This window comes from Suricata suricatta, chromosome 1 (genome assembly GCF_006229205.1).
Source record: "Suricata suricatta isolate VVHF042 chromosome 1, meerkat_22Aug2017_6uvM2_HiC, whole genome shotgun sequence".
Classification (NCBI taxonomy): domain Eukaryota; kingdom Metazoa; phylum Chordata; class Mammalia; order Carnivora; family Herpestidae; genus Suricata; species Suricata suricatta.
The window spans coordinates 78,970,074-79,042,162 of record NC_043700.1 but is presented as its reverse complement, the minus strand read 5'-3'; positions in this window follow the sequence as shown (position 1 = coordinate 79,042,162).

Genomic DNA, 72,089 nt, shown 5'->3' with positions numbered 1-72,089 from the left:
TTCACTCTCCCTACCTCTCTTTCCCACTTCCTCTCCCTATGGTCTTCTGTTAGGTTTCTCAATAATATTGTTATCCTACATGTTAATAATCTACATCAGGGCTAAGAAGTATTTTCTATAAAGGGCTAGATAACAAATACTTTAGGCGGGGTCAGCCTCTTGGACCCAGTTGTAGCTGCTCAACCATTCTCTCTGCCCTGTAGCATGCAAGCAGCCTTAGACAACATGTAACCGGATGGACACGTGATCTGACCCAGAGGCTATAGTTAACATACAGTGTTATATTAGTTTCATGTGTACAATATAGTGATTCAACAGTTCAGTACATCACCTGGCACTCATCATGACAAGAACCCTCCTTACTCCCCATTAACCTACTTCACTCATCCCCCACTTACTTTCCCTCTGGGAACCACCAATCTGTTCTCTATAGTTGAGTCAGTTTCTTGGTTTACCTCTCTCTCTCTCTCTCTCTCTCTCTCTCTTTTTCTCTCTGGTTCCCCCCCCAATCTCTCTCTCCTTTCTCTCTCCTCTATCTTTCTTTCTCTCTTTTCCCCCTTTTCTCAAGTGCTTTGTTTCTTAAATTCCACATATAAGTGAAATCATGTGATATTTGCCTTTCGCTGGCTGACTTACTTCACTTAGCATTATATTCTCTAGCCCTATCCATGCCATTGCAAATGGCAAGATTTCATTCTTCTTATGGCTGAGTAATATTTCATTATATATATGTATATATATATATGTGTATATATATATATATATATACATATATATACACCTGTATACAGACACTTAGGTTGCTTCTATATCTTTGCTATTGTAAGTAATGTTGCTACAAACACAGGGTGTATGTATCCCTTTAAATTAGTGTTTTTAGTGCTCGCTTAGGTGGCACATATACTAAATTAGTGTTTTTGTATTTTTGGGTAAATACTCAATAGTGATATTGCTGGACCATATGATAACTCTAACTTTCTGAGGAACCTCCATGCTGTTTTCCAGCATGACTCCACCAGTTTGCACTTCCATCAACAGTGCAAGAGGGTTCCTCTGTCTCCATAACCTCACCAACACCTTTTATTTCTTGTGTTGTTGATGTTGGGTGATATTCAAAATCAATTATATGTAGCTGATCATGTTACTTTGATTTGATCATGTCAGGAAGATAAGATGTATAAAATTACAATACAATATATAGTATTATTTAACTTAACAAAACTTACTCAAATCTCCTCAAATGTCCCATAATGTTATTTTTTTGGTCTAGGGTCCAATGTAAAAATCATATGTTGCATTTAGTTGTCATGTTTCCTTAGCTTCCTTTAATATGTAATTCTTCATTCACCTTTCTTTGGTTTTCATGACCTTGAGAATTTTCAAGAGTACTAATATTGTGATACCTCGATGCCAATGAACTCACCTAGTGTCCAAATCTTGGTTTCTAAATACCATCCCCCAATACCAGAATATTGTGAGTCCTTGAAGAAATAGTTGGTTGCAGGATTAGGGCAGAGAAAGTACAAGTTGAGCCTGAAATATCTTGTAGTGTCAGAAAATATGGAAGTGCCTTAAAAGTAGGGACAGAGGGGAACATTTAAAATAAAATAGGAGCCATCCTGAAGGGAACTCCCAAAGGCCAAATCTGGGGAAAGTGAACATTAATGATTGTGATACATTATATTCCAAGGATTAAAACATGAATTCACTTATATATTCATTATAATGAATGAAATAAAATAATATTTATTATTTATATAAATATAAAGAATAAACAAATGAATAGATAGGTAGAAAAGCATAAACTTTTTCTTACTATAAATTTCTTTTTTGTTGTTTTTTTCTTTTTTTATATTTTTTATGTTTATTTTATTTTTTGAGAGAGAGAGAGAGAGAGCATGAGTTGGGAAGGGGCAGAGAAAGAGGGAGACACAGAATCTGAAGCAGGCTGCAGGCTCTGAGCTGTCAGCATAAAGCCTGACACAGGGCTCAAACCCACCAACCATGAGATCAGGAACTGAGCTGAAGTCAGCACTTAACCAACTGAGCTACCCAGGCACCGCTACTTACCATAAATTTCTAACTAGTATCTGTAGATTAAGGAATGATCGAAATAGAAAATCACCATTTGGCAAACACCACAGTAATAATTGTTTCAGGCAGGAGTTATCAGTGGATGCTAAAATTAGTGGTAAAAAAGTATGATAAATAGTGAAATACTTAAGTACTCTCAAATTATATCCTAAGATCCTCATTATGCACAAAGAAATATACTAACCATGTATTGGAGAAATCCAACTGACATCACCTTCACCAAGTTGCCATTTTTAGTAATGGAATAAGCCAACATCAAATGACTTCTGATATGATATGCTGAGAAGGTCATAACCTCAGTGACTGGTATCTTTGCCAAAAATGCAAAACCTGAATTTAATTTAAATATGTGGAAACATCAGAGTAAATGTTTATGCATTGTCAGAACGTAGTTGACCTACTGTTAGACACACGAGGGTACACTCATGTGTCAGATATACTTTCAGTCTGGGCTTCATTTCATTCATGAAGAAATCCATTGAAAGATGTTGAAGAGTTAAAATTACAGGTTAAGAACCATACCTCAAGAAGATTAATCTGGCAGCAGATAACAAGATCCAAAATCAAGGGTAAAAATAAAAGATATAGAAGGCATTGATGCCTGTTAGGATTCTGGCACATTATTTCAAAGTGCACTGTCATAATAATCTCAACTAGGGTAATTGTCACAGAAATGAAGGGGAGAGTAAGCTGAGAAATAATATGAAGAAGCTTCGGAATGATTTTTCTCCTGATTGAATGTGAAGGAGCTGGAGAAGCTGTGAAAGGAAAGTCCCTCTTTTACTACACTGAGCAGGCAGCAGGAAGGGTCAGTCTCCAGGCTGGGAAAGAGAAAGATTGTATTTTCCATTAAAAAAACTTAATTTAAAGAGAACATGTAGTTTTCCAGTAAGCTTACTACAATGTCAGTAGGAACCATCATTTAAACCCACATCTTCTAGGTTCAGAAATTTCTATGGCCTGCATGAAGATCAGGGTCTGCTGAGACTCCCCAAGGGATAAATACAAACTGCAAGCTTCTGCACCTGTCAATTTCTAAATGCACAAACCATCAGACTTAGGTGCAAAATTAGTTATAAGCAACTCACAAAAATGTAAAAGAATAAGTGAAGTTCCCCTTATATCTCTGAGTTCCACTGGGTTCTATACAGCAGTAAGGCGCATGTTCCTTAGTTTCAAGCAAGAGCTTCCCAGGGCTTCCAATAGTTACCTGATTGGTTGTCAGGGCCTCATCAACCTCAGAGATCACTCACTCCAATACCATCACTTTAAGGGTATCTGATTCTTCACATTCAAATATTTATACATAGGTTAAATGGAAACAACATTGATGTAAGTAATTTAATTTGCACTAGGTCTTTCAGCCTATGTTAAAAGGAGACAGGAACTGGAGTTTTAGGTTTAAATTCCCTCTATGAATTGGCCAAACCATTGCACCCTGAATAACTACATGGAAAAAGACTCTCATCCTCTGAATACATTTGAGTCTATGCACAACAACATGACTGAGATCGGCTTTGAGGGTGGGCAGGAGACCCCATTGCTCAGCCCACTGGGTTCTAGGGCACAGTTTAGCCTTGACAGGAAATAAGAGCCAGGCAGAAGGTGCTGATCATGAACTACTTATCATTTCCCCGGAAGTTTGCTCCTGGTAGAAAGGAGAGGTGCTGGTAAGCCCAAAATCTGCCCCACCAGCCTTTCCTTAAAGGGAGATGGTGAAGTTAAAAACAGGTAACTCATATTTCTGGTAGAAAGGGTAAAATAAATGAAAAAAAGTCTCTTCATCACAGCTAATACATTAAAAGGTTGAATAAATGAATGAATAAATGAATGAATATATGCTGAAATAAGTAAGTTTATTCTAATTAAATATTTTTTCTAATTTCTAGTACCTGTAAAAACAGTGAAATAAATTCTTGTGCAATAGGTAAAGTGCACATAAAATGGCATATCCTTTACATTACCATATTGCTTATCCTAAATTAACACATACAAAGTAATCATTTTTAAATTCTTCTCTAACCACAGTTCATTACATACTCCAAGGAAGGTTTTTCATTATTGATGCTTATTTATATATGCTCCTGCAAAGGAATAAAAGAACATTTCTAATTCAGGTACTCTCAAATCATACTCTACCTTCTTGCAATTAAAACACAAATTTATTTAAGACGCAGCTTGCCTGAAACAACTATGTTTTCAAAATAGACACTTCATGAAATTTGTTAGTAACAGCTGAATGCTTAGGAACAGAGCAAAGCTTCAATTAAAGGATTACAGTTCCGGAGCTAAAATGGGAGTCTGTACGCTCAAGGCCAATCTTTCTCTCCTACATTCATTGCCTCAGATTTTAATTTGCTTTTGATTTTTCTTTTCCCTTTTCTTTTTCTATTTACTGTTGGATAGACATATAAATTATAGGGAGAGAGCAGACTGATCTTACCAAGAAAGTTGTTTTTCTCAAGTTGTTTCTTTCATTTTCAAGTTGGTTCCCAGCCTAGCCTTACATTGCAGGATCTGAACGTTCATTACTTCTGGTGACTCACCAAGGACCAAAGGTCCATCACAGCACCACCTGAATGCTTGAACCACCTAGGAGTCAGCTTGCTTACTGGAAACTCTTCCAGTTTCCCTCACATGAAAATGAGATTTAGAAATGTCTAAGCAATAACTAAATGAAGAAAGAAAGGATGTGCACGTCGAACTTCAGTGCTATCACCATGACTTCCTTTCTCTGTCTTCTGAAAATCATGCAAATTTGTAAGTATCCCAAGGAAATTGATGAAAACTGGGCACATCATGTATTTTCCCAAAAATATTCAAAAGTAACAACTCTCATAAAACAATGGTTTCTTTACCATCACGGATACATCAAGAGCAAAAGAAATACCTAATAATCTTGTTAGGCAATCATGGTTATAATTAATACCTACCAAAGATATGATTTAATAGGATGTACTTTAATATACAATTCAGCACTACTGAGGGATTGAGGCAGAACTGCTTCTTGGTTGGAAAAAATATCAAGTAGATATTTCTGAACTTCTCAGTAGGTGATAATCTAGCAATTTTAGGAAACATTTTATAGGCATATGGAACAAATTACTATGGTAATTGCAAAAGGATTATTAATACTTAGAGGTCAGTAGTCTTGACCTTTTCAAATGCAACTATTGGTAGAGAATATATATTAAAAATAAACTAAATTGTTGTCATATTTACCTGAAATGTTTTAGATAAATGAGATAGCAAATTAATGAATAATTATTTAAATACATCATGCACATTTTTAGTCTGTATATGGACATGAATAAGAAAGAATACTTTTGCATTACATAGGATTGCAGGCACATATCCATTCTGCTCCTCTGTCTAATAAATTCTAGATGGGCACTCCAGGGCAAGTACAATGAAAACCACATAGTCTTCCTTTATTTATTTCTCTTTTAACTTTATATTTACAAAAAAAGAAGGATAATTCTGGCCAGTGTTTGTTCAATTCTATAACCTTCTGGAACAGACAATATCAATTTCATAGCAATGCCATAACCATTTATTCCCATCATGGTAGGACTGCCTGCCTGATAAAAACATAATTGGAAAAAAGGCCTACGTATGGAGCATTGTAAGCCATCTGCCATTTTCAGGTTTTATAATATGTAGCAAACTCAAAAAGAAAAGAGTAGAAACAGAGGATTCTGCAAAAACATCAGCAACTAAGAAGCACACAAGATCATAGTATCAGGGAAAGGCACACAATTATAACCAGCAAATGAACATGAAAAACACCTACTACTGCAAATAGACATGGGTTATTACTACTTTACGTGTATTCCTCTGTATACTCTGATATACCTCCAACCCATCAAAGAGTGATTTATTTCCATTTGTTTATTAACAAACACATAGTGCTGTGTGCTAAATCGCTTCAAAGTGCTTTATAAATACTAAATCACTCAATTTGCATAACCTTATAAAGTGAGCATGCCTATTTTACAGATGGGAGAAACTAAGAAAAAGAGCCACGACTGAAACTCAGGCAGTCTGGAATAGGATCTTTGCTCTTATCACTACACTGTACTGGTGATCATCTTCTTTCTCTACTACACAGTCATAAAAACTTCTCCAAAATATGGGGATTTATTCTAAGATTAAATTCAAAGTTAGCGTTAAGATCCACATTCACATTCTGGTATTCTGTAGTTCAAGGCTTTTTATATAAAACATAGTTCAACATAAAAGATGAAGAATGTTTTCACCTTACCACTGATGAAGAATCCAGTGATTATATATATATGTATTTAACAAATACCACCTCTCATACAAAAAATTTCTATGCATAGGAAATATATAGGTACGAAAACATAATCAACATTATTTTTCTTTCCTCACCCTCCAAAATATGATTTCTTGTTTTAGGTGATTAACTTGGTATAAGAATCAGTAACACCCTCCCATTTTAAAAAAATGTAGGGAAAAGCAGGGAATAAATAAAATTAAGAATAAATTAGTTTGTGCCTCCCTATAAAAGAACTACTAAAGAAGTTAAATCATCTTTCAGTTTCCATGATAGAATAGAAAAAAAAACAATAGAATTGCTCTTTTATGAACCTTGTTTCATATTAAGTAATAAACTGATTTTCAATGACATTAATAATATATTCTCTTGGTAAACAACTGCCTCCCAGAGATCCCAGACTTCTTTTCTCTCTCTCTCTCTCTCTCTCTCTCTCTCTCTCTCTCTCTCTTTTAAAAATCCCTGACTACTCATTTGAAAATTAACTTAGAGCCCTCTTTACACTTTTGTTCCTTTATCCACTCAAAATTTTTGATGCATTATGAAAATTAACTAAGTAATACTTTACTGTAATTTTTAAATTAAGAAGTAATAGAGCTAACATTGCTTAAAGTATTATAATTTGGGGAAAGGGATAAAATACAAACTGATATTTTGGTAAACATATTTTGAGTGAATTTGAGTTGGGGAAAAGACTCAGTACAATTGATTACAAGCTAGATGAAGGCAAGATCGCATTGATTCTGGATTTTGTAGGAAACCCAACCCCCAGAAGATGCTCTAGGGTTAAAGCCATTTTATTTATTTTTTAAGTTTATTTATTTATTTTGAGAGATAAAGAGAGCATGACCTGGGAAGGTGCAGAGAGAGAGGGAGAGAGAGAATCCCAAGCAGGCTCCACACCATCAGTACAGAACCCAGTGGGCTGGGGGACTTGATCTCACAGAACCGTGAGACCAGGACCTGAGCCAAAATCAAGAGTCAGACATATACTTAACCTACTGAGCCACCCAGATGCCCCTAAAAGGCATTTTAAACTCTATTTAAAAGAAGAAGAAAACAAAATGTACTATCAATTTTTAAACAGCATGAGGCATTTCAACACTTCGGCATACTATCGCTTGTACGGACCTCAGGGGAACTCTCGTTCACAGACTTTACCACTTGCAACCTGCTCATGAACTGTACTTCATTCTCCCTAATTTCACGCCTCTCTTCTCTTTCCTACATCTCATCACACACCCACCCCTGAAGGAAGACATACCCTCTTCTAACCTATAACTACCCCAAACCCCTCATCAGATATTCTCTCTTATTCTAGAGTTGTATCTTACAATTATCTTCCTATTTTTCCATCTGGTTCCCATGAACATGTTTTTTCACTAGTCCCACCCTACCTACAGAAAGATTTCTAGAAGTCATTACTCAGTACTTTCCTGCCTCCCAGAAATGGTAGCATGCAAAGTGGGTTAAGAGATAGAGAGGAAAAGAAGGAGGGGCCTTGGTACTGATTATGCATCCAGAAAAGCTTCAAATCCACTCAACTCCCATCTTCCTGATTTTTCCCCCTTTTTTCCTCCTTCTGACTCTTTGTCTGGATCTCTCACCTCAGTGTCTCACCCCACCAACCTAGTTAAACCCAAGCAATATTTGATTTGGTTTTGTAAATAACCATGTACTGGTTAACATTTATCCTTAAATTAGGCCAATAGTGATTATATAAAATCATAAACACCTAAGGATCTTTGTTGTAAGCTTTCAAACAACAACATTCTTATCATGTGCTCAGTCTTTATAAATTCTTGCAAAAGTAGCATAATTATGTCCTTGCAATAAAAAAAAAGACATTGTTTCACACCTTTCTAGAGATTGGAGTCATCAGCCTAAAAGTGAAAAAGTTTTATTAATAGCTATGGGATTAAATAAACGATACTTTGACAGTTTTGGCAAGGGGATGGCAAAGAGTAAATTAGAATCAGGTTATTCTGAAAGTAGACAGAATACCAGTTAAGAAAACATAGACCTATATTTTAGCCAAATAATATTTTTACTTTTTTATATATTTTAATATATTTTTAAATGCTTATTTATTTTTGAGAGTGAAGGTGAGAGTATGAGCAGGGGAAGAGTTAAGAGGGAGGGAGACACAGAATCTGAAGCAGGCTCCAGACTCTGAGCTGTCAGCACAAAGCCTGATGCAGGGCTCGAACCCACAACTCTGAGATCATGACCTGACCCGAAGACTAACGCTTAACTGACTGAGCCACCCAGGCGCACCCCCCCCACTCCGTATCGTATTTGTAAAACCTATGTTGATAAAGAGTGCCTAATTGTGCCTGATATGTAGAAAACATTCAACTAATTGAATAAATTGAGTGAATTATAGAGTGTATTGCTTTTTTGGCTTATAGCAGGACTATTAAACTAAATTTAGATATATTTAGCCATTTTCTACATTCGTCAGTTATATATTATTGCTTCAGAGTCACTTAATGCTAAAGATTTGGAGTTTTTTGTTTTTTTTTTTTTGAATTGTCGGTAGTAGGTCCCTTTAATTTTATCTTATCCTTCCAAAGCTCTGTCTTTGAAGACTGCCTGCCATACTGTCCTGTTGTTGAATTCAATTAGATCTAAAATCTCCAGGTCACTGGCTCATAAAACTATACAATTCTATGGAACAGTTGACGTTGCAAGGACACAATGCTTCTCAAGCATTCTGGGAAGTTCCGGGGCAGTGGCACATACGTGCCTCCAGAGCAAGGTATAAGCGCGCAAACAACCTGTGGGGTGTCTCCACTCCCGAAAGTTCCTCAGCAATAAGTGAGAAATTAACACTGACACTATGACGCAATGCAGCACGCAATCTGTTAGCCATACTGAGGCGTTTGTGGGAAATTGAAAAGACACTAAAATACAACATTCCTTCTCACTACCGCAACACCATATTCCAGAAAAGGAACAGGTCAGTGAGAGATCTGCATGTGATTATTATTATTACAGAAAAGGACTCTCTCTGCTCCTCTGCTTGTAAGATTAGAATGGACACAGAGAAATAAGCAAGGATTTAATGATTCAGGATTTTTAAGTTATTTTAGGGTTTTATTTATTTTTGAGAGAGGGAGTGCAAGCAGGGGAGGGGCAGAGAGAAAGGTGGGCTCTGTGCTGACAGCAGCAAGCAGGATGAGGGCCTGGAACTCATAAATTACAAAATCATGACCTGAGTGGAAGTCAGACACTCAAATAACTGAGCCCCCAAGGGGCCCCCAAGATTTTTTAAAAAGTATGGAATTTTTTGTCTAGGTTAAAATATTCCAACTTCCCCTCTTATTAACTCTCTGCCTTTAGATTAGATTCTTACACTTCCTATACGTGTACTTCTCTTTTCTCTATTGTAAAATGCAAAGAATAATACTTACCTTCCATGTTAGTGAGTCTTGTGGTTGGAAATTAGTGAATGAATATTCAATAAATGGCTGAGAAGTATAAACATGTATTCAATAAATATAAAAAAATAAATATATTTTTACATAATAGTATATAATTATACGTTATGTATTAGATTATATATTACATGTGATAATGTTATATATTTTACACTATATATTAATTCTATCAATTGCATAGTATATTATGTGTAATATATTTATATATGCCTATGTATTCATATATATGTAACATATTTATATATACTTATCCACATTTTAGAGAATTACAGTGGCAGGGAGGATAGGTTGTTTTGGGTGGGTTATATAAGATGTGGCTTCCCTTCCCCAACAATGGTCTCCACCTGTTGGAATCCCTACCGAAGACTCCTAGTTCCTCCATAGGGAGGGGAAGTACAAATACTAACCCTAGTACCAAACTTCATATCACAGAAAGGAGGGTGGGTAAAGTCGAAACCAAAAACCAGTCTTCTTTGAGCTGGTTTATTCACCCCTTTTACTGTTCTCTGGATCCTCTTGCTTTCTATAATGGAAAACTACATTTATCTGTATGCTAGTGACTAAAACTGAGAAGAGGGACCTCTAGGAATGGCCAGCCAAGCACATATGTAAAAACCTGGAGGATAGTTAATAGTTGTATCAGGGCAAAGTGGTATATCCAACTCACAGAGAGCTCTTAGGAGGATGGGGATTCAGAAATGCCTTCTCCCGTCTATTTGATACCTCCTTCTGAGCAGCTTCCAGTATGACCCAGGCTCTCAGAACACATTCCATGTCCATTATCATTATTGGCAGAAAACATTATTCTTAATATCTTCTAGCTTGCATCTTGTGCCACTCAGCTCCTTCCTCCTTTTAACAAACCTTGTCCTCTCTTTCATGCCCAAGGCCCTACATCCATTATGGTTTGCCTCTGGCAAGGGTAGACAGCAATTCTTTGTTCTTCAACACACTAGCAGAAAATGAAGAATTTTGTTCCTGAGGTGGTCCATCATGGTATTTTGGCCTGAAGATAAAAATTCTAAAGTTCAGTCTTAAACTTGGCTAGAGAAAGGTTATCTCAGCAGCTTCTTTCTTAACCCGATTGTGTTAAAAAGAATGTATGTCACCTTCCAACGGGAAGGAAAATTTGGAAAAAAATCCACTTTTTAAAAAATTCCAACTATTGTCTTTGGCTTGGATCATACTAGTTTGGTGAGAAGGATATGAGTGTGTGGTGGGAATTTAGTTCTCAAGTTTAGCTTGAGAACAGCCAAAAATAATTTCTGAATATAAGCCCTCATATTGGGCCACTGCCATTGCCACCTGTTTTCTTGACTTTAATCTCCTCTTCATCAAACCATCTTGAATTATACTGACAATGTGCATTCTCCAATTTTCTCATGGCTTTCTACTTAGTATTTGTTGGCTACGCATATATTTATTTGCATAGAATCTACAATTTACAAAATACCTCTATTGTATTATTTCAATTGATTACTATAAACAGATAGGGAAAGTGATGTTATCCCCATCTTAAAGGTAACTAGAGTAAATTTCAGAGAAATTAGGAAGCATGATTGTGATTATTCAACTAAAAAGTACCACAGCTAAACTTCTAACTGAAACCATTTAACTATTAGACTTCATCAATACCAAATGCCTTAGTATGACATTTAAGAGATTACAAAACCTGAACTCATCCACTTCCAACATTTGACTTAGCTGTTCACATGTATCCTTTCTGGTCTTCTCACTGTTCTTATTCTCTATGTTCTCCGACCTGGACTCTGCTACTCTTTTATCTGCTTAAGATCCAGTTCATATTCTGCCCTTTCTCCAAGCTTTCCCACTTGACACCAGCTTAGCATGGAATCTCTTCCATGAGAATCCTGTGTGGTTATTTTTCATCTCTTCTATGAACATCATGAGCAAGTCCTCTTGACGTTAAATGCTGTCTCTTGCCTCACTCTGGCTGTATAAAGTTACTTGAAGCTTAGAGAACAAGAGTGTCCCCTGAAATACTACGTTCTCTTGTCATTTTCTGTTGTGCTGTCACTGAGGACAGAAAATCAACTTATCAAGAGAGTACTTTTCAGAATTGTCAGGATTCAACTCAAATACTCTCTCCTTAATAAATGCTTCCCTGACTCTTATAATTTAGCAAACTTTCTCATATCCTCACAATAACTAGTGCATGCATTTAGCACTTACTACAATATCCTGTTAATTTGTTTGTTTGTTTACACAGTAATCCCTTACCTGCAGTTGCATAGCTCCCTGGACATAAGGAAAGTGGCACTCACTGTGAACCACTATGGCACTAGCTCCAAATAGGTAAACTTCATTAAATATTATGTGGGTGGCTGGCAGTATGTATGTATGAATGAATGAATAAATGAATGAATAAATGAGTGAATGAATGAAAATGTAGAGTTAGTAGCAACCAGAACAGTCTCCCTTAATCTAACACTGAGAGCCTCAAACTATCCAACAAAAGCCTTGTTAATCCTTAATTTGGATGAAATAACTTTCAACTCTGATAAGGATCATGGGAAGAGAAATTTACTGCAGAATATGGTTTCCCTTAGGAAGTGTTAACCACATTATTTTGCCTTTCAGTTCCACTCCAAATCCCATTTGACTCATAGTTCAGCAGAATCATAATGAGGAAGTGAAAGAAAGGAAGTAAGAAAGAAAGAAAGAAGGAAAGAAAGAGGGAGGGAGGGAGGGAGGAAAAAAGGAAGGAAGGAGGGAAGAAAGAGAGAAAGAAAGAAGGAGAGAAAGAAGAAAGTAAGCACGCACCAGGATGGCTCAGTCAGTTAAGCATCCAGCCTCGGCTCAGCTCATGATCTCATGGTTTGTGGGTTTGAGCCCCTCATTGGACTCTGTGCTGATAGCTCAGAGCCTGGAACCTGCTTCAGATTCTGTGTCTCCCTCTATCTCTGCCTCACTCACCCCCACTCATGCTTGCTTTCTTTCTCTCTCAAAAATAAATAAACATGGAAGGAAGGAAGGAAGGAAGGAAGGAAGGAAGGAAGGAAGGAAGGAAGGAGGGAAGGAAGGAAGGAAGGAAGGAAGGAAGGAAGGAAGGAAGGAAGGAAGGAAGGAAGGAAGGAAGGGAGGGAGGGAGAGAGGGAGGAAAGAAAGAAAGACAGGCATGGAAAAAAGGGAGAACAAGAAAAGTTCACATTGGACAAAAACAATAGGTGGATTCACCCAGGAGAAAATCAAAATGAGAACTACAGAAACTTTTTAATAAAAAACTGCAGAGGATTTTGAAGACTGACTCTAATTTAAGATGAAACTACTGAGGTTGTGAGGTACCAAGATTAATTAAACAAATCAATGTTTTCTACCAACCATTTACTTTCTTTCTCTACCATACCTGTCTTTTTGATGTTTCTTTTCTTTCATTTTTTTCTTTTGGCTTTTTTATTTATTTTGAGAGAGATAGAGACTGCAATTGGGGGAGAAGCAGGGAGAGAGTTAGACACAGAATCCCAAGCAGATTCTACTCTCAGTATGGAGCCCAACACAAGTATGCATGTGATGAACTGTGACATCATGACCTGAGCTGAAATCAAGAGTCTGATGCTCAAATGACTGAGCTACCCAGGCACCCCTCTGATATGTTTCTATTGTTGCTATATTAGGGATCTAAAAGTTCCGTAGTAACTAATAGTAACATAAAAACCAGAGTCCCTATTTCCTCATCAAGAAGGCAGAATGGTCAGAATAACCAATGCACAAAACCTTGTCAGTATTAAGTGAAATACTGAGTGTACAATGCTTAGGATAGAGGTGGCATATTGAAAACCCTCAATAAGTATTCCTATTATTAGCTACTATTATCTACCTCAGACACCTGCCTGCTTTAATGTAGATCTTCCTGGAAAAGCTAGCATGAAAACAGAACTAGTATAAACATGACATACTCAGTGCTTGTCATAAAAATAAGCTTATGATAACTGTGCTCTATCATTACATGCTTGACCCTGTGCTTACGACTATGTATATCACCTGCCTAGTGGCTCACATAATTCAATGTGCTGGATGCAAAATTACATATTTCATGTGCCCAGGTTACATTTAAGAGATTGAATCCCTGCCTGTGCCCTTTCATAGAGGTTACAAATCCACAAAGTTGTAGGGTGGGCACTCTAACGCTTTTTAACTAGCCTGGATATAATTTGTGGTTTCCCAACTGTTCACATGTAACATGGGTACATTTACACTCAATATCCAGATCTGGTTGATATGCTTATTTAACAAATATATATTGAGCTTCTGCACCCAGAATTTATTTGTTGCTGGAGACACAGCACTGCACAAAGCAGACAAAAATCCCTGACCTATTAGAACTACATTCTAGTAGAAGAATGATCCAGAATACTAAAGGGCAGAAATAAACATGTTTATTCTTTGGAAATGTCATCTCCTAAGCCCAAAGATGAGCTATCCTTACACTGGAAATAAATAGATTTTTATAAAAAGTCATCTTTTACCTTGACATTATGTAAGCTATCAAGTAACATCTTACGCATGGCTTTCTATGTTATGACCAGTTATTTTCCCTGATATACCTCTAACTTTCTTATTGACACAAGGGAAACTAAATATGAATAATATATCAAAAGATAAAATAGAAAACTATCTATTGGCCAAGTGGATAATAATTATAGATAAGTTAGTGCAGAAATACCAAACCTTAAAGGAAAGCATAAATCATGTCACCAAGGGAAAGAAAGGCAAAAAAGTCACTTTTAGGACCCATTCACCCAATCTCTACCATCCTACTTCCTTTCTCATCTGGTGGTTCAACCTACGCCTTTTTTTTTGTACTTTTTTAAATGTTTATTTATTTTTGAGAAAGACAGAATATGAGCAGGGGAGGGGCAGAGAGAGAGAGACACACACACACAGAATCTAAAGCAGGCTTCAGGCTCTGAGCTGTCAGCACAGTGCCCATGCAGGACTTGAACTCATTGACTACAAGATCGTGACCTGAGACAAAGTCAGATGCTTAACCAACTGAGCCACGCGGGCACCCCCAATCTAAGCCTTTTAAACCAAACACAGTATCTGTAGTTTGGGATCATATGCAAGGGTTTGCATTGCAACATGTCATATCACCCTCTCTTCATACTGGCTACACTAGAAATATCAAATCCAAACCCAAAATTTAAATACAAGGAACAATTCAAACATAACAGAAAAGAATTATCTGAGCATTAGCCTAATGTGCTATATTTTCTGTTGTAAGATTCATGCTATTCATAAGTATTTTATTTAAATCTTTATGTATATGATGATATAAAATATTTTATTTACAAAGATATAAAGCCTGGGTAGCTCAGTCAGTTAAGCATCCGACTCTTGATTTCAGTTTAGGTCATGACCTAAAGATGGAGAGTCATGATCTCAAGATGGAAAGATCAAGCCCAAGTCAGGCTCCTCACTGAGTATGAAATCTGCTTAAGATTCTCTCTCTCCCTCTCCCTCTGCCCCTCCCCTACTCGCTCACTCTCTCTTTCTCAATAAATAGATAGATGTAAATAGGAGTGTTTCATGATGAATATCAGACATCACTACAAATCAAGACTGAATTTGTTGTTTTGCTGATTTTTTAGACTTAAGGCAGCAGATAATATACTAATCACACAAATTAAACTTCAAAGTGTTTAATAGCCTAAACAATGGCCACATCATAGTTAACCATAGGCTGGTATGGGTACAAGAATTGTGTAAAAATCAATGAAAGCATTATTTAAAAATAAGAGCCTATACAAAATTTAATAAAATATGGTATATTTTATTATTTTTAAACTGGTGCCATCTTTACATCTATAATTAATAAATGTATGCATTTGTATATATTTGTGCATATATTGCCTACATAGTACATACTATATACACACACACACGTGTGTGGGGTCTGTGAGTAGCCATTAGTTAACCTTTTACCAAAATGCTATTGTTTGGAACAGAGAGAAAATGCTAGTATGGAAACAGAGAGACGAAAGAAAAGGGGAAACTTCAATGGAGCATCCTAAGCGGTATGGCAATCTAAATATCTTGGTGATTAAAGGTATGGAATGTGATACCTAATCCAGCCTTAGACAAAAGAATGGTCAGGGAAGATAGCTCAGAGGAAACACCACCTAAGCTTTTTTTGATGGATGGACAAAAGCTAGTCAAGACAATGTCTGGAAAAAAACAAGCACTAAGACACAAATAAGTGGTTGTGTGAAAAACTAAGAGTTGTTTAGAATACGTGTAGGGGAGCATGTATATAGGACAGAGTAAGAAATGCGTCCCTTTTTATTTTTCTTCATTGCTGACCAGCAGCCACATTTCACTTACCTGGTGTTCCCAAGAATATATGACACAGTTTTACATATCAAGGTATTCAATAAATGCTCTAGGACTTGAGTAGTATATACTAAGTAACACTTGGTCAAGTAATTAAAAAAACAGCAATAAAAATTGCATTTAATACTTAGTTTTTATATTTTCTCACACTTTATTTTAATATCTCACACACAAAAAAAGACAGTACATAGGAAAAAATGTGTTGCATATTTCTTAGCCCTGTTTATCACTAACTAGAAAGTCCTGCTAGATTTTGAGGATCCAAGTAGCAACTTCACAAAAGTAACTATTTGAATTAGTGTCTATAAACTAGCCAATATTTTGAATTTAAACAAGTATTTTAACCACCCCATTACAGGAATGCTTGGCTCATCTAATGGCCTTGCTTTGGGTCATTTTAGTTTAATCACCCAAATTACAGTCAAGGATAGCCAATATTAAAGTCCCCATACACACTTGTTTTTCCTCTGGAAGTTGGAACACCAGGAATATACAACCATTTATTTTTATTTAATGCTTATTTATTTATTTTGAGAGAGAGAGAGAGAGAGAGAGAGAGAGAGAGAGAGAGAAAGCACAGTGGGGGGAGGGCAGAAAAAGAGGGAGAGAGAATCTCAAGCAACCTCCACTTGGTTCAGAGACCAAAATGGGACTCAATCCCATTACTGTTAGATCATGACCTGAGCTGAACTCAAGAGTTGGACACAGCCAACTGAGTCACCAAGGAATCCCTATAAACATTTATATTTAAAAATATTAAACATGTAAATATAGATAGAGAACTACCAATATAATAAACTCTCTCAGTCCTTGGATGTAAAGACAGGAGCATCATTCCTAAAACCAGTGGCAATCTCCAAAAAAGCCACCTAAAGTAGTATTTATCTGAATAATACTAATACTAACATGAATAAAGCCATGTTTTGTCATTTCATGAAGAATAGATCTACCTCTCAGGAGGAGATTTATAACCACTAAGCTTATCAGATTGTGTAAAACAAAATGACAATTTATTAATCTACAATGGGAATAGTAGTGTACACATGAACTAGAAAATAACAACAACATGACTAATGCAAATTTATTTTAGTAAACAAATAATATGTATGTGATAAAAGTAATATTCAGAATGTTTAATTACAGATTTATTATAAGAAATCACTCTCATATTAAATATAGTTTTTAACCAGTTTAAACAGTAAATTATTTCTGTATAAAAAAGACTATTTGGTAAACACAGTATATTACCTATGTATTGCTGTGTAACAGTATCACTGCATCTTATATGGGTTCTCTGTTTAGGGTTTGACAAGGCTGCAATGAAGAAGTTAGCTAGGGCTTTGGTTTCATCGGAAGCTTGACTGGGGAAGGATCTGCTTCATGCTCACTCAAGTTGTTACCAGGATTCAGTTTCTTGGGAAAGTCAGTGCTTCAACTGAGGAGTGAGAACTTCACTGTCTTGTTGGTAGCTGGCCAGAGGCTACCTTTAGCTTCTGCTAAAGGTACCTGCACTTCCCTGTCATATGAGATCCAACATAGCTAATTAATTTCTCAAAGCTAGCAAAGGAGACTCCAGCAAAATGGATGCTAAAAGTCCTATGTAACAAACATAATGTTACATAACATGCCACATGTATGTAACTATATATATTCCCTCACCTCTTACATCTTCTATTGGTTAGAAACACGCCATAAGCTCCACCCACACTCTAGGATAAAGGGCTTCACAAGAGTGTGGGCAGCATCAGATAGGGATCACACAAGCCACCTAGAAGTGTGTGTCCCATCAGAGGATACAGCAGGATAAGAAACAAGGAACAGTGGATTTATAAAACAATCAGAAAACAATTAACAAAATTGGAATAGTAAATCCTTAACAATCAAAAATTACTTTAAATGTAAATAGATTAATTTTCTAATAAAAAGACATGAAAAGGCTGAATAGATAAAAATACAAGATCCAATGATATGCTGTTTTCAAGAGACAGACTTTAACCTTAAAAATACAGACTGAAAGTAAAAGGCTAAAAAAAGGTATCTCAGGTAAATGGTAATCAAGAAACAGAAAAAACAAAACAAAAACAGGAGTAGCTACACTTCTATCAGACAAAATAGACTATATATTAAGAATAGTAAAGAGAGACAAAGATCAATATATAATGATAAAGAGGCCAATCCATCAAGGAGATATAATAATTTAGATATTTATGTACCCAACATTGGGCTTATTGTCTAAATAGATAAAGAAAAAACCTACCAAAACCAAAAATGAAAAAAACAGAACTAAATGAAGAAATGAACAGCAATACAATAATAGTCTGGGACTTTAACACCCCACTCTCAATAATGGGTAGATCATCCAGACAGAGAATCAGTAAGGAAAAAAAGTGGATTTGGACAACAGTATAGACCAAATTGACCTAACTGATATACACAGAACTTAATATCCAACAATAGTAAATTAGACATTCTTCTCAAGTACACATGGAGCATTTTCTAGGATAGATGATGTGTTAGGGCACAAAGCAAGTCTTAACAAATTCAAGAAGATTAAAATCATAGCAAGTATCTTTTCTGGCCACAATAGCATGAGACTAAAAATCTGTAACAAGAAAGAAACTAGAAAATTAATGAATACATCAAAACTAAGCATCAATCTCCTGAAAAATCAATGGGCTAAAGAAGAAATGAAAAGGAAAATAAAAATTTTTCTCAAGACAAGTAAAAATGGAAAGACAACACACCAGCATGTATGAGATGCAGCAAAAGCAGTTCTAAGAAAAAATATCATAGCAATAAACATCCACACCATGAAGCAAAAACGGTCCCAAATAAACAACCTAACTCTTTGCCTTAAGGGACCAAAATTGAACCTAATGTTAGCAGAATGAAGGAAATAACAAAGGTTAGAACAGACATAAATAAAATGGAGAACAGAAAAACAATAGAAAAGATTAACCAAACTAAAAGTCGTTTCTTCAAAAAGATAAACAAAATTCACAAATCCCTAGTTTGACTATTTCAAGGGAAAAATAGACAAGACCCAAACCAACAAGATTATTAATGAAAAGGATACATCACAACTGATATCACAGAAATACAAAGGGTATTAGAAGGCTACTAGGAACAACTAGATGTCAACAAACTGGACAATTTAGAAAAATAAATGGAAAAATTCTTAGAATCATACAACCTACCAAGATTTAATAAGAATGAAATAGAAAATACAAATAGACCAATTATAGTAAGGAGATTGACTCAGTAATCAAAAATCTCTCAATGAAGTAAAGCTTAGGGACAGATGACTGCACTGGTGAATTTTACCAAACAATTAAAGAAGAATTTATACCAATCCGTCTCTAAGTTTTTGAAAATATGGGAGAGAAGGGAACACAGCCAAACTCATTTTGTAAAGCTAGCATTATCCTACTACCAAAGGCAAAGACACTACCAGAAAAGAAAACTACAGGACAATAACCTTGATGAATATAGATGCAAAAGTTATCAGCATAATACTAGCACACCAAATTCAGCAGCAAATTAAAAAGGGTCATTCACCATGACCAAGTGGGATTTATCCCTGAGATGCAAGGATGATTCAACATATGTAAATCAATGTGATATATCACATTAATAGAATGCAAGAAAAGAATCATACAATCATGTTAATGCAGAAGAAGCATCTTACAAAATTCAACATCCAGTCATGACAAAAATACTTAACAAATTAGGCATAGAGGGAACGTATCTCAACATAATAAAGGCCAAATATGACAAGCTCACAGCTAACATCATACGAAATGGTGAAAGGTTGAAAGCCTTTCCTCTCAGATTAGAACAAGAGAGGGTGTACATTATTATGACTCCTATTCAACATAGTAATAGAAAGTCTAGATATAGCAATTAGGCAAGATAAATTTAAAAAGGAAAGGAGAAAAGAAGTACAGAAAGGTGAGGAAGCTGCAGAACAAAAGTTGGAAGCTGGACAAGGTTGGTTCATGAGGTTTAAAGAAGACATCTCCATAACAGAAAAACTCAAGGTGAAGTAGCAAGTGTCAATACAGAAAGTGCAGAAGAGGCAGAAGATCCAGCTAAGAGAATTCATGAAGGTGGCTACACTAAATAGATTATCAGTGCAGATGAAACAGCCTTATACTGGAAGAAGATGCCATCTAGAACTTTCCTAACTGGAAAGGAGAAGTCAGTGTCTGGCATAAAAGCTTCAAAGACAGGTTGACTCTCTTAGAGGTTAATGCAGCTGGTGACTAAACTGAAGCCAATGGTTGTTTACCATTCTGAAAATTCTAGGGACTTTCAGAATTATGCTAAATCTACTCAGTCTGTGCTCTGTAAATGGAATAGCCAAACCTGAATGACAGTACATCTGCTTACAATATGGTTTACTAAATATTCTAAGCCTACTGTTGAGACCTGCTCAGGAAAAAAAAAAAAGATTTCTTTCAAAATATTATTGCTTATTAACAATGTGTGTAGCCACCCAAAAACTCCAATAAAGATGTACAATGAGATGAATATTGTTTTCATGGCTGCTAACACAACACTCATTCTGCAGCTCATGGATCAAGGAGTAATTTTAACTTTCAAGTCTTACTATTTAAGAAATACATTTCATGTAGCTGCCATAAAGAGTGATTCTTCTGATGGATCTGGGAAGAGACTGTTGAAAACCTCCTGGAAAGGATTCACCATTCTAGAAGATATTAAAAACATGTGCAATTCTTGGAAAGAGGTCAAAATAAAAACATTCCAGAATCTTGGAATAACTTTGAGGGATTCAAGACTCCAGTGGTAGAAGTAATTGCAGATGTGTGGAAACAGTAAAAGAACTAGAGTTAGAAGTGAAGCCTGAAGATGTGACTGACTTGCTGCAATCTATGATTAAACTTTAACATGGGGTGCCTGGGGGGCTCAGTTGGTTAAGATCTGACTTCAGCTCCAATCATGATCTCGCAGTTCATGTGTTTGAGCCCCATATTGGATTCTGTGCTAATAGCTCTAAGCCTGGAGCCTGCTTTGGATTCTGTGTCTCCTCTCTCTCTCTGCCACTCTCCCCACCCATGCTCTCTCTCTCTCTCTCAAAAATTAACATAAAACAAAAACTTTAACAGATAAGGAGTTGTTCCTAATGTATGAACAAAGAAAGTGGTTTCTTGAGATAGAATCCACTTCTCGTGAAGATGTTGTAAAGGTTGTTGAGATGACAACAAAATGTAGAATCTTGTTTCATGGATAAAGCAGCAATGCAGTTGGAGAGGATTGACTTCAATTTTGAAAGAAATTCAACTGTAGGTAAATCTTACCAAACAGCATTGTGTACTACAGAGAAATCCTCCACAAAAGGAATCTATACACAAACTTCATTGCCGTCTTATTTTAAGAAATTGCTATAGCCACCCCAACCATCAGCAACCACTTGCCTGATCAGTTAGCAGGCATCAACATCAAGTTGCAAGACCCTCCACCAGCAGAAAGATTATGACTCAGTGAAAAGCTTAGTTAGTGGTTAGCATTTTAAGCAACAAAGTATATATTTTTAATTTTATTTAAATTCAAATTAGTTAAGATATAGTGTAATAATGGTTTCAGGAGTAGAATTTAGGGATTCATTACTTACATATAACACCCAGTAAACAAGGTATTTTTTAATTAAGGAATATACATTCTTTTCTTAGACATAATGTTATTGCACATTTAATACAGTATAGTGTAAACATAACTTTTATATGTACCAGGGAACTGAAAAATTTATTTGATTCACTTTATTGTGATATTCATTTTAATGTGTTAGTCTAGAACAAGACTCATAGTATCTCTAAGGTATGCCTGTAATGTGTAACATGATGACTATAGTTAACACTGGTGTATGATATATAAGAAGTTGTAAGAGAGCATATCTTAGGTACTTTCATCACAAGAATCTTTTTCTTTTCTTTTTATTGTATCTATTTGATATGGTGTATGATAACTAAATCTATTATGGGAATCATTTCACAATATATGTAAATCAAACGAGCATGCTATACACCTGCAACTTATACAGTGAGGTATGTCAATAACTTCTCTATAAAATTAGGGAAAAGGTCTTTAAAAAGTCTATTTGCTATATCACATAAAAACATTTGGTTTGTGAATAATATGAGGATTGAATATGTGTGGCACTAGGCCAAGAAAGACTGATAAATCCACCTCATCTCCATCACAGAAAGTCTTGCCAAGAAGATGAGAATACACAAAATCCATAAGATTCTTTTGAGCAATACTTAGCTGTTCCGACCTTAGCTGTTCAACTTATGAAGCAAAATATTGCAGAAACCCTTCACTTCCTCCTATGTGGTGCCTCTAACGGAAGTTGTCAGGAGCAGATTGATCTTGTCCCACGAAGTCCTCAAAAACTGTATGACTGACGTCTCTGATTTGCGAACTTATGCCATGTTTACCGAAAGAAGGCATTTTTGCAGTCAATGCCATGTTGAAGAAGGGAGACGCGCAGAACATGGACGGTGCGATATGGCAGTGGCGTGACGACCGTGGCCTTTGGCACCCCTATAACCGGATTGACAGCCGGATCATTGAGCAAATCAATGAGGACACAGGAACAGCACGTGCCATTCAGAGAAAACCTAACCCCTTAGCCAATTCTAACACTAGTGGATATTCAGATTTAAAAAAGATGATGCTGGAGCACAGCTTGTGAAAGAGGATCCAGAACTGGCTAAGTCTTTTATTAACACATTATTTGGTGCTCTTTATTTATTTATCCCTATTCACTTATGAATAGGAAATGGCAAGGTTTTCCTATGTGACTATCTTATCTCTGTCATTTAATATACAACTTTCCTCTGATTCTTAGATGTTGTGTGAGTTTACAATGGCTACCTAACAAAATACAGTTGCCTTGAAGACTTAATCAAGAATAATTTATTTTTCCACAGTTCTGGAGTCTAAAAGTCCAATATCAAGGTATTGTGAGGTCTGGTTTTTCCTAAGGCTTTTCTCTTTGACTTACAGATGGCCATCTTCTCCCTGTCTCCTTACATGTTCTTCCTGGTGTCTGTGTTCAAATTTTCTCTTCTTACAAAGATACCACCAACTGACTGCATTGGGGCCCATCCTAAGTGCTCTATGTTAATTTAGTCAATTCTTTAAGGCCCTCTCTCCAAACACAGGCACATTCTGAGGTACTAGGGGTGAGGTTGCCAGCATATGAATTTGGGGGGGCATGATTCAGTCAATAACAGGCACTGCCTTTTAGAAATTTTACAGAATCAATCAGCCCACAACTGGGTCTCACTTGTCAAAAATGTCTTTGAAGTGATTTACCCACTTTGACTGTGATCCACTACATTTTCATGTGAAACTTTAGCTTTCAGAGAGAAATTATGCTCCTCTTAACTCTAAGTACTCATGGGATTTGTGACTGTGGACTCCTCCATCTGAAAACCAGACATGCCTTGGTTTTGTGGTGTATTCCTACCAAAAAGACAAACACACACAAACAATAACTGTGATGTTATTTTTATTGTCCACTATGTCAGACACTGTACTGAACTTCTGCCTTAATTCGTCTAACAATCTAACAATTTGTTGGGCCCCTAAAACAAAACTACATGGCATCTGCACTTGTGGCGCCAACATTTAAGTGAGGAATATGAAGGGGAAAGAGGCAGGCATTAATTTCGGAAGCAGATAAACACATGTCGCATATGCAGCGTGAGCTGTGGAAGGGGGAGTTACTAGGAAGAAGCTCTGAATGTGACGGCCAGTAGGTTACAGGAGGAGAAACCTACTTTGTGTTGTGCAGTGAGGGAAGGCCTCCCGGAAGTGAAGACATCTCCCTGGAGGCCATAAGAATAAGAAGGAACCAATAAGGAGTGAAGGAAGACGGGTTCCAAACCAGACACCAACAAATGCAAAGATCCTCAAGACAAAACAAACTTTGGTGTGTTTGAGAACCTGAAGGTAAAGAACAGAAAGTGATGGGAGCATGGAATGAAGAGTCAGTGCCTGCTGATCAGTCTGGTCGCCGACACATACACATACCCAGACAAGAAACCAGGGCTCATGAAGAGCCCGGATGTGCATGAACCGTTTGGATTTCAGCCCTATCTCTGCCACCTACTAGCTGTATTAAACGATATTCCACTTTCCAACTTCAAAGGCATCAAGGGGTTGCTGTATTTGCAGATTACTGCAGAGACCATATGAGTTGAACATCGTAGCACTTGGTATAAGACACATAATCTGTCTGCACCAAATATCACCTATCTTAACATGAAACAAGCGCAACATACTATTTTCTCACTTTGTTACTTCCTCTATTAAACCTCTATCTGAAGAAAATCTAATAGTTAGAAAGTTTTCTTGATTAAGGATCTCTAATTGAGAGATAAGGTTAGTTTGGGGAACACTGAGATTTAAAGACCTTATGTGATAACTGTAGTTAAAATCCAGGTGTTGATTCTGCCAAGAAAAAAAAGTATCCCAGGGCAGGTTACAAAAAATGTGTTTATTTGGTCTGTGTTTGTGTCCAAATATTAAAAGACATGAAATACATGTATTGAATATCCAATCTTCTCTCTTTAGTATTTTTTTTACCTCAAAAATTGCCTGAAACATTTGGTGGGTTTAGAAAAGGCAGAATCTGTACCATTATGTGAGATAAAGTTAAACCAGAGAGGAATACATTAAATAAACTGGGTTAAAATCAGTTAATCTACCTCTCACACAGTTTTAGATTCTGGGGCAGATTAGATGGTGCTGTTTCAAAGTTCAGCAGGCCTGATACATTCATTGATAGATGGAACTTTATGTTATTAGATAGCATCTGGCCCAAGTCCAGGACACTTCCTAATTGCACAATGCGTATAGCATCAGCCTTAGATCAAAGAGTAATTCAGGACTTTTTTTCTCTCAGTTCATCACTGTGAGATGCCTGTAAGAATTACGTCTGAAATAGTGTAGAATATGGGCTAGAAGGGGCAGAGCGTGGCGGGTCTTGTCATTATTTTGAGTATAAAACACAGAACCAAAGAAAAGAGAGCTGAGGAAAATCCGTCAAGTTTGGAAAAAATATACTTTTGTTTACTCTTTGAAGAAAGGATATGAAATCTGGGAGGACAAAAATAAAGACATATTGTATACTCCTCAAAGAGCTTTAGGGAATTTTTCTCCAAGCTTTGTACTGCACAAAGGAAAGCATTCAAGTATTTCTACAGAGCAGACAACTCTCAGATCCAACTTCTCAAATCCTATTGGAAATCAAGGGCAAGAAAACAGACTACCCAAGTTACTGTCAGATTAACAGGTTATTGATCACTATGCTATCTTTAAAATTATCAAGGTCAGAAGACAACGATTCTCTGTGAACTTTGGGTTACAAAGAAATAGAAGGGAGATACATGCTTTCCATAACAATTATTTCCATAATTAATCTTCCTTCAGATTACCTGATGGGAAAAGAGACTACTATAATTATTCTAAATTGGGCATCAATGTAGACATACTGTGTTTGTACAAGATTATCCCAAAGTCCAGCAACAATATGACTCCTGTTCCAGCTGATCTTGAATCTACAGAGACCAGGGATAATGCAGTGGATGCTACTAAGAAATTACTAGAAATGATGGCTGGCATGTGAGGCTCACCGTCTTTGCAACTGTGTTAAAATGAAAGAATATTAATCACACCAAGGAAAAAGACTACTTAAAAAAATAAAAAGATCTGCTACAACTGCGCATTGTGGGAACCAACAACTGCTGTATTAGCCAGCAATTTGGCATGTGCACGCTGTACATGCTGATTCTCTTCCAAATACATTCCACCTGCTGCTGCCAATTTGTTCTAACTTACAGTAAGGCCCTACTGGTCTTGAACACCTTCTCCACTCATTTCCCTAATCTGATGAAAACATAATCATCTAATGGTTAGGAAAATAAATCTACTCGTGGATGGCCACAGGAAAAAGGAGATGTTACAAAATTATAAATTAGTTTTTAAAGGCCCAAGACTGGATTTAGAATTTGTATTCTGCATTTATTAACGCCATCAAGTGAAACCACAAAAACATATGAGAAAAAAGAAGCACATGCACTTTCAATTGCTTTACTTAGCTTTGTTCAGGTGGATGGAAAGAAACCCAGGTAACTAAGGTCTGTGAAGTTTTAAGCAGTATGCTCAAATGATATTTTGCTGTGTGTGTGCATCAGGGTGTGGGGGAGAAGCAGGGGGGAAATGCAAATTGAAATTTATGTCACCTGGAATTAGAGATGTTCCAGAAAGAATTCAATGACTCATAAAGGGAAAGTGCTAGTTATTAATAGTAGCACATTCAATCTATAAGGAGTATGGTCTAACGATAGTGAAAAGCTGTTCTTTTTCAAAAGCCTTTTGAGAGTAAGTAAGGTAAGTATAAAAAAAAATTCTTTATAAGATGGGTATGGACCAGTCCACTTGCAGGTGGCTGGGTGCAGCCTCCCGACTTGATGTTCTGTACACTTGTTGATCTATGACTGCTCAGTGAAAATCAGGAAGAAAGAACAACTCAACTTCCCCCATAAATTCCCCATAAAACCAAAATGAATAATATAGCCTACCATAACACACAAAGAGCTTGGCAGTTTGCTTACTGTACATTTTGCTACTGATGTTCAATGTACAATTTTCCCTAACTGGAGATTAATTACCATACGTACTGTGTTTTACATATATGATGCAGAGAATAAATTACTACAATTGTGTTTCACTTTTACCAGTGTGTGAGCTGCTTGACCTTAATCTGAATTTATTTAGGCCTCATTTTCTTTATCTAAAAAACAGATATAAGAATAATATTGTACCTCTTACCTCCAAAGTTCAAATTGGATGTATACATATTTTTGGCTAGCCTTGCCAATATTTTTTTCACTGAATGAGGTCATATTTACTTTTAGGCCAAAATTACAATGATTCTGAGCCTCTACCTGCCTAAGCAAGATAATCAGCCCATCTTAAAGATTTTAGCAATTATTTTTTGAGAGTCTAGAAAAAGGATTTTATCAACTACAAACATTCTCCCTCTCCTCTCCTGCTCCCACTTACTACTCCTGCTGTCCAAATCTTTCCAGGAGAAGGGAGTCTTACCACCTCATAAAATGAGGCAGTTGTGAGAACACTTTTGTCCTGTGCCGAGTCAGCTTTCTAGAGCTGCTGAACTTCAATTTGCTGGAGTGGTGCCTGATTCCTTACAGAGCCAGAAAACATGGTCTTCTTCTCGACTCTGTGATACATTTTCGACCTGGGCCATGAACAACCCCCAGAGCTAGAACACCTCACCTTTCTCCTAGAATCCCATAGTCTCCTCAAGAGTATCTTTGAGTATTTCCTCTTCTCCCATAGGAGACCACCCAATCCAAGGAACCCAATACAGAAGATGTGTCTTACCATTCCTTCCAAACATCTGTCTCCTCCCATCCCTCACCTCAAACACAGCCTCTTTTGAGGTTTTCCAATTTCCAGACACAAAGTCCTGAGTAAATACATGAATGCAAACAAATACTGGCAATAATTGTAAGGAGTAAATAGCACATGAAACTCCACTAGATCACCTGAAATACCTGTTTGTGTGTGGATGCATTCATTTATCCAGTAACTATTTCATTTAATAAGTTTATTGAACTATTTGGATTGTGATGAAACACGAAGAAACAATACTATTTGTTTCATAATGGAGCTTTAGAACCCACTCTTTTGGATCACTCTTCCTTCTCCTGAATACCCCAGAAAGGTCTCAAAGGCTTTTTTGATTCTTTTCAAATATTAACATTTGCACCATGAGATTTTAAACAATTCTATTTCAATCAAAATTAAGACGTAATCTCTTGGAGTGCCTGGGTTTTTCAGTCAATTAAGTGTCCAACTCTTGATTTGGGCTCAGGTCATGACCTCATGGTTTGTGGGATTGAGCCCCACATTCTGCACTGACAGTGCGAAGCCTGCTTGGGATTCTCTCTCTCCCTCTCTCTATGTTCCTCCCCTGCTTGTGCTCTCTCTTTTGCTCTCAAAATTAATAAATAAACTTAAAAAAAAAAAGATCTCTCAGCCAGTTGAATGCTCCTCCTTATCCCACAACTCCAGCTGTGGTCTCACCTGGTAACCAACAGTATATTCTTTCCTTCACCTTCCTTGTTCTATGTGCTCTGGACTCTCCTTCTCAGACAGGGAGAGCGGACAGAAAGAGCATAAGAGCCTGGCTTTGTTTATAACAAAATGTTTTTCTTTTTAATTTTTTAAATGTTTTATTTATTTTTGATACAGAGAGAGACAGAGCATAGAGGGGGAGGGGCAGAGAGAGAAGGAGACACAGAACTGGAAGCAGGCTCCAGGCTCTGAGCTAGCTGTCAGCACAGAGCCTGATGTGGGGCTCGAACCCACGAATGTGAGATCTGACCTGAGCCGAAGTTGGAGGCTTAACCAACTGAGCCACCCAGGCGCCCCATAACAAAATGTTTTTTAAATAAACTATTTTAAAACAATTTTAGATATACAGACAAATTGCTAAGATAGTAAAGAGAGTTTCCATGTACCCCACCCCGTTTTCACTATTATTAACATCTTATACTTGTCTGGTGCAGCTGTTATCGTTAGTGAGCCAGTATTGATTATTATTATCTAAAACTTCATACTCAGTTCAGACTTCCTTAGCTTCTAACAAATGCCCTTTTTCTATCCCAGAATCCCATTCAGTCAGTATACCTGATTTCATTTAGGCATCTTGGCTCCTCTTGCCTATGACACTTTCTCAGACTTTCCTAGTTTTTGATAACTAGTTTAGGAAAAGACTGGTCAGCTATTCTACAAAGTGTTACTCAGTTGGGATTTGTCTGATGTTTTTCTCATGGGGTTTGGGGAGGAATCCCACAGAGGCAAATTGTCATTTCCATCAAGTCACATCAAGGCTACATATGATTAGCATGACGTATTACTTTTAATGTACATCGATCACATGGATAGGGCACGTTTAGGCAGGTTTCCTTATTGTACAGTTACTCTTCTTTCCTCCTTTGCATACTGTAGTTTTTGGAAGAAAGTTACTATGTACAGACCACATTTAAGGAGTGGGAATTATGGTGCAGTTTGAAGGCAGAGTGTCTACATAAACTATTTGCAATTCTTCTACATGGGAGATTTATCTATGCTCCCCTTTTTATTTTTTAATGTTTATTTATTTTTGAAACACAGAGAGAGACAGAGCATGAGCAGCGAAGGGGTAGAGAGAGAGAGAGAGACAGAATCCAAAGCAGGCTCTAGGATCTGAGCTGTCAGCACAGAGCCCAATGTGGGGCTCAAACCCACCAACTGTGAGATCATGAGCCGAAGTTGGACACTTAACTGACTGAGCCACCCAGGTGCTTCTCCCCTATTTACTTTTGTATTCAATCATTTATATCTGTATGGTTTGGGAATATTTAGTTTATACTTTATAATCCAATACTACTTTATTATGTTATTCAAATAATTCCAGCTTCAGCCACTGAGAGTTCTTTCAATTGCTTCCTGTGTCCCTCTGACATACCCCCAGAGTTGTGTGTGCATGCATCAGGGTGCTGTTGACTTTGGTTGTTGTTGGCACCTCTTACTTTCTGGCAGGAGAAGACATTCAGCCATTCAAGATGTTCCAGTACATTCACTCTCCCAGCCCTAGACTCAATCATTTCTCCAAAGAGCTTTGGTTCTTTTTATCAAAGAATGATATTAGAAACCAAGATCTTTTGTTTTGTTTTTCCTCATTCTTTTTAATAACTGCTACCTAGTATCTGCTTTATGGATATAACATAATAATAAATTTAACTTGTCACCGATTGGTGTGCATCTAGGATTTCGCCAATCAGAATCTGAATCCCAGTTCTAATTTGTAACATAAAGAAAAATTTATTAACAATCCCATGTGCTTCAAATGCCAGAAAGAAAGTTGGAAAATAAAGCAAATAAAGTGCTTGCTCTGGTAGGAAAATAACACTGCATTAGCCATTCCTCAGTATAGATCTTTTTCCTTCTGTCAGATTACTTCATGGAGTGAATTATTAGAAGTGTGTTTACTGGGATAAAGTGAAGAACATTTCTATAGTGTTTGATATATGTTGTCATTTAGTACTGTTTGTATCAATGTCTAATGCCAACAGCAATAAAATAATAGCCAGTATTTTTCAAATGTTTATTTTGTATTGTTTTCTACTCTTACTCTTATGAGTGCTTTATTTCTATTAACTCATGTGTCTCATAAATGTAAGATAGTGTAGATATGACTAATATGTAGATATTATTATTATTATTATCATCTTCAACCCCATTTACTCTTATGAGAAAACTGAGATACAGAGAAGTAATTTGCCCTAAGTTATATGACTAAGAGAAAGCAAAACTTGATTCAAATCCAGCCAATCTGTCTTTAGAACTGAGAATTTCACTTTTGCCTCTCATTAACCAATTACATATAATATATCAAACATTTAGATATTAAAATTCTGGCAGGCAAAAAAAGGGGACATTAATTGCATAAAATACTATCTCAAGATGGCTTCATTTTTACTTCTTTGAATATTACCACAGTGCTGTTCTTGTTGTTGTTATTATTTTGCTTTATCTGTATTTTCCTTTAAGTGAAATTCCTATTTAGGTATATTTTTGCAAGAATTAGTTGAAGTTACTTTTTAAAGTGGAGTATATGAGGTTTGGTGTGTTACCTAATGTTTAGTGATAGGGAGCTGGAAATCAGGTCTTTGCTCTCTTGGTGCTATTTCCTCTCTCTCTCTCTCTCTCTCTCTCTCTCTCTCTCTCTTTCTCCCTCTCTCTCTCCCTCTCTCCTTCCCTCCCTCCCTCCCTCTCTCTCTGTCTACTTGTTTCTGATTCTTACTCTCCGATGAAGTTAGCCCATGGGCAGATCCAACAGTCTCACTAATAGCTGTCACAGCTACAAACTAATGTCTCAGTGACAGAGGTTCCTGGATGAGAATTTTTTTTCTAATTTTTCTCTTCTTCAGACACACTCCTCCTCCAAAGCATCTGCTGACATGCAAAAATGTCAGAGATTAGTCAACATGATTTGTCAACACGATGTTTACCATAGCAAAATGGAATATCAAGGTACAAAATGTAGTTAGTCAAACTATACTTAATGTGAATGTAAAATCTATTCATTAAAGTTGGAAATTTTGGGAGAAAAAGAGAAAGCTATATTTATTTTTTCTCTAGACCAGCAGACATAAACAAAGCTGTCCTGAATAAATTTGTACATGTAGTCATTCTAATCATGGTAAACAATCAACTTGGCAATGTGCAAGTGTTTAGGCATTCTAGAGAGTTCTTTGCTTCCACTCTTCATATCAACAGTTTGCCCTATATTGGTCACCTAGCATCAATTTCCTTGGTGTAAACCCATCTGACTTCTTGTGAAATGCTGAGGTAGATTCCTTTTTTTTTAATTCTTCTCAGATATGGCTACAATAATTATTCCAATGTTCACTGGCCATTTGATTCTGCCAGTTATTCCATTAAGAGGTCAAGTTTATTTTCCCTTCCCTTGAGTTTGGACTGATCTTGTGATTTGCCTTGACCAATAACATATGGAAGAAGTGATGTTATGTGACAACTAGAGTCCAGGCCTCAAGAGATTTTGCAGCTTCTCTTTTGCCCTGTCAGGATGGTGCCCTAAGACCACTTCAGGTGAAGTAGCTCAGGATGGAAACCTCAACAGCTGGGCCAAATCCACCCTGAGGCCAACTCCAGCTCACCTACTCCCTGAATGACTGAGTCCAGGAAAAACCAACAGAAATACCAATGAGTAGAAATAACGAATCATGTGTGTTTATTTGTTTAAGCAAGTAAATTTCAGGTTGATTTGTTATACAACAAAGGACCACTCTAAAATTTAAAGTTAATTAATTTTCACTCCACATTTCTTTAGACACTTTTAGTTTAATAACTACAATAAAGCTATCTGACACTCATCCAAGGCATCAAGTTTTAAAGACTGTGCAGGTTTCAAAGCCACCATACTCCTTAGCGAATGGTCTCTCTGCTACCAGCTAACGCAGTAAACCCCCTGCCAGCTCTTTGGTATTAAGTGGAGACCAAAAATGTAAGGACTTAGTCTATGCCAAGTCAGGGACCATTCCCATTTCCCTACAGGTTTCACAACTACACACATTAAGAGGCTTTTTGTTCTGACCTCCAAGACTGATGTCATCTTAGTTACCCTCAAACAAGCATCATCTCTTTCTGCCTGGGCTCCAAACCCACTGTTCATTCACTGAAAGCTTCTATTGTGATGGACCAACTATGGAGCTAGGGGAATTACATCATGTCATTCAACCCTCCCAACATCAGCATGTAGGTGACACTGAAGAGAATGAAATTCCTTGCTCCAGTTGGAAGGATAAGGTCTGCAATTAAAGGACTATCTTATAGGAGCACATTTGAGATTTCCTGTTTATTTGTATGTAGCTTGATGCCCAAATCAAGAGGGCTCAGATTTCTTCGAAAGGCTTTTCTATATATTCAGCAAATTCCATGCTTTTACATATGGAAAACTATGTAAGTCAGTGGTGCCATCATTTACTAGAGTTAGAGCTTAGATGAGGCTGATATCAGTTCTTAAACATTTCACAATAAATTTTAGTCTTTTCAGATAATGTCAGGAGAAATAATAATTGAGACAAATGCCCAAATTTAGATGACTAAGACCTAGGTAATTTTGTACTTGAATGACTCTTTGAATCACTCAGAACACCCTTTCATCCTAAACTAGATAATCCCTTCTGAGATAGGATTAAATTCTGGAAGGTGATTGTCAGCAAGTTTCAAAAATAGACTTGCAGCCATATAAATCCCTTTATCTGTAAGCATCTTTCTTTTGGGAAACTCAATGAATAGCACTACGTGTCCTTTAAGAGTTAGTGGTACCTCATTAACAATTTGTATTCACTGGGGTAAACTATCTACTGTCTGTCTTTCCTATGCCTTTTTCTGAAATACCAAGAGCTATAACAGGCAATACGAACTAAAGTTCTGAAGAATTGGGAGCTAATTCTCTTTTGTAAACAAGAACCTACAATTTGATAAACAAATGCCCCGAACTCCATAGACATTGGTTCTGAACATAACTACCCTTCTAATAGAACCAACACCAAGACAAACTTCCTGCTTCAAGAAGAGCTAAACAGTTTAAAAATATGAGATTAAAACACAGCTGTTCAAATATTTCAGATCCTAAGAATGTTTGCTAAAGGAATTTCTCAGTCTTTTCATATGCAACATGTTGGCCTTGAGAAGCTAAACTTCAGTGGGGAAGCTGCTGGCAGTTACTTCCCTCTCATTAAGGAAAGCACACTGGAGTCAGTTTACTCTGAACTCACATCAGTTTATAAAATGAGAAGTACTGAAAATGACAATATCAAAGGCAAGTTCTTTAAAACAGAGAAAAGCAATGACTTAAAAATGTTTTTTAAGTCCTAGTTTCGCTTTGTTTTTCTTATTGTAAGAATAAGAGGAATTAGAAAATCCAAAAACATTAAAAAGATAAATCTAAAGTGTAAGTAAAATGAATCTATATAACATTATATTAATAAAGTTAACTCATGCTATATCTTATAATATTAGTTTCATTCTTACATATGTGGTTTTCTACCAGAAATATAACATTAGACTCCAATATCTTTACTGAACATTTTGTCATGAGTATTTCCCCATAAACATATTTTTAAAGGGAAAAGCATACACTTTAATGCTACATAAATTCCACCTTATGTATGTTGAATAATTTATTTAATCCTTTCCTTCTTTTGTTGGATATTGTGGGGACATTTGCAGAAAGCAAACAAGCATTTTATTTAAATACAAAACTAGCTATAAAATTGAACATAGGCAAACATACAAATAAACTATACTAAAGGCTATGGTGGTAGCCTTTTGACTGCACACACAGTACTCTCTACTTGATTAAGACAACTGCTTAAGTTAATATAAAGCATTTATAGATTGTCACGTGTGTGTTAATATGTATGCCGTGTAGCTTCACATGTTTTTAACATGCTCCAGTCCTGGCTAACATAAAGCCTGACACCAACATTGGCCAGATACTTAAATTTCTTGGTCCTGAGAGAATGTAGATTAGATTCTGGCTTGTCAATCTGATCCCAAATAAAAACTAGAAAGTGCTGACATTTTTTTCAGATGTGTATGTATGAGACAATTTTTAAACTAACAATATGTTAAGTCCCTATGCATAGACGTACTTTCCTTTTTTCTTGCATGATGTCACCCTTGTTCTACAGAAGAGGGACACAAATTTATAGAGAACATAGATTGAAAACAAATGCACCTTAGCTTTTAGGAACAGGGATGCTAGGGATGGAGGAATAAAAAGTTGTCCCACTATTGTCCTCAGTTGTCTGATAACCTGTTTTTCAAGGTGGATGGTTACATCCTGCTCCAGGGTGCAAATGCAGAGGACTCTAGGGACCAGGAACCCTGCAGCATATGCCTGGAGCATCAGCATGAAATGTGGTTCTGTGCTCCTTAGTCACTCCCCACCAAATACTTTCTATTACCTACTTACTGCTGTATCTTCCGGACATCAGGTAAGCATTTAAAACATTGTGCTTCTCTTCCTTTGTTTGTTTTGGTTGGGTTTTGGTTTGGGTGGGGTAGGGGCAACACTTTGTTCCTGTTGTTTAGTGAATGGATCACTGGGGCCTGTCACTTTCTAATTATACACAGTCACAGTCACTGTCACACTTGCCGTTGGTGTCCACAGGGGACTGCCGCACCTGCCATCAGATTGCCTACAAGTAAAGGCAGAGATCTCCTTTGGAGTTTCCAGCCAGAACTGCCAGGACTGCTTTCCTTCGCTGAGCTCCTTGCATAAGGCGAGAGCCAATATAGGGCTGTTACTCTTTCAATAACCACACCTTCCAGGGAAATACCACACCTTCAATATTATAATGAGTTTAGAAAAAAAGAAAGATTACAAACATATATGATCATAAAAATAGCCTAAAAAATGAAAAGAATTTTATTTTTTATGTCAGCATTCTCGAACATGAGGGATTTATAAACCTGTATTTTCTAACTACTCTTTCCTTTCTTCATAACCTGTGCTCTTCCACCCATTGCTCTCAAAATCAGTCTCTCACTTGTCTCTAACATATCTCTGGGTCCTAGAATAGTAGGTGCTCAGTAAATTTTAGTTGACTTCCTAGGTTATAGCAGGACACTCTGGTTGCTACTGTCATTCTCCACCTGATCCACCCTGAACAACACCCTGAGTTTGGTCACTCACTTCTCCAACTAAGAGTCAAAAGCTGCGTTTGATAACAGCATCCATAGCCAACGCCTTTGCTTTCAAGCTTCTCTGTATCCCTGCCGTGTCCCACCTTCCAGTCCCTGCTGTTATCACTAACCAAACATACGTGCTCACGATCCCACCGGGCCTTTCCAAGGTCTGTCCCACACTTCCACCCTTGCCAGAAGGCAAGCACATTCACATGCATCTTCAGGACTCTTCATCACTGACTCAGAAGAGCCTACTTTTCTTTCTCCCTCTCAAAATCACATTTATGCTTCAGAAGAAGTTCAAATCTTGCTTTGTGAAATGTCTTTTACCTTGTCACTCTACACTGAGACTTGTTTTCTTTGAATTCATATGTACGTGCTGCCTTTTTCCTCCATTGTTTTTCTGTGGTTCACCTCTACAATTAGATTCTCTCCTCAAAGTCCTCAACAATTTTCCAGTGTGCCAATATAATTCACATTAAGGCTATAAAGTGGGGTGGGAGGGTCAAAGATCACAGAGGCCACCTAATAATTGGTGAGAGGCTAATTTAATTCACCATCCAGGTCCTGTCAAGTGCCCAATATTGCCATGTAAAAGTATTAAATATGAATTTGAACATGGCAGTTCAGTCAGAACAAAGGCCTATGAGAATGTGGTCACATGTGCATAAGTAAATGTGCTTTTTTTATTCTAAATGACAGAACCTAGCTTTCTCTTCTCTTCTCTAGGTAATTCTCTTTTTCCCTTTTCTGAAAGAGCATCATGCTCAAACTCACACTGTTGGAAATTGTATTCATTCAAAGTACTTAAAACTTCACTGATAGGGACCTGAAACCAACACTGCCCCCAAACTACGGTACTGCCAGTAAAACTTATGTTCTAAAGAGCTTCCCCTAGGGGCGCTGGGCGGCTCAGTTGGTTGGGCGTCTGACTTCGGCTCAGGTCGTTATCTCGCAGTTCACGAGTTCAAGCCCCACATCAGTCTCTATGCTGACAGCTCAGAGCATGAAGCCTGCTTCAGATTCTGTGCCTCTCTCTCTTTGCCTCTCCCCTGCTTATGCTCTGTCTCTCTCTCTCTCTCAGAAATAAACATTTTAAAAAGTTTACAATAAAAATACATAAACTGTTTTCCCTAAAAAGCTTATCTGGAGTACCATCTAATAATAACCATTACTCTGACTTCCCAAAAACCATTTATCTGCTTAGTGGCATTTATTATCCTAATTTCATACATACTTATTTTCTCTTGAAGAGGAAAAAATACTTCTTAGAGAGTCAACTGTGCTCTAAGCCCTTTTGTTACTTCTAGTTTGATTGTTCACCATTCTTGTCACCTCCATGCACCAGCCGAAAAAAGAATGTAATCATAATTCACTAAGAGTAGTAACTCGGATAGCCTTCTAACATGGCACTGTCCAATAGAACTGTCTATGATGATGGAAATGCCATATAATTTGCATTGTCAAAGACAGAAGCCACCAGCCAGATCTGGCTACTGAGCACTTGAAGTATAGCTAGTGGCCCTGAGGAACTGGATTTTTTATTTTAGTTAATTTATTTTTAAGTTTAGTTATTTAATTTGAGAGAGAAACTGAGAGACAGAGAGAGCACAAGCATGGGCGGAGTGAGAGAAGGAAGCAAGAGAATCCCAAGGAGGCTCCATGTGGTCTGCACAAAGCCCAATAAGGGCTGAATTCACAAACTGTGAGATCATGACATGAGCCAAAACCAAGGGTCGGTCACTGAACACACTGAGCCACCCAGGCATCGCTCATTTTAGTTAACTTAAACCACCACATATAACTAGTGGCTACTGTACTGGACAATGTATTTCTACTATATTCAACACTATGAAGATTATGTATTCACTGAAAGTACAAAGGTTAAGTAAATAATATTCGAGATAAAATTACATTAAAAATTTTTTTGATTTATTTATTTCTCTTTGAGAGACAGAGAGAGAGAGAGAGAGACAGAGTATGAGTGAGGGTGGGGCAGAGAGGGAAACACAGAATCTGAAGCAGGCTCCAGGCTCTGAGCTGTCAGCACAGAGCCGGATGCGGGGCTCAAACTCACAAGCTGTGATATCATGACCTGAGCTGAAGTCAGATGCTTAACTGACTGAGCCCTCCAGGTGCCCCAAAATGACATTATTTTAATAGCAAATGCTTCTCTCACTTGCAGTTGATATCTCTGGGTAAGTACAACAAGTGTTTACAAAGAATATTTCCCAGGAGTCAGAAGATGTGTGTTTGCCGCTATATTCCTAACTAGTTGTGCAGCATTGGGAAAATTGCTTTATTTCTCAGGGCCTTAAAAGTTTAGAACATGTGATCACCAACTCTGAAATTACTTGGTTTTATATTAGTCCCATGCTTTTTAAACTATCTTGAGGATATTTTGAAGGATCAAGTGAGAAAAAAATATATATGTATGTTAGAACACATTGCAATTGGACAGTGGCACATTGATGCAAGTGCAATCAAAGGAAAAATATGATCCAGGGTCGCCAATTCTTACATTTACTAGAATCTTGATCTTGAAATCCTAATTCATTAGTTTTCTGGACCACCACCATATATATGCTGATATTCGCAAATAGAAATCTGTAATATTTCAGATCTCGTTTGCTTCAAGGAAAAGCAAGTAATGGCAAGCATATAACACACAATGACTATGAATTTAACACTTGTCTGGCCTGGGTATTTATAAAATAAATGTCTTCTGGATTTTTAAATGTGTCTGCAAAAAATAAACTGGCTTCTCAAATGTTTCAGGTCTCTGAGAAGTCCCACCTGAAGGACCAGTCTCTGTAGAACACTGACTAGCACACAGGATTGTCCACACTGTTTACACGCACAGGTGTGGCCAGCAGGCTGCCCAAGTAACCCCTTCCAGGAGAGGAAGAGAAGAAAGATATTTTCCAGTCGTGCTTTTCTCATAAGTTGAATTAGAAAGCAGACCCTCAATGTGAGGGGCCACACCCCAGCAGGTGCATAAATGAACCATTTGTATATGGAAAGAAAATAGTAAAACTTCTACTGATATTTAGTGTTTACATAAAAACTAAGAGATAAATGAAACTTTATAAACATTTCACATACACAGTGTTGACATTGTTAGTTGCCTCCTGCAATACCCATTCTCCCTTTCCCAACTTTGGTAACAAACCCCCAAATTTCAGCTCAATTCATTGTCACTTAGAATAAAATTTGTGATTTCCTGATCCTCCTTCCAGCTAAGCTCTGGCCTCTGTAATGCAATCATAGTGCTGCTGCTTCATATGTGAACGCAATGCGAAGATGTCCAGCAGCAGCAAAGACCCATGTGAGGATAGAAGTCCAGAAGAGAAGAGAACTTTTTCCACCACAACCTCATGGACCTCAAGGAACTACCAAGTATCCTTTCACTGTCAACCTTCAGATTTCATGTGGAAGAAAAATTAAATTTCATCTAGTGGAAGACACTACTAATTTGTTTTATTTAAAGTTTACTTATTTATTTTGAGAGAGACAGAGAGCATGAGCAGAAGGAGAAGCAGAGACTGACGGAGAATCCCAAGAAGGCTCCATGTGCTCAGTGCAAACTCTGATGTGGGGCTTTGGAGCTTGAACTCATGAAACTGTGAGATCATGACCTGAGCTAAAATCAAGAGTCAGATGCTTAACCACCAACTGAGCTACCCAGGCACCCAGTATTTGTTTTAAATAATTCTTCTATTGGATGCAGCTGAACCTAAGCTTAACTGAAACCTACAGATTTATTAGTACTGCATTTTAATGTGCAAATTAATATGCATATAACATATGCATGTTCTTTTTCTCTGATAGTATGTATAAAAGTTGCAAATTTACAGGGCTAATGGACTATTACTTGCTACTGAAAGGTCATCTCTACTTTGAATTATTAGAGGCTAATGGTTTATCATCGTACATACACTAATAATACAACAGTAGATTCTTAATATTTGGAGGAATCTATAGTTATACATCTTTGGTAAAGTTTACAATACACATTATCTTTATAGAGATCCCTGAATTTTTCACAAAATAATTTCTATCCAAAGTCCCATGTTTTCTGAATGTATCTGTCAATGCATACTACAAAGAAAAATGCTTAAGTCATTACATTAAAAGCTATACAGTAACACATGGAGAATGCAAAAAGTATCAACATACAGAGGCTGACAGTTGGCTAGATGCACTCAGAAGTTAATAACTTAGTCCCACATATCAGTCTCACAGTGTATAGTATTTAAATCCATATCTTAAATTACATTTAAAAACTCATATATCATGATCTCCTTAGGGTTTCTTGCAAATAGCAGAGTCCTCCAAGGGTAGGTTTATGTAAACAGCCAGTCTCCTGCAGCATCCCCCTATGCTATGGGAAGATTCTTGGTTAACAGAACTGATGCTTAAACTCAGTGGTGATGGTCAAAATAGGCCCCCAGTTGGCTCAAGCAAGCTGGGGCCAAGAGCCCTTCCACACCTAATTCATAACCATTCCCTCTACTCAGTGGCTTCCCTTGAGTCCAACCAAAAGTCTCCAGGCCTAGAGCCACTGTTTCTACTGACAAATTGACACTGAAAGAGGTAGATTCCACTCATTCGCTGGCTGTGAAGACATGAACAGAGCTGATATACATTCTCATTAACTCACACACATTCACAGTTAATCTGCATCATCTTTGACCCTTGCAGACAGGGACCCCTGCACACGGCTCAGAGTGTACTCTCCCTTCCCTGCCTCATGACTGGCCCTGCGTCGTGGGCAGTCGACAGTAGGAAGCCACATTCCCGCCAGAAATTCATACCCAGAGGGGATGCTAAATGGTCATCAGGGAAAATGAGATTCAGTGACATAATGAAGGAATGCTGTGCCAATAATCTCACAAAATTTAGCCTGACAAGCAATAAACAAAAAGCTGGTGCTATTCCAGGTCCTGAATGTCTACTTCTCAGTCACCATGTCTCCTGGAGTTCAGAGGAAACAGCACAGATGAAAGGGGACATGGCCCTGATTTAAATCATCTGTTAAAATAGCTGAGACATGAATCCTGTAGAAAGCTGTGGGTGGAGGATGCACGTACTTTCCTTCACCTTGCCTTGCCAAGGTGGATTAACAAGTTCCAGGAAAGGCAATAACAACAGCATGTAAAAAAAGCTGGAGTTTCTCATGTCACTTGTTATTCTTCAGGTCTCATCTTCTTTGGTTGAAGGTGGGCTACTAAAAAATATACAATTTATCAATTTAAATATCACATGTAAGTAGCAATGTGGCAAAATGTCATTACAGTGATGAATCAGTAATTCAAATACATTCTAAAGGGAATTAAAGAAAACATAATTTTATATAGTTTATGTACCATAGAAACCTTTCTGGGGCACCTGAGTAGCTCAGTGAGTTGAGTGTCCGACTTCGGGTCAGGTCATGATCTCATGGTCAATGAGTTTGACTCCCGCATTGGGTTCTGTGCTGATAGCTCAGAGCCCCGACCCTCCTCCAGATTCTCTGTCTCCCCTTCTCTCTGCCCCTCCCATGCTCATGCTCTGTCTTTCTCTGTCTCACAATAATAAACAAATATTAAAAATTTTAAAAAAAGAAACTTTTCCAATAGTTAGATTAAGAAGTGGATATAAACATAAGATTAAATAGTACATCTCAGAAGTAGATCATATGAAAAGAATGGAGGAAATGTATTTATTTAATAACTAAAGTAAGAATTCTTTCTGAAATGCTTAGGTTCACATGATTTAACCCAGAATCATAATTCTTGAATTGAAAATCAAGGAAGAGTAGTAGAACTCATTAAGCTTAATTTTATTTTAAAAGTGAAGAAACTGGGGCTTTAAAAAAACTATGAAGGGGGCACCTAGGTGGCTCAGTTGGTTAAATGTCTGACTTCAGCTCAGGTCATGATCTCACTGTTTGTGGGTTTGAGCCCTGCTTTGGGCTCTGTGCTGACAGCCTGAAGCCTGGAGCCTGCTTTGGATTCTATAGCTCCCTCTCTCTCTGCCCCTCCCCTGATCATATCTGTCTCTCTCTCTCTCTCTCAAAAATAAATAAACACTAAAAAATTTTTTTAAGCTATGAAGGTCCACAAAATTACAGATAATTTAGCAGGCAGAGTCAGTACAAAAGTTTAGGATTTCAGATTTTGTTTAGGTTTTCATTTTTTTTTTCATTTTTCCTATTCTTTCCTGTCTCTCTGACTTTAACTTTTTTATATATTTTTTCCAAAGATTTACATAAAGCATAACCTTTGAGGGAAGCTTTTTGGGATGATGAAATTGCTCTGTATTCTGACTGTATTAGTACTTACACAAGCCTATGCATGTGTTAACATTCCTTTAACCATATACCACAAAAGTAAATTAAAAACATCTAAAAATTATATTCAATGTAATTTAAAGAGCTGATTTATATCTAGTTTATCTGATTTTTTCATATTATAATTTCTTTGATATTTTCAATAGAAATCCAAGAATAAAACCAGAACTTTTTATCCATTCTTCACTGATTTTGTAGTATTTGATGGCCTACTATTCTACCACATCCAATTTCTCTATCATCAAATATAAATGTAAAATAAGGAAATAAGAATGAAGTGTAAATTCTTATTCCTATTATCAACCAAATCTGCCTCCCCCAAAAAAGAATTTTTTTTGTATGTGTGAGACACTTACCAGTGGAAAGGTAATCTATATGGATCTACCAAAAATTTAGATTATTGTATCCATTTGGGTCAGTCTTAAAAAGCTCATAGTGAAATATATAATGATTACAGTTGCCTCCTGTTTATGGAGCCCTCGTGCACTAGACACTGTGCTGGATGGGTGTCAATTATATCTAGTCCAAAATAAGCATTTAGGAGAAAAAGAAATATTTTAAGTGTCAACCATCTGTTTTTATTGCAAACATAGGGTACAAATACAGAAGATCACAGCAGAGTAGAAAGGACATGATCACCAGAGTCACTCAACAGGATTCAAACTGAAACTCCATTCTTTCTCACTCTGAGATGTTTGACAATTTTTGTTTTGTTTTTGTTTAATAACTCTGAGCCTGAGTTTTCTCACTGATAAATTCAAAAATCCTCCCTTCCTTGTTGGATAATTGTATGGATGCATATGAATAATACCAGTTACATTTATTTAGTTTTTGCCATGTACAATGTAAAAGGCACTATTGTAAGTGCTTTAAGTGGTATGATTTATTTGTCTACAGAAAAAGTCTGGAGAAAATGCTCTTATTATCCTCATCTTATAGATAAGAAAACAGACACAAAGGTTAAGTAATGTACTGAAGATCATACAGTTAGTAAGTTGAAAACTGAAAATTGGACCCCGATATTCTGGCTCCAGAGTCCATTTGCTTAAAGAACTTCACCATTATTGTCAAATGTATCAATGACTTGGCGCAAAGTAGATGCTAAACCAAAGGAGGCTGCTCTCACTGCAACTTTTTATTTTTTTATGGGAAACTCATCTCAGTGGACTCCCAAAATCTCAAACTGGAACAGGGCTACAAATGTTAATGATGTAAACAAAACTGTTTTGCTAACTCTGTGATACTTTTCATTTCCTTTTCCCTTCACGAATGTGGCTAAGTCAGAGATTTCTTTTTAATGCTGATGTTAATCAAAAGTGAAGACTTACATTTTAAAAACAAGTCCCCAGCTCCTACACTCTTTCCTGAGCTCTGGGCCTAGATGCCCAACAGCTCTCAAGTATCTCCATGTGCATGTCATACCTGTTCACAATGGTTAGAACAATAGGAAGTTGGGGTAAAGAGATGGGACATAAAATGGAGAAAAAATACGCTTTTGCAGTTTGGTCCTGGTAAACGAATAGGCAGACTTTGAGAAGAGATTCCATGAAACTGCCCAATTACTAGAGAAAGAGAAAACTCGCTGGGAAAATTCCCTGGACCAAGAGAAGAGATTATGCAAGGAGACTCCAAAAAGAAACATCAGTGGAGAGCAATGTGATCCAAGACAAAGAACAAGATTGGCACAGCAGATCATGGTGTCTGTAGAAAATACTGGCCACTATGGGATATGGGCAACATTCAGACTTTCTTTAATCAAAAAATTTTGTGCTAATCCCCTAGGAATTAATTTCTGCTAAGAGAGATGCTTTGGCCCATGAGACTCCTATGTAGTCTCCCAGATGTCTCCTTATTCCAGATTCTTGTGCCCCCCGGACTGCCTGAGGTGACCTGTGGGAACTGCCTCTCTGTGATGGTCCAGAACAGGCTCATCTTCACTCCTCCTCCTGATTTTCTTGTCCAAGGTCTATCCCAGCCACAGGTTGTGCACATCTTCTACATCTTCTCTACTCCTAATGTACCTGCTCTGATCCAAGCTGACAAAGTCTATTACCAGACAAACAGGATACCCTCTAAAAGTCAAGAATGGCAAATGCATGGTGTATCTGTTGCCAAGCCTCTCTCCTGTGCATAATTGTGAGGATCTTTCCATCTTGGTGAATCCTCAGCACCATGCTCTATGAAGCCACTACCACGTGGTGGCAAATGTTACACAAAATGACTCCCATTAGCTGTATCTCCATATTTTTCTAGCCTATCATTCATATTTTTCTTGAGTCACCTTCCTAAAACAGATCCACTGTGGTGGCAGAATTCTAAGATTTCCTCCAATATTCCTATCCCTGGCATGAGTAAAACTCTGAATATAATGGACTAACTTTTCTATGATTAAGTTAATAATCAGTTGGCTTTTAATTATTCAAAAGAGAGTGACCTAATCAGGTAAATCATTTAATGGAATATGACCCTTCCTGACATCAGAGAAACTTGACCTGAGGGAGATTCTCCCATGCTAACTTTGAAATGGAGACAACTATGTAGCAAGGACTTGAGAACAGCCTCTAGAAGATGAGATCAACCCTCAGCCAACAGTCAGCAACAAGGCAGGGGCCTCAGTTTTACAACCACAAATGTTGGACTCTGCTAACAATGATATGAGTTTGAAAGAAGACCTGAGTTTCAGGTAGGAAGACAGCCCAGCTCACATGTTGATTTTTGCCTCATGAAACCCTGAGTAGAGAACCCAGTCATCCCATGCCCTGATTTCTGGCCTAAATAACCATGAAAAAATAAATGGATATTGCTTTAAGCCAATGAGTTTGAAGGAATTTGCTACAACATCTACATCATCATCATCATCATCATCATCATCAAATACATCCACCCTGTCTTTTTCCATTTGAAAAACTTACTTCCTCAATATGATAGGATATAGTTAATTGTTCTTAATACTTGATGAAATTTTCTCAGATAAATAAATATTATTTGATGCTAAATGATGAACATATCTTCCATTCTGTGGCATATATCTCCATCCCAAAATACCTATAGCTATATGTTTCTCACTGTTTCCTTAATGTATCACTCATCCCAATGGAAGCCTCACGTAACTAAGATATGATTAAAGGCTTCTGCTTGGGAGACTTTTGCAACTGTCTCTTTGTGCTACCACTGAAGCTTTGGAATCACAGCTATCTAGAAGAGCCCTTCACCATGACACCATAGCATCACCTAAATGACACTCTTCTGCCTCGGCACCTCTGTGGACTGTCTGTGCACTTTCGCCAACTGCACCACTCTCAAGACAAATCCTATAAATGTGTCAGTTCCTGTGCCACCATTTTTCTGCTATGAGTATTTTACGGGTGATCAGGTTGTTTGTGTTTTTCTTTGATTCATCTTTTTGACAAGCATCTCATAAGATATGAACTCACTATGTTAAAGAACTCCTCATGTTTCTTTACAGAGAAGATATATTCCTTCTCTATGACAGGCTGATTCTTCTCAAGGAGTTTTCTAAACTAATGATAGACACAAATAAGTGTTCATGCTGCACAACAGGAAAGGCATGCTGCCAGGGGGAGCAACAGGAAATCAGAGAGATGACAGAAAACATTTCTTTCCTGTGAATTAATCCATTACTGTACAGTCACAATATGTCCATAAGTGGCAAAAAGGAAATCTACCTCTTTTGCATTTTATTTATTACTCTCTCTTTTCACTCGTTTTTATGGAAGCAGTTTATAATCAACTTCCCTCTAATTAATAATGCAGTAAATACAATGAGAGTATTCTGCTCTATTTCAGGACTAACAAAGTAAACAAAGATAATTAATAGCTAAAGAGCATGTCCAGTGGTTCTTTTTTCTATCTTAGACTGCTAGAAAAGTGAGGACATTCTTAGGCATACATTAGAACTGTATGGGAGAACAGACAGTCAATCAATATTGATTGATTATTGGGTTGAGCTGTAAACCTTGGGAGATGTTGATTTTCATTTCTCATTCAACAAATGTTTATGGCCTCATTTTTTTATGTAGTAGAGTAAAAGTATATAGTATAACACATGGCAACTGAAGTAGAGTTGATCAGAGTTTGGTGAGACAGAATATGCATAACAAGATTGAATAGGATAATAGGATGAATGCAAAGGAGCTGCTCAAAGAAGTAGAGGTTGTTTATTTCCAGATGAGTTGAAGAAAACCCCATAGTGGCTGTGTGTGTGTGTGTGTGTGTACGCGTGCGCGTGCGCATGTGTGTGTGTGTGTGTGTGTGTGTGTGTGTGAGTGAAGGGGGAAAGAGAAAGAATGTACAGAGGTGATCCTTGTGTCTTTACAAATGCAGATAGTAACAGGTTGTGGAACAGAATGTATTTCTAGGCACTAAAACAACATGAGAAAAGAGTAAGTGTACTTTGACACGGATAAAGGTATGAAAGAAACAATAGTAAAATATGTTGAAAGCATAATAAGACATACTTGTGAAAGAAAGGTTTTATGTGGTAAAATACAGGGCTAATTGTTTTCCTCTGTCCAATTGTCCTTCTCTGCCCTTCCTCTCCCATACACAGACCCTAAACCTAGCCTCTACTGTGGCCAAAAAGAATAATCCTTTCTAGAGAAACCTACCCCCCAGCATAAATATCACTATAGAGATCGGTCCAAAGAGAGACATAGGATTTAAGCCAAGCTATAGAAACTGAAGACAGTGATGGTTCAAAGACAAGCATAGGACCTAAGCTAAGCATTTCCTAGGCATTTCTTGGAATTCTTCCTACTGGATATTAGTAGAAAGAAGGGAAAATGGAGAGGAAAGAAACCCTTTCCCTCTTCCGGTGGCAAGATTTAAGTATGCAAACTCAATATTGTCATTAGTTGCACTTCCTGCCACGATGATAATTGTTGCCTGTCGTAGGGTAAAATCAACACCTAAAGAGCAGCAGAGGCACAAGAATCTAGGCAAGTACCATTGTCAGCACTTTTCTCCTTAAATCTGGTCCTTCCTATGGGTAGCCTTGTCATAGCCCTTTTAAATAATGTGGTTAAATAAGCCAATACTTTCATATCTAAGCTAATTAAAACCATATCTCTGTTTCAACCAAACCAACAAGCCTCTATTTTGTTTGTGCCCTTTTATTTTTTTTCCAAGTTAAAATTTTTATAGTTATGATACTTTAATTTTAAATTAAAAAGAAATTAGTGATATTTATGCTGGGGGGTAGGACAATGTTCATTTTTTAACAAGCACAATAAACAAACTCTACTAAAACTCCTCTTTCTGTTAATGGCAGACCAGGTAATACGAAGTAATAATGCTGGATAACTAGGAAAGCTGGATATAAGTGTTATAAAAAAAATATGTACTTCAAGACTTCGTAGAACTAACAAGAAAGTATATATATATATATATATATATATATATATATATACTTTCTATATATATAATTTACTATATATATAATATTTAAGACCAGAATTGAAAGCAGGATAGAGGTCCAAAAAGATAAGTCTGAGTTGAGGGCCATTTTCTCAACAAATCTGGAAGATTAGTTATGAATCAGATTATACAACCTATCAACACAAGGAAGATCCAGGTCTTATTAAAGTGGGGAGGTAGATAAATCCATCCCTTTGGCATGACTTAAATGTTAGAAGGAAAGTGAACTGGAAGTGAACAGCCCTTCACTGTAACTGTGGCTTGGCCTCAAGTCAGCACAGTGACTGCAGAGGAAGTGAGGCACTCCTATGTTACCAGTGCCATTCGGGGCCTGGGAGTAGCTGACATAAATCCTCTCTGAAGTAAAAAAAAATTTGAAAGAATTCAAATTGTGTCTCCAAGTTAAAAATACCATTTAAAAAACACAAGAAATAAAAATAAAAAAAACTATTTCACATAATCCAAAAGAAGAGTACAAGGAAACAAATCAATTGGGACAAAATCCTCTAGAGACAACAAGCAACAGAAATAAAATAATATAGCCTCCTGATACCAGAATCGACTTTAAAGTGATCAGGTTTATTATCTTCAAAGAGATGAGAAAAAAATAAACAGATTGGACATTTTCACAAAGTAGAACCCATAAAAAGTAATAACAAAAGTGCCAGAACCAGTAAATCTGATAACTGAACTTGAGAACTTGATAGATGGTTTTAAAAGCAAAATAGCAACAGCTACAAAAATACTTAGTAAACTTGAAAATGAGTTGGGAGAAGAGCTAAATAAAGCATAAAGAGAAAAAAAGGAGAAAAATGGCAAAAAGATGGTAAGGCACTGGGAATATATAGCATGAGGGTCTATAATTTGAGGTAATTTGAACAAAACAAAAAGAGGAGAAAAGTGTAACTGCATTACTTTGAAGAATGCTAAGTGAGGACTTTATATAATTAAATGAAGACAGTAAGCCACGGATTTAGAAGCTGTACAAATAAGAAGACATCTACAACTAAACACATTCTGGTAAACTGACAGGAAATTAAAGATAAAGAAAAAAAGCCCTAAATAGAAAATATATAAAAAAGAACCAACTTCAAAATAGCAATAATTATGCTGACAGCTAACTTATCTATAGAAAAAAAGAAGGTAAGCTGGAAGAAGTAAAATGATATTTTAATAATGGCTTTAAAATACATGTCAACATAGAGTTTTCTACAAAAATAACATATTCTTCAAGAATTAAGGTGAAAAAGAGATATTTAAGCAAAATGAAACTAAAAGAATTCATGAGCAGTACACATAAAAAGAAACACTAAATTATACACTTGAGACAGATCAATGAAAATACAGGACTAGAAATACAGGAAGGAATTAAAAAGCAATGATGAAAGAAATATGTATATATATATATATATATATATATATATATATATACATATGAATGCTTATGCTAAGAGATAAAAAATACCTTTTCAGTTTAAACATGAGTGAAGAATAAATATCCAACAATAAAAGCACATACTTAAAGAGGAAAACAAACTGAATTAAAATGCATTGTCAAAGATGAGGAGAGAATGCCAATTAATAGTCAATCTTAATAGGTAAAGGATGCATGTTGTAAACTCTATAATAAATACTAAAAAATGGTAGGAGAATATACAATTTCCTATTTGATAAGGGAAAAAAATCAATCCAAAGGAAGCAAGAAAAAAACAGAATAAAACTCAGAATAATGGTAGATTTAAAACAAAATTTAAATGACTATGGTAAACATAAATGGATTCTATTTAAAAACTTAAAAATTAAAAGAAGATAGATTAAATTAATATCTCAGCAATAATAAAAATATCTGAAGTATGAGGACCAAGAAGATTGAAAATAAAAGAATGAGAAATATATACCCCATGAAAATTATATCCAAAAAAAGTTGCTGTAAATATAATTATCATATGAAGCAATCTTTAGTCGAAGAGAATTAGTAAAGACAAAGAAGGACCCCTAACGATGATTAAAAGATGAAATTGCCTTTTCTGTAGTAGGCTCCTGGCCCTTAGCTGTCAGCACAGAGACCAACAGCGGAGCTGGAACTCATGAACTGGGAGGTCATGATTTGAGCTAAAGTCAGACACTCAACTGACTAAGCCACCCAGGCCCCCAAGAAAAAGCTTATTCTCAAAAACTTTGAAGGCTCCCTGGGTGGCTCTGTCAGTTAAGCATCTGACTCTTGATTTGGCTCAGGTCATGATCTCATGGTTCTTGGGATCAAGCCCCACATCCAACTCTGCACCGACAGAACAGAACCTAATTGGAATTCTCTCTCTCCCCCTCTCTCTCTGCTCCTCCCCTGCTTATGTATGCACACATGCACTCTCTCTCTCTCTGTCAAAATAAATAAATTTATTAAAAAAAACAAAAAACAAAAAACCTTGAGGCATTTACCAAAGTTGAACACTTACTGAAATATAAAGAAGCCTCAACACACTTAAAAGAATTGAAACCATAAAAATATGGTCTATTTACACAGTGAACTTGAGCTGCTAAGATCATGACTGATAGAAATTTAATAGTCATAATGGGTATATTAGGAAAGAATTAAGGCTGAAGGTAATAAGCAAAATTTCCAGTAAGAAGTGTGGAAAGGAAACTAAAATAAAACTTGAAAAGTAAAAGGAAGTAAATAATATGGAGCTGAGATTATAAAAGAGAAAATAAACATTTCAGAGAAGATCAAAAACATAAAATAGCCCAATATTGATAAAACCTGGAGGGAATAACAATATAAAATACAATGAAATAGATGAATTGAAAGAGGAGCATCACTGATGACCCCATAGACATTAAAAGTTATAAAGAGGATATCAGAAAAAAATTACACAAATCAACTCAACTACTTAATCAAAATACATATTACTTAAAATATAAATTAACAAAACTGACATATTATTATCCTATCACTATTACCAAAATTAAAGTCATAATAAAAACTCCAGATTTATATGGTTTCACAGATAATTCTATGAAACAGGTAAGAAAGAAATAATATCCTTCTTTTTCAAACTGTTTCAGCAAAAAGAAAAATCCTAATTGATTCGTCAAATTCTGCATATCCTTGAAACTAAATGACATTTTATGAAATGAAAATTATCTTCATAAACATAGATGCAAAAATCATAAACAAAATATGGAGAGATCAAATCTAGCAACATATTTAAATTATAATCCAATACAACCAAGTTCAACCCAGTAATGGTAGGTCTATTTAACACATAAAAATAAAGCTTTGCAATTCATCACATTAACAGAATATATAGCATAAAAATCATATAATTATCTCAATATGTACTGGAAAATATTGAAAAATTTACCATTAATTCACAATTAAAGTTTCTTAGAAACTTTAATCTATTAAAGGAGAGCTATGGAAAAATTATGTAAAATATCACCTTTTTATAAGAAAATGTTAAAAGCTTTCTAATATTGAGAATTTAAAAAAAATGCCTATTATCACTTTTAACCACTATTGTATAAGAGATTCTCTCCAGAGCAGTAAGATAAAATAAATAAATTGATTTAATGTATAAGATCTGGAAAGACAAAAATAAAAATATCACCCTTTACTAAAGATATGTTTGTCTTCTTAGAACATAAGATTCTATAATCCATAATTTGAATTAATAAGTTTTGCAAGATTTCTATACACCAACAATAAACAAAAATAAAGTTTAAAAGATAATATTTATATTACATTAAACTAGAACAAAAATCAAATACCTAGAAACAAATATTACACATGATGCACAAAATCTCAATGGAGTAATCTATAAAATATTTTTAAGGCATTATAAACAAGGAAATAACATTTACATGTTTTGAGAGTCTCAATGTAATTGAGTCATCAATTCTTCCTAGATAATGTAACCATATTATTCTCAGTTCAATGAAAGAAGATATTAAACAAATATTGATTTATTGACCAAAATGTTATTTTATTATAGTGATGGACTTATAAAATAATTTTGTTAATTTCCTTCAACATGATATTTTCTCTGAAAAATTAAAATAACCTGGGGGGATTTTTTATGGATTATCTAAACCTTTGAAATTCCATATGCAGAATTATTCTTGGTATATAATCATATACTTTAATCCATTTCTTAGTTCTACTTATTTATAATGCCACGTTACTAGCATATCCTTATTTTTTTCTAATATGGTCTCATTATCTATAATTTTCACAAAATTGCTTGCTATTATTCTACCCATTTCATTTTCTAGTTAAAAATGTTTAAACTGGTGACACCTTCAACTGACTCTTCCTGTAGGTAATATTTTAATTGTTGAAACACTTGTAAACATGGCAAAGTATATTAGTTAAATTCTGTTAAATGGAACCTACTGTCAATTCTTTGTTTTATTAAAAAAAACTTTTTTAGAATAATTTTGGATTCACATCAAAATTAAGGGGAAAGTAAGAAGAGTTCCCATATACTCCTCCAATACACACAATCTCCACTACTATCCACATCTCCCACCAGAGTAATACATTTGTTACAATCGATGAACCTACATTGACACATCTGTATCACCCAGAGTCCATAGTTTACATTAAGGTTCACTCTTGGTTTTGTGGACTCTATGAATTTTGACATATGTACAGTGACAAGTATCCATCATCACTGCAGTATCATACAGAATAGTGTCACTGCCTTCAAAGCCCTCCGTGCTTAGCCTAGTTATCCCTCCTTTCCCTCCTAATTGTTCACAACCACTGATCCTTTTACATTTCCATAGTTAAACATTACATAGTGGAATATAATTAGAATCATCCAGTATGTAGTCTTTTCAGATTGACGTGTTTCACTTAATAAGCATTTAAGCCATGCATTTCTTAAGGCTTAATAGCCCTTTTTTCTTGGTCCTTAAAAATATTCCATTTTCTAGATGTAACCACTCACCTACCTACTAAAGTACATCTTGGATGCTTCCAAGTTTGGGAATCATGAATAAAGTTGCTATAAACATTGGTGTGCAGGTGTTTGTATAAGGATAAGTTTTCAATTCATTTGGTAAATACCAAGGAGTGTGACTGCTGGATCATATAGTAAGGGTATATTTAGTTTTGTAAGAAACTCCAAACTGTCCTTCAAAATGACTATACTGGGGCACCTGGGTGGCTCAGTCAGTTAAGCGGCTGACTCAGGTCATGATCTCACTTCACCCTACATTTATATGGGTCTGAGGGCTTTATCATGATGGAAGTTGCATTATACCAAATACTTTTCTACATCTATTGATATCATCATGAATTTTTGTCTTCTGTGGCTTGTTGATGTGGTATGTTACATTAATTGATGTTTAAATATTGAACCAGCCTGGCATACATGGAATAAATCTGTTTGGTCATGATATATAATTCTTTTTATATTTTGTTGGATTTGATTTACTAATATTTTGTTGAGGATTTTGCATGCATATTCATGAAGATATTGGTCTATAGTTTTCTTTTCTTGTAATGTCTTTGTCTGATTTTTGGTATAGGAGAGGAATGCTGGCCTCATAGAATGAGTTAGGACATATACCCTCTGCTTCTACCTTCTGGAAGAGACTAGAAAACTGATGTAAGCTTCCTTAAATGTTTGGTAGAATTCACTTACGAATCCCTTTAGACTTGGGACTCTCTGTTTTAGAATGTTATTAATTATTGAGTCAACTTCTCTAATACATATAAGACTTTTTAGATTTCCTATTTCTTCTAGAGTGAATTTTGACCAATTATGTTTTTCAAGGAATCAGTCTATCTCATCTCAGTTATAAAGTTTGTGGCCATAGAGTTATTCATGTTAAAATACCTTCTCCCAGATATTTTCACAAGTGTTGATTCTGCCTTTTCTCAGAGAACTCCTTACTGACAAATATTTTTATAAGGAGAATTTATCAGCTATACCAAGGTACAGCAGGTAACTGATAGAGGGAAAAAAATTCAAATAGTATAGTTTTCCAACCACCACTTAGATCATCCAGTTCTTCATGTTTGAGTTCACATTTTATCAGTGAGCATTCTGCTTGTTGTCTTTAAATGAAAAATATTAAAAATATTGTGATAGGAATTGGTTGGAAGCAGAGAGGTGAATCATTGCTGGTTATTTCCAGATTTAACCACATGTAGAAGTGAGAATTCATCTACTTCTAGAAGAGACCATACAGGAACTGAATTTTACAAAGTAGTGGTCTGGCAAAAGTTTCCTTGCTCATTGGCTTGTTATCGTTTCATTTATCTATTTATTTAATCTATTGATTGATTAAATGAAAGATTAAGAAAAAAAATCTCAGAGAAATACTAAGCTAGACAGGATACCAGGACTATAGGTATAAACCAGGATTATCATAGGCAAACAAGGAAGGAAGGACATACTTCCTATAATTAATGATATCTTAATAAAAATAACAACAGATTTTTTTTAGTGATACCTAACAAACTAATTTAAAAATGTATATAAAAATGTCAAAGGAAGAATCAAGATATTCTCAAAGAAGAACAACAGAGTGGGAGGACTTCTCTATGGGAAATCAAAACTTACTATAAAGCTAGAGTAATTAAAAGTATAATATACTGTACAAAGATAAACTAATAGATAAATGCAATTAAACAGAGAGCCCAAAAATAGAATTGAGGGGTAAAGATACTCTTTCAATAATTCATGCTAAGACATTTGAATATCTACATTTTAAAAATGGTGTAAATACAGAAGGTAAAACAATAAAGCTGCTAAAAGGTAGTTTATGATGAGGCCATGGGTGGCTAAGTTGGTAGAACATCTGACTTCACCTCAGGTCATGATCTCACAGTTTGTGGGCTCAAGTCTTGTGTTGGGCTCTGTGCTCATAGCTCAGAGCCTAGATAGAGTCTGCTTCAGTTTCTGTGTCTCCCTCTCTCTCCACTCCTCCCCTACTCATGCTCTGTCTCTCTCTGTCTCTCAAAAATAAACAAATGTTAAAAAAAAATTTAATTAAAAAAAGATAGTATATGGTAATATAACATCAACAACTCAGCAGAAAGAAAAATTTTCTAAAAAGAATTCAAATAGCACTAAACATAATGAAATGAGGGATGCATTGGACATCAAAATTAAGAACTTCTGTTTATCAAAATTCGCATTAAGAGAGTGAAGAGATAAGCCAGAAAGCTGAAGAGTTTTGCAACATAGACAATTTAAAATTCCTAATAATTAAACAAACAAAAGCAATAAACACAATAGAAAAGGGTTACAGGCCTTTAAATAGTATTTGTAAAAAGAAGATAGCCAAATTGTCAATAATCATATGAAAATTTCCTCAAACTCTTTAGACATCAGAGAAGTGCTAATTAAAACCAAATGAGATACCATTATACACCCATTTAATTGGGTACATTTGAAAAGTCTTTCAATCACCAACATTGGTGAGTATGTGAAGCAGTGGGAACTCTTTTTTTACTGCTACTGGGAGTTTAAATAGGTACTAAGCCACTTTGGCAATATCTAGTAATGTTGCAGGTAGACATAACCTAAGATGCAATAACTGCATTCCTGGGTATATACCCACAGAAGTATACGCACATGTGCCCCAAGAGACACACACAGGAATGTTTACAGCGGCATTCTCTTTAATTTTCCCAACTGGATACAACTCAAATGTCCATTAACAATAGACTAGGTAGCTAAAATGTAGTAAATCTTCATTTCATAAAATCAGATGCTACACAGCACCAAAAAAATCTTAAAGCTATGGCTTCTCATAACAACATAATCATTATCATAAATAATGCGGATAAAAGTAGATAGAAAACAGTGGTGTATGCTTCATATTATCCATATAAAGTAGCTTCAAGAACAGGAGGGGTTGTAGAAAGTAATTGGTCAGGATACATACTGAGGCGGTAAAACTAATTTAAAAGTAATTAAATCAAATGATTTAATTATATTTGGGGAGGGGGTGAAGCGATTCAATGGGGACACAGCCTCTAGTGGGCTAGTGATGCTTTATCCTCGATCCTGTGATGGTTACAGGAATTTTCACTTTGATAAGTCACCGTAAATTATGTTTTTGTGTGTGTGCAATTTCCTGTATTTTTGCTAAATTTCTTTTTTTTTTTTAAAGATAAACTCTACTATAATGGCTCCTTATTCAATCCTTATCTTATTTCATTGTTTAAAGTATATCAGGCTCAGCTTTGTTTGCCTGAACTACATGCAAAGCTTACTATAAAAACACTTAGCCAATCGAGTGGAAATTTGAGTAACAATTTCATAAAATTGCAAAGTTAAGACTGAAAAGAACAAATTATTAAAGAGTCCATGTGATGTTAACACAAGGTTTTTCCATTCTGAATCACATGTGGACAAGGAAATCGAGACAATGGTGGGATGCCAGATCAACTCCCCACATAAGAATGTCAACTTCTACTTACACTGTCATGAATATTGCAATAATATTTTCTAATTAGAATATCAAAGGTTCAGTAGATGATATCCTCGCTCTTCAAAGTGCTTTAAATTATGGGCCCATTGGATCTGAAATAATATCACAGGATAACAGTTTGTGCTTAGATTATCAAACTTTACTTAAGATAGGATTTTTTGCCAAACTTTGATGCTTAAAACGGTAGTACTGTCAACTAACTTTAACAACTTGTTAAACTAGTTTAACAAGCCTTAACTAGTTTAACTGGTTAGCTTCAGTAACAGAATATGATACATAATTCCACTCCAGGGAAGATTTTATTTATTCTGTGACTGCATTTGAAGATGAAAGAGAACCTTAGCTTTATACTATTAATTTAGTTCCTGGAGAAAGGGAAATTTTATGCACGTTCTGCTATAAATTATAGGATTGTATGATATAATTACTGAAGATCAAGATGCAGTGTCTAAAACTGTGTTGGCATCACATGCTACTAATCATCAATAGATAAAAATATGGAAGAGATCTTAGACAATAGGCCCATTCATCAATTTTAAATTTTGTTCCACTCACAATTATAATAATACAAAAAAGAGAAAAGCATTTTTAATCTTTAAGAGAGAGTTTCATAAAGTATGCAGTTAATAGAATTGAACAAAATCTCAGGGAAAGAAATGCCCTATTTATTGAAGAGTTCATAGGATCTGGCAATTTAGGATGTAGAGGTGGTCTTATGATGGACAATTTCTGTGCAGTAGTAGAGACAAAAGTCAGAAAAAATGTTGAGTGGCAATAAAGGCAGAGGAGTTGGTTATTTGTCTCCAAATATCCTTTCTCCATTATTCTTTTAATATAAACCCTCCAAATTTAGCTGGACATACAGGTGTCCTCATAAGACTACATCCTGCATCCTCCTTGCAGTTACATGTGTCCCTGAGAAAAATTTTGGCCAATGGGATATGATTGCCACTTGTGTGCTCTCCACATATTCTCCCCCTCCCACTTTTAGAACAGCAGATATGACAGTCAAGCTAAAGAAGCGCTTTTAAACTATGACATGAAAGCCAGGTGGTCAGACTGGCAAAACAATAAGATAAAAGGAGTCTGAGTGCCTGCCACTGGGCCTGTCACATAGGCTCTAGTCAGCTAGCTCAGAGCGTTGGATACGACAGGAAAAAATGCCATCTTTCAAGCCGCTGCCATTTTGGTTTCTTTTTCAGCATTGGAACCTGTCCTAGCTAACGCTGCAGATATTAACTCCAAGGAAAATGGAGAGATTTAGAAGAAAAGGAATGATATTATAACATACTATGTGACTCAGCTGTGGGCAACATGTAAAAGTGTAAACACAGTACATTGATTTCACCAAAGACTGTGATTATCACTTTGCTGGTGGGTAGGAAGATGAGTGTATGTAGGGGAAGACCTGAGAATTAAATCCTCAACTTCCATGGAAATAAATTAATAGATAATGCTTAAAATTAAGTACATAAAGACTTAGTAGCCCTGTTATTAAGGAGGAAAAAAGAGGAAATGCCAAAAGAAATGGCCTGAAACAGTTGAAAATATTTGCTTCGGGGGAGTGGGATTCAAAAGCTAGGAGGGTTGGAGGTTATTGTCCTATCTTGAAGGACATTTTAACTATGTGCATGTATTATTGTTTTACAGAGAAACAGTTTAAAAATAAAATGCACTTAATATAGAGACTGAAACCCAGAATATATAATGCCTGACACCAGTTCTTTCCTATTTTTACATGTACAAAGAAGACAGAGGATCTGAAGGAAGAGACGCCAAAAAGTGAGAGAGTCATCATGGAGAACTTGGGATAAGAGACAAACTTCATCTACATCACAATTTTGCCTGAAGCCTTCCCAGCTGTGTGTGGAGAAACAGAAGATGTCCTCAGAGATAGTTTACCTCTTTTATGGCCTCTGGTGCATGTTGCTTAAATGAAGTCCTATTGATAAGCCTGCATTATAACAGTAACTCCCCAAATACTTATCTATAGCTAGGGAGAGAACAGTGTCATTGAAAGGGCTTAGGCATTAACAGGTCTTAACTGCAGTTCTTTCTCATTCCCTTAGCATCATGATCACCTTAAAAAAGTTACTTCACAAAGCCCCAAATTCCATGTAAGTGATGTGGAGGTGATATCATCCATACTGGATTGATGTGAACATCAAATAAGAGCAGACCCAGTACTGAACTAAGGGCCCAAAGCAGGTGTTGATAAATGTCACTTTCTTCTTGTTCTTCATTTTTCCCCTTTTAGTAGCAAGTGATCAGTTGATTAGTTAGTCCTAAATAAATATTTATTTATTGACTGTGTAAATCTCATATTCTCTCTCTCTCTCTCTCTCTCTCTCTCTCTGTTAGTTTCTACTCTGAACTTGAGCTTTCAAGTGCCTCAAAATCTGAAACAAGATAGAATCAATTTCTTATAAAGGAACTCACTACTCTGCACCATCTCTCCTATAAAAAGGTATTTTCTTGGTTAGTTTGCCTACTATGGTATACTGCTAAAGTGTAACATCTACCTTTGCTACAAAGCTATGAAACTAAATTGGCTCAGATTAGCACCAAAAGATATAAAAGGAGTTAGTGTACTGAGACCGTAAAGAGCAATGTTCTCTTACCTTTCTCATCTACATAATTCCTTGCAGATACAATGATAATGAATAAATCTTAAAGAGATACACAAACTCAAAATTACTACAGAATCGTATAATTTCAAGGGAATATCAACATCCTTGCTTATTAAATTTCTTTGTTTCTTATTCCACATCTTTTTGGATTTCCTAAAGTTCTTGTTTTCAAAGTTGGACTTCCCTCCTTCCTGAAGAGCCCCTCCTACCTAATACTACAAAGAAGAAAACAAAGGCAGGCTACAATTTCACTTTAATTTGAAACCCAGTTAATGAAAGTCAATAAATATTTTTTAAGGCATTCTGGAAGAGCTGCGGTCAGCAATGAAGTGGATAAAATAGTGAGAAAGAGACCCTGTCCTTAAAATAATGTTCTGAAGAGCAAAGAGACACAAATAACCAAGCAAGTACACTTCAGTGCCACCATCAAGGGACATAATCCAAAGAGTTTCCAAACAGAGAACATGTAACCAAAGGGGTTCCTGAATCATATGCCATCCTCAGTCAGTTTTAGGTATGTCTCATTCAGTTCTCACAGCATCCATATGTGGAATGGAAAGGTACAAATTTGATCTGGAATTCAAGTTTTCTGTCTTGTAACTCACTGTATTTCAGCAGTTTCAGAAGTTATTGCTCTTTAAAACAACAACAACAACAATTAAAAAAAACTCTCCTGTGAATCCTTTTATTATTGCTCAATGGTATCAATTTCCTGGTTAAAGTAATACTTATGAAAATCATCTCACCTGGTGGTCCAACTCAGTAGGTGAGCTCCATTATCTCCACAGCTGTATACTTCTTGTCATCTTCTTTCCTAAGCTTTCAGTTTCAGGGAATAGATTAACATTTTCTGTCCTCAGTGAATTCCCATTTTTTATGGAGGACACTGTGGTTTCAATGAACCATACTCTTTTAGAATTGGCCCAAATCTAAATGAGAGGATCCTCTATATGCTCATTTTTAATATCTGGCTTTAAAATTATCTGACAAGTGAAGCTAATTTTGTACATCCTGTATGTTAAGTGATTTAAGGTACCTGAATGAATTATATTCCTAAAAAAAAACCCCTTGTGCCTTACATGTTCCATAATTAACTAGCATGAGGCTATGGTTAAGTAACAAGGCTTAAAAAGATACTGTAAAGTTAATGAGTGGCACAGTTAATTATAAGAGTACAAAAACTGGAAACTGTTGCAACATACTGTAGGTTATAAACTTTATTTAATTTGGTTTTTCTCATTTATGTGCATTATTTCTTTGAAGGTCTATGTGAAGGGCATGGGGGCCTTCCTGTTACCTTAATCTACCTGCTATTTTCACTTGTACTCTAGTAGTTTCCTGCATTTTTGTTGACGCTTCAAAAGCAAGATTTATTATCAGTTAGAAAGCTAATATTATTCTTTCAATCTTGATAGTGATATATTGTATAGGATATTTAATTGGCTAATTCTTTAATGAAAGATACAGTTAAAATCAACACTAAAGAATGAAGATAAAGTTAAATCATAATCCTGGGGAAGATTTTTTAATTATCCATTAGAGAGGGAAAAAACATATGGCCAATGATAAAGTTCAGTGGGCCAAATGTCATAACCAGCAACTGTCCCTATTCTGAGAGAGAGAAGCACAAGAGGAAATAAACTTAAATATAGCATGAAGAACTTCAGTTAGATTCCTAATATTCAATCCATAAAATGGATATCAACAAGATGTTAACAGAATTCTAAAACTAGGTTACAATCTAAATAGTAGGTAATTTCTGAGTCTCTCCACTTGCAATATTATATCCTTTATGATAGTTAAACCACAGGAACTTCTTAATTTAGCAATTCTTTCAAAATGAAAAGTCCTTTAAAAATGCAATCAGATCTGGGGCTCCTGGGTGGCTCAGTCGGTTTTCGGCTTAGGTCATGATCTCATCAGTAGTGAGTTTGAGCCCCACACTGAGCTCTCTGCTGTCAGCACAGAGCCCGGTTTAGACCTTCTATCCCTCTTGCACTCACGCTGTCTCTCTCTCTCACTCAAAAACAAATAAATATTTAAAAAATGCAACTAGACCTTCCTTTCATGATCTACTAGAATTTAGTAAATAAATATTTTTAAAATGCAACTAGATCTTCCTTTTATGATTTACTAGATTTTAAGGATGGTTATTTAAAACAGGAATCTTTTCGTCTCATTCACTTATAGCGCTCCAGCTACTGAGCAGAAAACAGTGAAGCTGTTATGTCCATCTCAAGTAACAGATGCTCAAAGTGTTCCCTTCAAAGCAGGAGACAGTCCAACTGAAACTATTAGTAGATGCACATTTGGGGACAAGATATTAATAAATGGGGCCTGGTAAGTTACTGCCTTAGGCTCAAATCTTCCAGATGATCAGACGGAGATGGGGGTAAACAGGATTCAAAACCATAACCTATCAGAAGAGTGGTCATCTATCATATAGGTAGTCAAGTTCTTAGAAACCTCCCTGCACAATCCTGACACTCCTTTATTAGTGTCTCATTATTAAATAGCATCACATATTTTATCTTTGGGGTTTGCACAGTATAATCTACTGTGGCATTGATGGCTAACTTTCGATGAAAATTTTGCCCTATATCACAGCATGGTGTTGATTCTGGGAGGTAGCTGCCCAATCAGAGATATATTTCAGGTTTGTCCATGTGACTAACTCCCACCAAAAGAATGGATTGTGTCATCTCCAACCTGAAGCTCTGAAGAAGCAGATAAAGTTGATGTAGAGAACTCAGAGGCCCCAGGGGATGGTGGAATCAAAAGGTGAATAGAGTGTGAGTTCCCTGAATAATAACCCCATGGAGGAAAACTGACCACTCATCAGAAAAAGCCATACCACATGGGACCTTTGTAGAAGTGAGAAGTAAAGAAACCTTTATTGTAAAAAAAAAAAAAAAAAAGAAAGAAAGAAAGAAAGAAAATGTGGTGTGTAATAATGAAACAGCTAGAGTGACCCTAAATTAATTCTAAATGCCAAAATAAAGCAAAAGAAAAATACAGATATATAGATATTTTTTAAAAATCCCAGTTATAGAAATATCAGATAGATGGTTATAATCCTAAAATCGATGGGATGGTCTCAAAACTGAAAAGTCATAATAACTGAAAAGTATTTTATTACCCTGAAACATCTAATAAATATTGGCAGTCATATATTTAGTAAGGATTAAAAAGTTATTGGAACAGGTTGGGATACCTTGTGGAGATAAATTATCAAGATGAAGGAAATGTTCAATTCGGTTACTGGGAAATTGAAAGAGATTAAAAACATAATGGGGATGAGAATGTGCGATTAATACAAAGGATGATTTATGTTTTTCTAGTTTATAAATACTCAAGTTATTCCTTCTTAACTTTATTCTCCTTGATGCAGTTACTATCTTGTTAAAATATCATCAGATAAAAGATATGGCACTACTTGAAAAACTGTCAAAACTTTAAAAAGTAAAGCAATATCATTGCTAATAAATTAATCAGAATCGCTCTGTAGAATAGAAGGATAATTAAATTACATTAAATTCATGTACCTTCCAAATTAGATTTGGAAGTTCAAGGAAACTTGTAATTATATAGTTTAATATATGAAATAGGAGTCTAGAAGAAAATAAAAGTGAGGATTAAGTGGGTGATATTTTTAAGAATGGGTTAAAATTACATTTTAATGCAAAGAATAATAAATTTGAGATTTATATTCATTTATAAGTTGGAAGACTATTTTAATTGTTTTGATCTGTTTCTGAGAATTTCTATAGCAACTGTCACCATAGTTTTAGATTTTCAGATAAAGCTATTAAAACATTTCAGAAACCTTTCGATCAGTTAAAACTTTCATTCTGATAAACTTAAAGTGTATGGAATATGGAAATAATGTGGAATAAATGTTTTTTAATGTTGGCTTCAATGAACTAATCATCTTAGAAAATTATTTCCAGATAGTCCAAAAAAGTGACAAAGGACTAAGATGTATCAGAAAAATGTCTTAGTTATGAATGTTCTTTGAGGTAATGAGTATAACTTGACTTTTCTTGGGGAAACCAAGCCCTTAACTCTCTGAACTGTTGACTTTAATTGTCTACCTAAGGAATCCACAAGGCAAATATTTTGACCTGAACAGTAAGGCATAAAAGGCCTCTGCTTCTGAAAAAATCACCTCAGCCTCTTAATGATTTTCCCTATTCACCATCATCCACACCACCCATTCCAGGACTTTGATGGTAACAGGCTAACTCATGCCCCATAAAAGTATTTGGATGGTGTCTCATCTATTTAATTCCACTGTGCTTGAGGCTTATCATGCTGCTTAACACTACCCAGCTATCCCTATTTCCACCCCAAACTCTTTGCTTGTCCTGCTGGCCCCTGGATTTCTTTGCCATTTCTCCTATCCACTGCAGCCATACCACTTATGTCTCTTCTCAGCTTTGTGTTTAATATTCCATCATCCTCAGGTTTCACCCCATCCTCAGGTCATTCCTTCTGGGCCTAGATTAGGTTGTTGCTAATCTAATCTAGATATAGAGATAGAGATAGAGATATATAGATAATAAATCTGGTACTGCTACATATACAAATGGAAATGCCAGGGTTCAGCATGAAATATCAGACAGTTTCTAACACTTCAGAATGCCAAAATCAAGTTATTCCCTTTCATTTAGAAACATTAAACAGACAAACAACAGTAAAATAATAATCATACTCAATAATTATATACCTAATAATTATTAGGTATATAATAATTAGAATAATTATACTTATAATAAACATAATAATTATATATAATTAGAAGAATTAGGTTTTAAGAATTTCTTTAAAGCACTAATAGAAATAGGATGTAAACATTTCAAGGCACTAAAACAAAAAGTAGGGACTTAAAAGCAAAAAGGAAAATGCAAAAAATCATGGAAAACAGAAAACATGAACAAGATAACTGAAGGAAGAAATTAAATCTTACTTCTCTGAACCAAAATCCTTATAAATCATACACTCTTTATTCTCAGAAATTTCAGTTCTAAGATTCCATTCTAAGGAAGTAGTGATTGATATGAAAAAGACAGCTACTAGATTATTCACTGTAGTTTGTCTACAGCCAAAGGAACTGATTTAAAAAATTATGATACATGAGATGTTACCTGCCATTAAAACAATTTCTATACTATATGAAGTTATATGAAAAATTCTGAATAGTTTCTTAAGTAATGAAGAGCACTGTAAACATCTGACCTCATATTTAAAATACCTATGTGGCAGGATCCCTGGGTGACTCAGTGGGTTGAGCATCTGACTCTTGAATTCAAGTCAGGTCATGATCTCATGGTTTGTGTGAGATTGAACTCTGCATTGGGCTCTGCACTGACAGCATGGAGTTTTTCTCTCTCTCTTTGGTTTTTCTCTCTCTCCTTCTCTTCTTTCTCTCTGCTTTGGTTTTTCTCTCTCTCCTTCTCTGCCGCTCCCTGACTTGCACACTCCCATGCACCTCTGCTCTCTCTTCCAAAATAAATAACATCTTAAAAATATATGGGGCGCCTTCGTGCCTCAGTCAGTTGAGTGTGTGGCTTCGGTTCAGGTCATGATCTCACGGTTCGTGGGTTCGAGCCCGGAATCAGGCTCTGTGCTGACAGCTAGCTCAGAGCCTGGAGCCTGTCTTCAGATTCTGTGTCTGCCTCTCTCTCTGACCCTCCCCTGCTCACTCTGTCTCTCTCCTCTCTCTCTCAAAAATAAATAAAACATTAAAATTTATATATATTAAAAATAAAACAAAATGCTTATTTCTCTTGATAAATAAATATATGTGTATGTATTGAAAAGTATACATCAAAACGTTAACAGGTGGTGGGAGGTTTACATAACTGATTCCTAATACTTAATTCCTAATTATTCTGCAAGATAACTCTTGCACCTCTGCAAAAAAAAGAATAAAAGTGTATATGCATCCTCAGACTATATTAAAGAAAAATTTTAAAGCCTATTTATAAGAGATACATACAACTAAGGAAAATGAATCACTATAATGTACACATAAAACTAATATTATATTGTACATTAACTAACTGGAATTTAAATTAAAAATGGAAAGAAAAAGAAAACAATAGAAGAGTTTAAATATACAAAGATGAGAAAGAGTTTTAAGATAAATTAAAACAAAATGTAATCAGGGGCGCCTGTGTGCCTCAGTTAATCATCCAACTTCGTGGTTTGTGTGTTTGAGCCCCAACACACACTGCTGACAGCTAGGGCCTGGAGCCTGCTATGGATTCTGAGTCTCCCTTGTTCTATGCCCCTCCCCAATTTGTGGTCTGTCTCTCTCAAAAAGAAATAAACATTAAAAACTAAAACAGGGGTGCCTGGGTGGCTCAGTTGGTTGATCATCTGACTTCGGCTCAGGTCATGATCTCACGGTCCCTGGGTTCTAGCTCCGTGTCAGGCTCTGTGCTGACATCTAGCCTCAGAGCCTGGAGTCTGTCTTCAGATTCTGTGTCTCCCTCTCTTTCTGACCCTCCCCTGCTCATACTGTCTCTCTCTCTCAAAAATAAATAATAAAAACATAAAAACAAAAACAAAGTAATCAGATAAAAGCATCACTTGCACAAAGAAAATCAAATGACTGTAAGAATTAAAGCACAACATTCATATTGATTTTCCTGGGAGATTCATTATAAGTGATATTTAAAAAAAATGTTCATAGTATCTTTTCATATTTATATACAAATTTATTGTTTTTATAATTAGAAAAAATATTTAAAACATAAAATATGTGTTGAATCATTTTGTGTTATGATTAAAGAAGAGATAATTAATGTAAGAGTACCTCCAAATTAAGCTTTTTGTTGGTTTTTATTCTTTATTTTTTAATTTATTTTTATTTCCTTTAAGAGTTTATTTATTTTGAGAGAAAAAGAAGGAGAGAACAAAAGAAGATGAGTGCAGGCACGCACACACCCACATGAGCAGGGAAGGGGCAAAGATGTGTAAAGAGAATCCCAAACCTGCTCTGTGCTGACAGCGCAGTGTTGGGAGCCATTTCTGAACTCAGTAAGTTGAGAATATTCCTTGTAAGGTTAAGGTGGGTTTTGCAAGGCCTTCCGCCTTCAGATGGTGACTGATATCTAGCCCCTACTCAATTATTTTTGCCTGAGCACTGACCCCCCCCCCCCAAAAGGCACCTTGTTGGTATCAGGAATGACTTGTCCCCTTATTCTGGCCCTAAAATATGCTGATTGCACTTTGTGAAGGAACTTAACATAGGAATTTCTTCTTTTGTAATTATGGGAGCAAATATTGTATTTCCTGAGAAATGTGTTTTTCTTCCCCTCAAGAAAACAGGCTATTGACTCCTGCTCACAAAGAACTAACTTTTGCCTTTGCTGTGCTAAAAACATTGTCTTGTATTTGAATGCTGAAGATACCTTCCTTCCCCATATGATAAGCATCTAAGTCACCTACATCAGTCACCGTTGATAAAGATTATGCATGAGTCTTCTACAAATCTATGTTCTGGGAAATTTTTACATACCAAAGAATTTGTCATCAGAAATCATTGTCTAAGGCAATGGCCACTCCTGTTTTGTACCCCATACATTTTTTCAATAAATTAAGCTGACTCTCTGGTCAGTGCAGAGATGCCTGCCTGGTGAGCAGAAAGAATCTTGTGGCTCTCTCATCCCTCCTTTTCACAGACACTATCCTTCAGGGAGCCCTGGACCTGCTGGCGCTGGACTCCGGCAACAGAGATCATGACCTGAAGCCAAATCAGGAGTAAGAGACTCAACTGGCTGAGCCATGCAGGCCCCTTTTCTTGGTTTTGAAAATGAATTTAGTGGTGTTCCTATTCAGAATCTAGAAGCACAGAGAATAATATTTTAATAACAATTAAAAAACGAATTGCATGAATTTTCTTTTTCTAAAATGTTTGAGGTTGTTCGAGGATTCAGCCCTCGGGGGAAAAAGTTAATGTGGAATTGATATTCTGTGTTTACATGTGTAAACGCATGCCTGTGCTTACTTCCCTTGCTGCTGAACAGGTACAATTTATTAATATCCAATGACATCACCAGCACTGACCTTGGGAACAAAAGTGTAAGGACAAGTGCTATCTATCAACGTTTTAATTTGCTAAAATCCATTAATGAGGACTAATAACCCTTAATATTCAATGCTTGATAAACAAGCCATTTTATATGAATGGAAGGTCAATACAGCCTGAGGCTATTTTTATATGTTTCTGTTGGATTTTAATGACTGCTGGAGTTCAGTTGCTGTAAATATGCATACCAAATGCCCACCCATATATTTAAGCATGGACTTCATAAACAAAGGAAATCATTGAACATGACATGTTTGTCAACACCTATCTTCCTGAGTGTGGATCAATCCTTTTGGTCTGGCATTTGAAAGTCTAAATTCTGGAGCAATGTTGATTCTATTGACAGCATAATGGGCTATAGAACCACTACCAGGTGGGTCCATCTTAAGACTTCCTGTCTAAGTATAACCAGTATAACCGGGTCAGCTCTCAGAATCTGTGTAGACGGCTCAATCTGCTATGGGTGTCCAATCTTCATGCTCTGGCTTTTCGTTGTTTCCTGATACATCCTCCAGTCTCTTTCTTCAGAGTCCTGACCCACTTGGCCAGGACTTTAATATCTATGTATTGGAAGCTACTTCCATCCTTGGGTGTTAATCATGATGATAACAGAATCTGGCTCCACAAAGTGCAGACAGCCAGGCCCAATAACCATAATGCTCTATACTGGCCTGTTTGAATATGGCCTCTAGCTGAACATTAGAGGGGTTATTTTGGAAATTAAATGAGATCTCATATAAAGAACCAGGGATATGGCCAGCACTGTATATATCTAGAAGCAGTCTAACTATGGACAGTGAAAGGTATAAGACCTTTAAGAGCAAGAAGAATGACAAGAGCCCATGACCTTCTGGCAAAGAAGGAAGTCTCAGAATACATGATTGCAGAGAGATGATTGGGTGTAGGAATACAGTTCAAGAACTAACTGCTGGGATTATGATTCAGGATTAAATCTTTGTCATATAAAATATAAGAACTAGAAGCCTAGATATTTAGACATAAAGTCAGTGCCAAGCGAAAAACAAGACTATTTTAGTGTAAACTTACCTGACAAGCTAAGATACGCCTTAAATTTCACCCAACAAATAAAGGTAATTAGTTATAGAGTACTATATTGGGATGAGAATGTAGCTGTAGGTAAAAACACTAATGCTTTGGGGTTTGGAAGCACGCTATATTGAAAGTCAGAAGGTCATTGCAACCACCTTTACTCTTGAACCATATAAATCCGTCCTAAGGACTGCTGACCCACCAATCTCGCTAAAGTGCAGCTATGATCATCAGCCAATTTGTCTCTCAAAGCCCTTGAAGGTGTTACAAAATTACATACAATCTGCTTAGTACATTATCATATAATCCAATTTCCCTTTGCAGACTTTATCCCAATACATTCCTGTCTGTACTTAGTGCTCCCACAAAAACTCTGAAACATGTTATGCATTTCCTGCCTCCATGTTTTTGCTCTTACAATTTCTTGTTTCTGAAAACCCCTCCCATTTGTAAATCTGTGTCAACTCTATGCATCCTTCAAGTTCTGCTTCAGCTCATTGTATAATGCTGCAAATTGAAGTGGGTAGAATATATGGTTCTACAACACAAGGGTAAAGCTGGGGTGGTCATACTTATTCTAATTGCCTGTGATGCCTGGGAAATCTGTGCTTCTCATCCTTGTAACTTTAGGTTCTGAGCATTTAGGAGTCCTAATTACCAGATTTCATTCTTTCTCATTTCCATGTAGTATTACATTGTGTATATAAACCACATCTTCTTGATCTATTTGCCAGTTGATGGACATTTTGGCTCTTTCCATGATTTGGCTATTGTTTAAAGTGGTGCTATGAACATTGGGGTACATGTGCCCCTATATATCAGCACTCCTGTATCTCTTGGGTAAATTCCTAGCAGTGCTATTGCTAGGTCATAGGGGAGTTCTATTGTTAATTTTTTGAGGGACCTCCACACTGCTTTCCAGAGCGGCTGCACCAGTTTACATTGCCACCAACAGTGTAGGAGGGTGCCCGTCTCTCCACACCCTCGCCAGCATCTATAGTCTCTTGATTTGTTCATTTTAGCCACTCTTATTGGCATGAGGTGGTATTTTAGTGTGGTTTTGATTTGTATTTCCCTGATGATGAGTGACAATGAGCATCGTTTCATGTGTCTGTTGGTCGTCTGATGTCCTCGTTGGAGAAGTGTCTATTCATGTCTTCTGCTTATTTCTTCACTGAATTATTTGTTTTTCAGGTGTGGAGTTTAGTGAGTTCCTTATAGATTTTGGATACTAGTTCCTTATCTCATATGTATGTCATTTGCAACTATCTTTTCCCATTCCGTGGGTTGCCTATTAGTTTTTCTGATTGTTTCCTTTGCAGTACAGAAACTTTTTATCTTGATAAGGTCCCAATAGTTCATTTTTGCTTTTGATTCCCTTGCCTTTGGGGATGTGTCGAGTAGGAAATAGCTGCAATTGCGGTCAAGGCAGTTGTTTCCTGCTTTCTTCTCGAGGGTTTTGATGGTTTCCTGTCTCACATTCAGGTCCTTCATCCATTTTGAGTTTATTTTTGTGTATAGTGTAAGAAAGTGGTCTAGTTTCATTCTTTTGCATGTTGCTGTCCAGTTCTCCCAGCACCATCTGTTAAAAGAGGCTGTCTTTGTACCATTGGATATTCTTTCCTGCTTTGTCAAAGATTAATTGGCCATACATTTGCGGGTCAAATTCTGGGCTCTCTATTCTATTCCATTGGTCTATGTGTCTTGATGATCACAGCCTTGTAGTAGAGGCTAAAGTCTGAGATTGTGTTGCCTCCCATTTTGGTGTTCTTCTTCAATATTACTTTGGCTATTCAGGGTCTTTTGTGGTTCCATACAAACGTGGATGGAACTCGATGGTGTCATGCTAAGTGAAATAAGTCAGGCAGAGAAGGACAGATACTATATGTTTTCACTCATAAGTGTAACAGGAGAAACTTAGCAGAGGACAATGGGGGAGGGGAAGAGGGAAATAGTTGGGGAGAAGGAGGGAGGTAAACCATGAAAGACCCTTGAATACTGAGAACAAACTGAGGGTTGATGCGGGAGGGTGAGAGGGGAAGGAGGGTGATGGGCATGGAGGAGGGCCCTTGTCAGAGTGAGCACTGGGTGTTACATGGAAACCAACTTGACAATAAACTATAATAGAAGTCCTAATTACCAAAGAGTAACACTTCTAGCCAGGAGACACAATAAAAATCCCATTGAACCATTTAAAATTTTTACTTTACTGAGATATAATTTACATACTGTAAAATTTACCCTACACTACAAGTGTGCAATTCTATGAGTTTTGTCAGGTTCATATAATCAAGGTCCCATCAACAAATCAAGATATAGAATAATTCTCTAACTTCAAAATATTTCCTCAATGCAACACCATATATTGCCTAACTGGAATTAAAATAAAAATTTAAAAAACAAATATAAAAAAAACTTTCCTTGGGCTACTTTGCAGTGAACTCTTACTTTCCCCTCAATGCCTAGCTACCACTGATATGTTTTCTGTCCTTATAGTTTTGCCTTTTCCAAAATGGGATCATACAGCATGTAATCTCTTGAGCCTGACTTCTTTCACTTAGTATGATATACGTTGTTGCATGTATCAGTAGTCCCTTCCTTTTTATTGCTTAATAGTATTCCATCATATGAATGTACCACAATTTATTAACTAACCAGTTGAAGGACATTTACTTAGTTTCCACTTTTTTACTATTTTGAATAAAACTGCTATAAACATTCACATACAAGCTTCTGTGTACTTATGTGTGAATATAAGTTTTTATTTCTCTTGAGCAAATTCCTAAAAGGACTGCTGAATCATATGGTAGATATATGTTGACTTCAACAAGAAACTTCAAGCTGTTTGTGAAAGTGGCTAACCAGCACTAGATATTCTAGATCCTTACTACTTCTTGGTGCAGGTATAGTCTTCTATAATCATTTTTCTTTTTTCTTTTAATTTTAGACATTCTAACCAGTCATTGTGACCTTAATTTGCCTTTCCCTAATGATGAAAAATATTAACCATCTTTTCATGTACTTATTTTTCATCAGTTTATCTCCTTTGGCAAAATGTCTCTTCAACTTTCTGGCTTTTTATTGGGTTGTTTTACTTTCTTATTGAGTTTTGAGAGCTCTTTATATATTCTAGATACAAACCCTATACCAGATACATGATTTACAAATATTTTCTTCTGATATGTGTCCTGGCTTAACTTTTCATTTTTTTGAGAATGTCTTTTGAAGAGTAGAAAATTCAAATTTTGATAGTTTAATTTATAATCTTTCTATGAATCATGCTTTTGGTATCATATCTAAGGAATCTTTGTATAATAAAAGGGTACAAGGACTTTTTCCCATGTGTTCTTTCAGAAGCTTAGGTTTTACATGTAGATCTGTGATTCATAAAGAGTTAATTTTTGCATATGGTACATGAATAGTTGAAGTTTATTATTTTGCATATGAATATCTAATTTTTCCTGCACCTCTTGTTGAAAAGACTACCTTTCTCCAGTGAATTCATTTAGTAACTTTATCAAAATCACATGATTATGTATGTATAATCCTATTTCTTTTTTTTACAGGAAATTTTATTTTATTTTTTAAGTAGTTTATTGTCAAATTGGTTTCCATACAACACCCAGTGCCCTCCTCCACCACCTCCACCTCTTTCCCCCCTCCCCCTTTGGCCCTCAGTTCGTTTTGAGTATTCAATAGTCTCTCAAGTTTTGCATCCCTCTCTCTCCCCTCAGAATTGGCAAAGAAGTCAAACTTTCACTTTTTGCAGATGACATGATACTCTACATGGAAAACTCAGCAGATTCCACCAGAAACCTTCTTAATCAATGAATTCAGTAAAGTTTCAGGGTACAAAATCAATGTACAGAAATCAGTTGCATTCTTATACACCAAAAATGAAGCAGCAGAAAGAGAAATCAAGAAACTGATCCCATTCACGATTGCATGAAAAACCATCAAATACCTAGGAGTAAACCTAACCAAGGATGGAAAAGACCTATATGATGAAAACTATAGAAAACTTATGAAAGAGATTGAAGAAGACACCAAGAAATGGGAAAACATTCCCTGTTCATGGATTGAAAGAATAAACATTGTGAAAATGTCATTACTACCCAAAGCAATTTTCACATTCAATGCAATCCCCATCAAAATTGCACCAACATTCTTCTCAAAACTAGAACACACTATCCTCAAATTCGTATGGAACCACAAAAGACCCCGAATAGCCAAAGTCATATTGAAGAAGAAAACCAAAACGGGAGGCATCACAATCCCAGACTTTAGTCTCTACTACAAAGCTGTCATCATCAAGACAGTATGGTATTGTATAATCCTATTTCTAATACTCCCAATCTTTTCCATTCATCTATATGTCTATCATTTTTGTAGTATACACTCTCCAGAATAGTGTAGTTTATATTTTTACACTAAGTCTTGAAATTAGATAGTATGAGTCTTCCACCTTTGTCCATCTTTTAAAATATTATTTCAGCTACTTTAGGTCCTTCACCTTCCCAAATTTTGAAATCAACTTGCTGGGGTGCCTGGGTGGCTTGGTCAGTTAAGAGTC